The 60,948-nt window shown below is 45.6% G+C and overlaps 2 protein-coding genes across 2 annotated transcripts; one reads left to right on the top strand and one right to left on the bottom strand.

The window, feature by feature from the left end:
* Positions 1-17,026: 17,026 nt before the first annotated feature.
* Positions 17,027-60,694, bottom strand: sde2 (SDE2 telomere maintenance homolog (S. pombe)). The gene is made up of 7 exons (XM_080193021.1): positions 60,557-60,694; positions 56,223-56,340; positions 54,876-54,987; positions 52,890-53,059; positions 51,664-51,775; positions 49,858-50,221; positions 17,027-18,622 (listed from the first exon to the last, which is right to left on the bottom strand). Exons 1-7 carry the CDS (start codon positions 60,671-60,673, stop codon positions 18,407-18,409), a joined length of 1,209 nt encoding a protein of 402 aa, XP_080049147.1. The 5' UTR covers positions 60,674-60,694; the 3' UTR covers positions 17,027-18,406.
* On the top strand, positions 37,536-46,698 carry LOC145345239 (left-right determination factor 2-like). Its single transcript, XM_080193022.1, has 4 exons — positions 37,536-37,842; positions 39,191-39,434; positions 41,597-41,833; positions 46,106-46,698. The coding sequence occupies exons 1-4, from the start codon at positions 37,545-37,547 to the stop codon at positions 46,425-46,427; spliced, it is 1,101 nt and encodes a 366-aa protein (XP_080049148.1). The 5' UTR covers positions 37,536-37,544; the 3' UTR covers positions 46,428-46,698.
* Positions 60,695-60,948: the final 254 nt, after the last annotated feature.

The following is a 60,948-nucleotide window of genomic DNA, read 5'->3' on the forward strand; positions in this document are numbered from 1 at the left end:
TCCCAGTCTGGGCGAGGTCGGAGAATCCCAGTCTGGGCGAGGTCGGAGAATCCCAGTCTGGGCGAGGTCGGAGAATCCCAGCCATGGGCGAGGTCGGAGAATCCCAGTCTGGGCGAGGTCGGAGAATCCCAGTCTGGGCGAGGTCGGAGAATCCCAGTCTGGGCGAGGTCGGAGAATCCCAGTCTGGGCGAGGTCGGAGAATCCCAGTCTGGGCGAGGTCGGAGAATCCCAGCCATGGGCGAGGTCGGAGAATCCCAGTCTGGGCGAGGTCGGAGAATCCCAGTCTGGGCGAGGTCGGAGAATCCCAGTCTGGGCGAGGTCGGAGAATCCCAGTCTGGGCGAGGTCGGAGAATCCCAGTCTGGGCGAGGTCGGAGAATCCCAGTCTGGGAGAGGTCAGAGAATCCCAGTCTGGGCGAGGTCGGAGAATCCCAGTCTGGGCGAGGTCGGAGAATCCCAGTCTGGGCGAGGTCGGAGAATCCCAGTCTGGGCGAGGTCGGAGAATCCCAGTCTAGGAGAGGTCGGAGAATCCCAGTCTGGGCGAGGTCAGAGAATCCCAGTCTGGGCGAGGTCGGAGAATCCCAGTCTGGGCGAGGTCGGAGAATCCCAGTTTGGGCGAGGTCGGAGAATCCCAGCCATGGGCGAGGTCGGAGAATCCCAGTCTGGGCGAGGTCGGAGAATCCCAGTCTGGGCGAGGTCGGAGAATCCCAGTCTGGGCGAGGTCGGAGAATCCCAGTCTGGGAGAGGTCGGAGAATCCCAGTCTGGGCGAGGTCGGAGAATCCCAGTCTGGGCGAGGTCGGAGAATCCCAGTCTGGGCGAGGTCGGAGAATCCCAGCCATGGGCGAGGTCGGAGAATCCCAGTCTGGGCGAGGTCGGAGAATCCCAGTCTGGGCGAGGTCGGAGAATCCCAGTCTGGGCGAGGTCGGAGAATCCCAGCCATGGGCAAGGTCGGAGAATCCCAGTCTGGGCGAGGTCGGAGAATCCCAGTCTGGGAGAGGTCGGAGAATCCCAGTCTGGGCGAGGTCGGAGAATCCCAGTCTGGGCGAGGTCGGAGAATCCCAGTCTGGGAGAGGTCGGAGAATCCCAGTCTGGGAGAGGTCGGAGAATCCCAGTCTGGGAGAGGTCGGAGAATCCCAGTCTGGGAGAGGTCGGAGAATCCCAGTCTAGGCGAGGTCGGAGAATCCCAGTCTGGGCGAGGTCGGAGAATCCCAGTCTAGGCGAGGTTGTTGAATCCAAGCTGTAGGCGAGATTGGAGAGTTCCAGCAGCAGGTAAGCTCCATAAGACCATAAGACATAGGAGCAGAATTAGGCCACTCGGCCCATCGAGTCTGCTCCGCCATTCAATCATGGCTGATATTTTTCTCATCCCCATCCTCCTGTCTTTTCCCCATAACCCCTGATCCCCTTATTAATCAAGAACCTATCTATCTCTGTCTTAAAGACACTCAATGACGTGGCCTCCACAGCCTTCTGGGCAAAGAGTTCCACACATTCACCACTCTCTGGCTGGAGGAATTATTCCTCATCTCCGTTTTAAAGGATCGTCCCTTCAGTCTGAGGTTGTGCCCAGAGAATCCCAGCCACTGTTTCTAAAATCTAACCTACCATTGACCTTAAGCAGACTGGGCTGCAGTTACTAGGCGTGTCCTTACACCTTTCCTTAAATGAGGTTGTCACCATTTGCCACTTGCCAGCCTCCCGTGCCTAGGGAATTTTGGGAATATAATCTCTGTGCAGCCCTACAGCTATCTCTACTCTTACTTCCCTTCGCAACATGGGAGGAAAACCTTCTGAACCCAGTGACTCGTAGCCAGTCTTTCCAATATATTCCACACTGACACTATAGTTAAGAAAGCCCCACCAACACCTCTACTTTCTCAGAAGACTAAGGAAATTTGGCATGTCAGCTACAACTCTCATCAACTTTTACAGAATCACCACAGATTCTGGTTGTATTCTGGTTGGTATGGGCTCCTGCCCTGCCCCAGACCACAAGAAACTACAAAAGATCATGAATGAAGCCCAGTCCATAACACAAGCCAGCCTCCCATCCATTAACTCTGTCTACACTTCCCGCTGCTTCGGCAAAGCAGCCAGCGTAATTAAGGACCTCACGCACCCCGGACATTCTCTCTTCCACCTTGGGAAAAAGGTACAAAAATCTGAGGTCATGTACCAACCGACTCAAGAACAGTTTCTTCCCTGCTGCATTAAGTTGATCTTTCTCTACACCCTAGCTATGACTGTAACACTACGTTCTGCACCCTCTCCTTTCCTTCTTTATGAATGGGATGCTTTGTCTGTATAGGTGGACAAGAAACAATACTTTTCACTGTATCCCAATGCATGTGACAATAATAAATCAAATCAAATATTAAGTTGATCTTTCTCTAAACCCTAGCTATGACAGTAATACTACATGCTGCACTCCCTCGTTTCCTTCTCTATGTACGGTATGCTTTTTCTATATAGCGTGCAAGAAACAATACCTTTCACTGTATGTTACAGTGATTACATGTGACAATAGTAAATCAAACCAAATCTGTTCAAGACCACAAAAACACTACAAGAGGTCGTGAATGAAGTCTAGTCCATCACGCAAATCAGCCTCCCATCCATTAACTCTGTCTATGCTTCTCGCTGCCATGGCAAAGCAGCCAGCATAATTAAGGACCTCATGCACACCGGACATTCTCTCTTCCACCTTCTTCCATTGGGAAAAAGGTACAAAAGTCTGAGGTTACGTTTCCACCGACTCAAGAACAGCTTCTTCCCTGCTGCTGTCAAATTTTTGAATGGATCTACCTTGCATTAAGTTGATCTTTCTCTACACCCTAGTTATGACTGTAACACTACATTCCGCACTCTCTCATTTCCTTCTCTATGAATGGTATACTTTGGATACTTTTCACTGTATGTTAATACATGTGACAATAATAAATCAAACCAAAAAATATCTCCTACCTCTCAATTTTCACACCCTGTATTACCTCCACCATCACTGCTTCCGCTGGTATTCTTTCAGCGTCCCCTTTGTTGCTGAAGAGGGACACAAATCATTCATTAAATATTCCAGATTTTCCCTGTGCTTGAAGGACAGATCACCATCTTTGTCCCCAGAAGGATTAAATTAGCTCTAATCAATGTCCCTCAGGACAGGAGCCTGCCAGTTTAATCTTGGCTGCCGTGCGTGTCTACACTTCTGAAATTGAGTGGTCAACTCTCAATATCCTCAAGAACAGTTAGGGATGGTCAATAAATAGAACACAGAACATAGAAAAACTACAGCACAAACAGGCCCTTCGGCCCACAAGATGTACAGAACATCAGACAAAAGTCGTAGGTAGAAGAAGGATTGGAATGAGGCACTCACTGAGTGTTAAAATGGGCGGCGTGGGCTTGTAGGGCCAAAGGGCCTGTTTCCTGTGCTGTGTTGTTCTTTGTTCTTTGTTGTTCTTTGTATATCTCTACTTATGAGGTTTACCTATAACCCTCAATCCTACTAAGTCCCATGTACTCATCCAGAAGTCTCTTAAAAGACCCCAGCGAATCTGCCTCCACCACCACCGACGGCAGCCGATTCCACTCACTCACCACCCTCTGAGTGAAAAACGTACCCCTGACATCTCCTCTGTACCTACTCCCCAGCACCTTAAACCTGTGTCCTCCCGTAACAACCATTTCAGCTCTGGGAAAAAGCCTTTGAGAATCCACCCGATCAATACCTCTCAACATCCTATACACCTCTATCAGGTCACCCCTTATCCTTCGTCTCTCCAAGGAGAAAAGACCTACAAATGAGACCCTGCCGAGTTTTCCAAGGACATAATAACTCAGCGATGAAACATTCATTGTATGTGATGTGTCTTTCTACAAATACTAGTCATTACTTTAATGTATGGGGTAAATGATGCTTGTGTGAGCTTGCTGTGTGCAAATTGGCTGCCATGTTCCCTATATGACAATAATAATTGCACTTACTTGGCTGTAAAGAGTATTGGCACGTCTTGAGGGCATGGCAAGCTCTTTAGAAATGCCAGTGGGTGGCATAGTGGCACAGTAGTTAGCACTGCTGTCTCACAGCTCCAAGGATCTGGGTGCAATTCCTGGCTTGGGTCACTGTCCACTGTGTGGAGTTTGCACATTCTCCCCATGTCTGTGTGGGTTTCCTCCAGGTGCTGCGGTTTCCTCCCACAGTCCGAAAGACGTGCGGGTTAGGTTCATCGGCCATGCTAAATTGCTCCTTAGTGTCGTGGGATGCACAGGTTAGAGGGATTAGCGGGGTAAATATGTGGGGTTGCGGGGATAGTGGGTGAGATTGTTGTCGGTGCAGACTCGATGGGCCGAATGGCCTCCTTCTACACTGGAGGGATTCTATGATTCTTTCTTTCAAAGCGCTTCTTTCTTTGACTGGGTAAAGCGATTTGCAAAGAATCTGAACTTCCCTTTTCCCCCGGTATTTAACCCTGGCCCTCACTGTTCCATTTTGAGATCCTCCCATTGGAGGTTGCTCCTGAGATGGACATAAGCAATAGGAGGAGTCGGCCATTCAGCCCATCGAGTCTGCTCTGCCATTCGAGGTAGATCTGATTGTGGACTTTAAACTCATTTTCTTGCCTGTACCCCCATAACCCTCCACTCCCTTACTGATCAAAAATCTTCAGAAAGGGCAGCAATTACAGGGTATTACTGAATCTTACTGCCTAAAGGTTAACACACATAGGAGACAGGCTGGTTCAACAGGTTTACAAACACCAACAATTCTGGAGAAGTTCAACCTGTCTGAACAGCATCAGTGGAGAGGGAATAAAGAATACAGAAGGTTCATACAGACTCACAATGTTGGCTCTGTTCTCTTTCGGCAGAACCTGCCGAGATTTTCCAGCATTTTCTGTTTTTGTTTCAGATTCCAGCATCCGCAGTATTTTGTCTTTACCTTAGTCCAGCAGGTTAGTGTTCGCACACACAAACGCACACATAGGGGTACATACATGTAGACACACAGACACACACTCACACATAGACACACAGACACACACACAGAAACACACACATAGACACACACACACTCACAGAGAGACACACCCACCCACACACGCATACACACACTAATACAGACACACAGAGGCTCAAACACACTAACAAACACACACACACTCACACATAGACACACAGACACACACACAGAGACACACACACACTCACAGAGAGACACACCCACCCACACACGCATACACACACTAATACAGATACACAGAGGCTCAAACACACTAACAAACACACACACACACTCACACATAGACACACAGACACACACACAGAAACACACACACACAGACACACACACACTCACAGAGAGACACACCCACCCACACACACATACACACACTAATACAGACACACAGAGGCTCAAACACACTAACAAACACATGCTCACACATTCACAGGCAAACACGCACTGACAGAGACACACACACAAAGAACAGTACAGCACAGGAACAGGCTCTCTGGCCCACCAAGTCCTATCTAGACCAACCACCTGTATCCCTCTATTCCCTGCCTGACCATGTGTCTATCCAAATATATCTTAAATGGTCACTACCGTGTCTGCCTTGACCACCTCATTTGGCAGTACATTCCAGGCCCCCACCAGCCTCTATCTAAAATATTTCCCCAGCACTTCTCCACTGAACCTTTCCTCCCCCCAATCTTGAACTTGTGACGCCTTGTAATTGTCATTTCTGCCCTAGGAAAAAACTTCCAACTGCTCACGCTATCTATACCCCTCATAATATATAAACTTCTATCAGGTCACCCTTCAGCCTCTGTCTTTCCAGGGAGAACAATCCCAGTTTATTCAATCTCTCCTCATAGCTAATACCCTCCATACCAGGCACATCCTGGTAAAACTTTTCTGCACTCCCTCCAAAACCAAGACATCCTTCTGATAATGTGACTATCAGATTGGACACAATGTTCCAAATATGGCCTAACCAATGTTTTATATAACTGTTAAAGGTCCTTGGAGGGAGAAATCCCTTTACCAAAATCCCTTTATTTACCAGTCTGACAACAGCATACAGGGTGTTTTCAGATAGCAGCCTACACTGGGAGTCCCAGAGGAACTGACACTCCTGGTTAAGTATAAAGAAAGAGGTTCCCATATTGGTCCATCAATTTGGCCCTTAATCAGGGAGTCCAAAGATGTGCAGGTTAGGTTGATTGGCCATGCTTAAAATGGTCCCTTAGTGTCCTGAGATGCGTAGGTTAGAGGGATTAGTGGGTAAAGTATGTAGGGATATGAGGGTAGGGCCTGGGTGGGTTTGTGGTCGGTGCAGACTCAATGGGCCAAATGGCCACTTTCTGCACTGTAGGGTTTCTATGATTCATATTCTAACAGTCCCACCTCAGCCTGATTAAAGTCATTACAATAACTGTAACATAACTTTTGTACCCCGGCCGATGAAGGCAAGCATGCCATTTGCTTTCTTCACCACCTTTTCCACTTGTGCTGCCATTTTTAAGGATCGCCCTGATCTGCTTACACATCCCTCCTTCAACTTCCCGTGGGCTGTTGGCAGGTTTGTAGTACACCCCCATCAGGGTGATGACCCCTTCCTGTTTCTGAGCTCTACCCTTGTTACATGATTCTTCCATGGTGTCCTCCCTCTGTATACAGTTACACACACACACACACACACACACACACAGAGCAGCCTCTCATTCTTGGTATCTGAAGTGCATTAGCCCGGTTTGGGTCACTGTCTGTGTGGAGTTTGCACATTCTCCCCATGTCTGCATGGGTTTTCTCCGGGTGCTCCGGTTTCCTCGCATATTCTGAAAGATGTGCTGATTAGGTGCATTGACCCGAACAGGTGCCAGAATGTGGCGATTAGGGGAAATTTCACAGTAACTTCATTGCAGTGTTAATGTAAGCCTTACTTGTGACTAATAAATAAACTTTATGCACACACACACACACACACACATACACACACAATGGCCTCTCATCCTCGGTGTTTGATGTGCGTCAGCTTTAGGTGGTTAAAAGAGAAAGTGTAAAATATCATGTGGAGGTGAAAGTGGGGAAAGAGGGAGTGTTAATGCGAGTGGGATTTCAGAGAACAGCAGGAATCACACCGTTTGCCAAGACTCCAGATTGGCCAGGAACCTCCAGGAATTGAGGATCAGTCTCCAAGACATTGTGACACTGGAGAAAAATCATTGGAATCTTTAAAACATTTGTGATTTTTTTGGCATTTTCTTTGTTTATTAGAAATCAAAATATTGGAATTGGGAAGAAAGACTCTTTGCTTGATGGTCAGCCACTGACATTCACATCGAGATTGTGAACGACAATGTTTCTGTGCTTGTTGGTACAACAGGACGACAAGATAAATTTGAAAGTATTTTTTGAGGATTTGCTTCCTTGGACTCTCTGCTAAAATGTTGATGTGGAAAATTTCCATGAAAAGGCCAGAAGCCCAGCATAACAAGAGAGCAGAGAATCACAGGGGCTAGGACAAGCAGAGTACAACTCCAAGCTAGATTCTCTGATGAAGTTAAACAGTGCTGGTAAATCAAAGAAATCTTACAGTGTAGAAAGAGGACATTCGGCCCATCGAGTCTGCACTGACCACAATCCCAGCCAGGCCCTACCCATATGCCTACATATTTACCCACTAATCCCTCTAACCTACGCATCTAAGGGGCAATTTTCAGCATGGCCAATCGACCTAACCCGCACATCTTTGGACTGTGGGAGGAAACTGGAGTACCCGGAGGAAACCCACACAGACACAAGGAGAATGTGCAAACTCCACACAGACAGTGACCCAAGCCGGGAATCGAACTCAGGTCCCTGGAGCTGTGAAGCAGCAATGCTAACCACTGTGCTACCGTGCTGGTATCAAACAAAATCCAAGGAACTACAGGAAGAGACAATATCTCGGAAGAATTACAATCTTTGGGGAAAGAAAGGCTGCAAAGCTTTGCAGTGAAGGGAAGCAGTAACTTTGCAGGTGTGTGTGTTTTGTTTCTAGGTGTTTTCTCCAACAGTGAGTTCAGCTGCCAAAGCTGTGGTGCGGTACCCACAGGAAGCTCCGTCAGAGAAAGCTGCACTGGGACATCAGAAATCAGTGAGGACATAAGAACATAAGAAATAGGAGCAGGAGTAGGCCATCTAGCCCTTCGAGCCTGCCCCGCCATTCAATAAGATCATGGCTGATCTGTCGTGGCTCAGTTCCACATTCCCGCCCTCTCCCCAGAACCCTTAATCCCCTCTCTTATCAAAAACCCATCAACCCGCGTCTTAAAAATATTTAGTGAGGCAGCCTCCACCACTTCAACGGGCAGAGAATTCCAGAGATTCACCACCCTTTGAGTGAAGAAGTTCCTCCTCAACTCCGTTCTAAACTGCACCCCCTTTATCTTGAGGCTGTGCCCCCTAGTCCTACTATCCTTTCTGAGCAGGAAGAGTCTCTCCACCTCTATCCTATCCATCCCATTCATCATCTTATACGTCTCAATGAGATCTCCCCTCATTCTTCTAAACTCTAACGAGTACAAGCCTAGTTTATTCAGCCTCTCCTCATAGCTCAACCCCTTCAACTCTGGTATCAGCCGAGTAAACCTCCTCTGCACTCCCTCCAAGGCCAAAATATCCTTGCGTAAGTACGGCGACCAAAACTGCACGCAGTACTCCAGCTGCAGCCTCACCAATGCCCTATACAGCTGCAGCAAGACCTCCCTACTTTTATATTCAATCCCCCTCGCTATGAAGGCCAGCATCCCATTCGCCTTCCTGACCACCTGCTGCACCTGCAAGCTGGGTTTTTGCGACTCATGCACAAGGACCCCGAGGTCCCTCTGCACCGTCGCCTGCTGCAGTTTTCGCCACGTAAGTAATTATTCCTACCAAAGTGGACCACCTCGCACTTGCCAACATTAAATTCCATTTGCCAGTTCCTGGCCCATTCGCCCAGCCTATCTAGATCCTTCTGTAGACTCTCCACACCCTCTGCACAATTTGTTGTTCCACCAATCTTGGTGTCATCAGCAAATTTCGACACCATACACTCGGTTCCCTCCTCCAGATCATCTATATAAATGGTAAATAGCTGAGGCCCCAGCACCGACCCCTGGGGCACTCCACTAGTCACCATCCGCCAATCCGAATAGCACCCATCGACCCCCACTCTCTGCCTCCTATTTGACAACCAATCCTCTATCCACGCTAACACCCTACCCCCAACTCCATGTCCCCTGACCTTCTGCAATAACCTCTTGTGAGGTACCTTGTCAAACGCCTTCTGAAAATCCAGAAAGACCACATCCACCGGCTCTCCTCCACCACCCTAGACACATCCTCTTTCCCCATCCCCTACCACTAAGTCCCCCCTCTCATCCTCTAAGGGTCCAACGTTCACCCTAGCCAGCCTCTTCCTTTTTATATGTTTATAAAAACTCTTGCTATCCTTTTTTATATTAAGCGCTAGCCCAGCTTCTTATCCTACCCTTCTTTATCAACTTCTTTGTCAATCTTTGTTGACATTTAAACCTCTCCCAATCCTCTTCTCGGCCACTACTCTTAGCTACACTAAACGCCTCTGCTTTTAATTTAACACTTTCCTTCACCTCCTTCATTATCCACGGCTTATTACCTCTCCTCCTACTGTCCTTTTTAACCATTGGAATAAATTTCTGCTGAGCACCAAGAAAGATCTCCTTAAAGATCCTCCACTGCTCCTCAGCAGACCTACCTTCCAACGCGCTCCCCCAGTCAACATTCGCCAATTCTTCTCTCATCCTACCGTACTCCCCTCTGTTCAAACAAAGGACGCGTGTCCGGGAACCCACTTTCTCCTCCTCCACCTTCACCAGAAACTCCACCATACAATGATCACTCTCCCCAAGAGGATCCTTCACCACAAGGTCCCTAATTCTACCCGCCTCATTACATAGCACCAGATCCAAGCTCCCTCGTCAGCTCCAACACACACTGTAAACCTTTCCAGCAACTCCCACTCCACAAACCATGGCCCACACTCCTCTGCAGTACCCGGGGTGTGCTGCATAGACCAAGGTGCTGTCTTCCCAACGAGACAATAAACCGAGGGTCAGGCTACTCTCTGAAGTAAACAGAAAAGATCCCGTGGCAGTATTTCAAAGGCAGGGCAGGTATCGCCAGTGTCCTGGTCAATACCTCTCCCTCATCCCACCTCACAGAATGAGATGATCCGGCCACTGTTACATTGCTGCTTGTGGGAGCTTGCTGTGCACAAATTGGTTGCTGCATTTCCCACAACAGGGTACTTCAGTGGTTGCAAAGTACTTAGAGACAGCCTGGAGTTGTGAGATTTATTTAATGCAAGTCTTTCTTTTGATACCTAATAAACCATGACAGACCCCAACTTCATTTTCAATGTCTTTTTCCTGCTAGCATTTTGATTTGATTTATTATCGTCACATATATTAAGATACAGTGAAAAGTATTTTTCTTGTGTGCTATACAGACAAAACATACTGTTCATAGAGAAGGAAAGGAGAGAGTGCAGAATGTAGTGTTACAGTCATAGCTAGGGTGTAGAGAAAGGTCAACTTAATGCGAGGTAGGTCCATTCAAAAGTCCTTAATGGCAGCAAGGAAGAAGTTGTTCTTGAGTCAGTTGGTACATGACCTCAGACTTCTGTATCTTACTCCCGACAGAGGAAGATGGAAAGAGAAAATGTCTGGGATGTGTGGGGTCCTTAATTATGCTGGCTGCTTTGCCAAGGCAGCAGGAAGAGTAGACAGAGTCAATGGATGGGAGACTGGTTTGCGTGATGGATTGGGCTGCATTCACAACCTTTTGTAGTTCCTTGTGGTCTTGGACAGAGCAGGAGCCCATACCAAGCTGTGATACAACCAGAAAGAATGCTTTCTATGGTGCATCTGTAAATGTTGGTGAGAGTCGTAGCGGACATGCCAAATTTCCTTAGTCTTCTGAGAAAGCAGAGGCGTTGGTGGGCTTTCTTAATGCTGTAACAGTCAGGGTTCTTCAGCAGCTGACACACAGGATCCACTAATGGAGTGGATGTGTGAACCATCTCCAGAGCCAGAGGCAGCCTTGGCCCTGCTGTAGGCATAGGAATCTCCGGTACAGAGGCTGGTACTGGATGCAGGGCCCGCTTGCTTGTCTTCTGGAGCTGGCTTTATTCTCCTGCTCAACATTCTTCTTCACTCAACAGCCTCGCGCCTCCGTCATGTGAGGCTGGCACCATCTTCCACAACTCTCCCTGGCATCTAGGCAGGTCCACCACCTGTGCTAAAATGAGGCCATCCACATTAACCAATCTGTCCCCTTTTTGAGAGTCATGGTACTTCCTCTGAGAGGCACACCTCACCTCCACCCTCCCCTGGAGTATACAGTCACTGACCCATTAGTAGCCCTGCAGGTGGGACCCCAGTGGTGCCGTGAGGTGTTGTAGCACAGCAAAAACCTGGCCAATGGCAATGGCCTATGAACTTTTAAATTTTTAAAAATTCATTCATGGGACATGGGTGTCACTGGCTGGCCAGCATTTATTGCCCATCCCTTGTTGCCCTTGTTCAGAGGGCAGTTAAGAGTCACATTGCTGTGGCTCTGGAGTTACATGAAGGCCAGACTGGATAAGGACGGCAGATCTCCTTTTCTAAAGGGCATTAGTGAGCCAGATAGGTTTCCTTGACAATCGTCAATGATTTCATGGTCATCAGTAGATTCTTAATTCCAGATTTTTTTATTGAATTCAAATACCACCATCTGCCATGGCGGGATTCGAACCCAGGTCCTCAGAACATTAGCTGACTTTCTCGATTAATAGTCTAGCGATAATACCACTAGGCCATCGCCTCTCTTGGGGCACTAAGGGACAATTTTAGCACGGCCAGTAAACCTACCCAGCACATCTTTGGACTGTGGGAGGAAACCGGAGCACCCGGAGGAAACCCACACAGACATGGGGAGAAGTTATTGCAGAAGGTAAGGGGGCATGGAGTTGGGGGTAGGGTGTTAGCGTGGATAGAGGATTGGTTGTCAAATAGGAGGCAGAGAGTGGGGGTCAATGGGTGCTATTCGGATTGGCGGTTGGTGACTAGTGGAGTGCCCCAGGGGTCGGTGCTGGGGCCTCAGCTATTTACCATTTATATAGATGATCTGGAGGAGGGAACCGAGTGTATGGTGTCGAAATTTGCTGATGACACCAAGATTGGTGGAACGGCAAATTGCGCGGAGAGTGTGGAGAGTCTACAGGAGGATCTAGATAGGCTGGGCGAATGGGCCAGGAAATGGCAAATGGAATTTAATGTTGGCAAGTGCGAGGTGGTCCACTTTGGTAGGAATAATGGTAGGAAGGACTATTACTTACGTGGCGAAAACCTGCAGCAGGCAACGGTGCAGAGGGACCTCGGGGTCCTTGTGCATGAGTCACAAAAACCCAGCCTACAGGTGCAGCAGGTGGTCAGGAAGGCAAATGGGATGCTGGCCTTCATAGCAAGGGGGATTGAATGTAAAAGTAGGGAGGTCTTGCTGCAGCTGTATAGGGCATTGGTGAGGCCGCAGCTGGAGTACTGTGTGCAGTTTTGGTCGCCTTACTTAAGCAAGGATATTTTGGCCTTGGAGGGAGTGCAGAGGAGGTTTACTAGGCTGATACCGGAGGTGAGGGGGTTGAGCTATGAGGAGAGGCTGAATAAACTAGGCTTGTACTCGTTAGAGTTTAGAAGAATGAGGGGAGATCTCATTGAGACATATAAGATGATGAATGGGATGGATAGGATAGAGGTGGAGAGACTCTTCCCGCTCAGAAAGGACAGTAGGACTAGGGGGCACAGCCTCAAGATAAAGGGGGGGTGGTTTAGAACGGAGTTGAGGAGGAACTTCTTCACTCAAAGGGTGGTGAATCTCTGGAATTCTCTGCCCGTTGAAGTGGTGGAGGCTGCCTCGCTAAATATTTTTAAGACGCGGGTTGATGGGTTTTTGATAAGCGAGGGGATTAAGGGTTATGGGGAGAGGGTGGGAATGTGGAACTGAGCCACGACAGATCAGCCATGATCTTATTGAATGGTGGGGCAGGCTCGAAGGGCTAGATGGCCTACTCCTGCTCCTATTTCTTATGTTATGAATGTGCAAACTCCATACAGACAGTGACCCAAGGCTGGAATCGAACCCAGGTCCCTGATGCTGTGAGGCAGCAGTACTAACCACTGTGCCATTGTTAGCAGTAGTGTAGTCACACGCCCACAAAGCTATGAAGGAATGTCGGTTGAAGGAATTTTGTTAAGCTTGACTTGCATATTGTCAAGATGACGTATCGCTGGCTTTTAGAGACACAGAAGGGACCACCATCAATAAGCCAGTCTGGTCCAGAGAAACACAATCACAGACTGGACTCTAACCGCATGCTAAGCCGCTGTGACAAAGACCAAACCTTAATCCACTTTATCGGCAGGCAAGTGGATCCGGAAGGCACAAGGACTTGGTTTAATTTCAGGAGTCTCCCACTGTTCCGAACCAGTCTTTTCTGACATGCTGGGATAGAACGGGTGTCTGAATCTGTGGCTGCCTGCAAAGCAAACACGGCAGCTGTGGGATCCTGCTGTGCAAACAAAGGGACATTACAAAAACAATCCCAAAGTATCACTGCATTTTAACACAGGGTAGTGGGCTTGTTGGTTGTTTGTGAGTTTATACAGTTGCACTGGCTAGACTTCTGCCCCTTTGAGTATAGAAGCTCAAAGCGTGGTCACAACCAGGTAACTGCACCCCACCAAGTGGATAATGACAAAAGGAATTAGGATGGTGGATTGAAAAGTGTTCAAAGTTCAGAAAGTTTGTTTTAACAACAGTAAAAGTGAAAGATTATTTGGACTGGTTCCTGAATCCAAAACAAAAGGACAGCACAGTGATTAGCACTGCTGCCTCAGTGCCGTCTGCATGTTCTCCCTGTGCCTGCGTGGGTTTCCTCCGGGTGCTCCAGTTTCCTCCCACAGTTCAAAGATTGTAGGTTACGTGGATTGGCCATGCTAAATTACCCCTTAGTGTCAGGGGGTAAATGCATAGGGTTATGGGGATAGGGCCTGGGTGGAATTGTGGTCAGTGGAGACTTGATGGACTGAATGGTCTCTGCTTGCACTGTAGGCTATGTCTATGATGCAAGTAGCTACAGTATTGCAAGTAAAATACTCAAAATCTGGCTGTCCAAAAACAGGAATTGTCCAAAGGAGAGACATTTGTGAAAAGGTGCACCCATTTTAGTTTGCATCCCTTTCAGGCACTCTATATGTTGGGCATTGAATAAACATGAAAATCCAAAACTGAGTGTCATTTGATTTACTTTATTGTCACATGTATTGGGATACTGTGAAAAGTATTGTTTCTTGCATGCATACAGACAAAGCATACCATATATAGAGAAGGAAAGGACAGACTGCAGAGTGTAGTTTTTAGGTGTCTTGATCACCAACAACCTGTTCTGGTCCCCCCATGCTGACACTATAGTTAAGCCCACTTTGTCAGAAGACTAAGGAAATTTTGCATGTCCACTATGACTCTCACCAACTTTTATAAGTGCATCATAGAAAGCATTCTTTCTGGTTATATCACAGCTTGATATGGACCCTGCTCTATCCAAAACCGCAAAAAACTACAAAGGGTCATAAATGAAGCCCAGTTCAGCACACAAACCAGCCTCCCATCCATTGAGTCTATCTCCACTTCCCCCTGCCTCAGAAAAGCAGCCAGCATAATTAAGGACTTCATGCACCCTGGACATTCTCAGACAAAAGTCTGAGGTCACATATCAACCAACTCTGCTGCTGTCAGACCTTTGAATGGACCTACCTCGCACTAAGTTGATCTTTCTCTACACCCTAGCTACGACTGTAACACTACATTCTGCACTCTCTCATTTCCTTCTCTATGAACTGGATGCTTTGTCTGTATAGTGTATAAGAAACAATACTTTTCACTGTATGTTAATACATGTGACAAATAAAATCAAAGTTAGCAGGGAGTTGGGACTGGGACTGGAGTAGATAGCTTTAATAGAAAGCTAGGACTGGAATTGAAGTAAGCTTGCAAGTGCAGCAGGCAGTAAAGATGACAAATAGTATGGTAGCCTTTGTAGTGAAAGGATTCAAGTACAGAGCAGAGATGCTTTGCTGCAGTCATACAGGGTCTTGGTGAGACGACGCCTGCAATAGTGTATGCCATTTCGATCTCCTTATCTGAGGAAGGATTATCTTGTTCTAGAGAGAGTGCACAGAAGATTTACCAGACTGATTCCTGGGATAGTAAGACTGACGCATGAGGATAGATTGAGTTGTTAGGAATATATTCGCTGGAGTTCAGAAGAATGGAGAGGGTTGGGGTGGGGCGAGGGGGGAATTACATAGTAACCTATAAAATTCTAACAAGACAGGGTAAATGAGGAAGGATGTTCCTGGTAGTGGGGATGTCCAAAAGCAGGCGTCACACTAAGGGCACAGGATAAACCTTTTAGGACAGAGATGAGGAGCAATTTCTTAGCTCTGGTGTGGAGTTAATATTGGCCTGATGAACTGAATGGCTTTGTACTGTCAAAACCTCTAGGGACAGCAGGCCAGGATCAGAAAGGAAGGGATAAAACTCAACAATCAGAATCAGGGACTGGATCACGTCAGAGGTTCGGAAAACCTGATCCTGAATTTTTCCTTCACACGAGTGAAACTGCCACTCTGTTTTGGTTTGTGATATCCCTAAAGAGTCACCATTTCTGAAACTTGGAAAAATGCAGCAAGTCCAAGGCAATAAGCTTCAACTTTATTCAAGATGCTTTTGTATTTCTGATACTCAACCATCGCTGTTGCACATAAATGCTCCCCACGGTCTGCGCTGGGCTCTACAGTCAACAGGAAGTCTCCAAAATGACACAGATGAATAGTGTAAATCCAATCAGAGGGAGCTGGCCCTGTGCTCCTCCACAATTGGATCAACCTTTCACACACAATACTACAGTGCAGAAGAGGCCCTTCGGCCCATTGACTCTGCACTGATGCAAGAAAGGCCCTGACCTGTTCACCTAATCCCACTTGTCAGCACTTGGCCCGTAGCCCTGAATGTTATGATGTGCCAAGTGCTCATCCAGATACTTTCTAAAGGATGTGAGGCATCCCACCTCCACCACCCTCCCAGGCAGCGCATTCCAGACCGTCACCACCCTCTGAGTAAAAATATTTTTCCTCAAATCCCCCTCTAAACCTCCCACCCCTCACTTTTTACTTGTGTCCCCTTATAACTGACCCTTCAACTAAGGGGAACAGCTGCTCTCTATTCATACCTCTCAATCTTGAACACCTCAATCAGGTCACCCCTCAGTCTTCTCTGCTCCAGAGAAAACAACCCAAGTCTATCTAACCTCTCTTTATAACTTAAATGTTCCATCCCGGGCAGCATCCTGGTGAATCTCCTCTGCATTCCCTCCAGTGCTATCACATCCTTCCTATAATATGGTGACCTGAACTGCACACAGTGCTCCAGCTGTGGCCTCACCAAAGTTCTATACAACTCCATCATGACCTCTCTGTTTTTGTAATCTTACCCCGATTGATAAAGACAAGTGTGCTATATGTCTTTTTCACCACCCTATTAACCTGCCACACAGACAACACTGGCACTGAAGAACAAATCTCAAGTGGAAGTGAGTGCTGCAGATATTGTCACAGAATCATGGAGTTTAATAGCACAGGAAGGGGCCCTTCAGCCCACCACATCTATGCTGGCCATCAAACACCTTTCTACTCGAATCCCATTTTCCAGGACTTGGACCACACGCAGCCTTGAATGCTATGGTGTGATTGCTAGACCTGAATCAAAATGTGAAGTTTAAATGTTAAGTTTAAAACCACTTCAATACTGGGCGTAATTTAAAGTGGGTTTTGGGGTGGGCAGGGCAGTGCCAGTCACAGCTGACTTCCAGCTGCTTGTGTACATTAACATAGCTCTCGCACAGACGCAGCTTTTTGGGATAAGATACTATAAAGGTGGGAAACTGGCACAGTAGGTCTATGACAGTAGTACCAAGACCCCAGTGTCCCAGGAACTGGTAGCACCAACACTCTTGTGACACTAATATAAAACCCTCTGTGCCTCGGAGCCTGCAGGCTAGTGTTTGCTTAGACACAGCTTGTGAACACCAGCAGTGAGAATGGTCTCTGGAAGCAGAGATAGTTTAATGATCAAAGTGCTGCCTAAGGAGGTGCGAAGTGCCAATCAACACAATCCTTAATCACATCTCAGCCTCTTGTGTAACACAGCTCCCAAACATCCCTCAATCTCTAACATGCAGTAGTTTGAAGTGCAGAGTTAATAATTCTAGGATTCATTTAGCAGAATAATCACACTGTAATAAGGTTAACTTTTTAAACAAGGCAGCTTTATTATGGACTCTTCCTCACTGCTGTAAGTGTTCATAGCCCACTTTATTTAATGTACAAAAGGAGGTGTTGTATTTCCTCAGTCGTCATTGATTCACTGACTCCAGAATTGTCCAGAGGTAAGGAGAGGTCAGCTAGAGCTTTGACCCATCGAGTCTTCAAACCAAACCACCCACCCAAGCAGGATTGCAGTTTGTCTGGTGTGAAAAGCACACTATCATGGAGTCAGTACCCATGAGACCACATCCCCACCATGGAGTCAGTAGTGGCTAGCACCCATGGGACCACAGACACATCACAGAACCTCTACAGTGCAGAAGGCAACCATTCAGCCCATCAAGTCTGCACTGACCACAATCCCACACGGGTCCTATCCCATAACCCTACTAAACCCCACACTAAAAGTCAATTTAGCATGGCCAATCCACCTAACCCACACATCTTTGGACTAACAAGGGAAACTTGAGCACCTGGAGGAAACCAATGCAGACACAGGGAGAATGTGCGAACTCCACAGAGACAGTGATCCAAGCCGGGAATCAAACCCAGGTCCCTGTTGCTGTGAGGCAGCAGTGCTAACCACTGTGCCATCCCACCGTGAAACTGATGAAGCTGGAAAGCTGGGAAAGGAAGAAAAATAAACTTTTTGCTTCTTTCAGCATTTTTATAAAGCATATTAAAAACATGACCCATACTGTGTTAACCCAGAGCTTTTACCTGAATCCAGCTACAAATATGGCCTACAGTCTAGACAGACAGCAACATGAAGATACAGAAATGGTGTCAACAATCCCCTCATAAAAACCCAATCCCCATCCTTAACAGCTGTTCAGGAGATTCTGAATTCCTGAACAAATACTTATCCAACAGGATTCAGGTGTGGAAATAAACCCAATTCTTCTTTTCTTTCACTGTCATTTATTCAGGGATACCTCGGTAAGGAGATATGAAAGCCTTAAAAAAATAATTTGTTGTCTTCATTTCTTCTTCCCTTTAGCTGATTTGGCAAAGAGCGCTGCGTCAATTTGTTCCTTGGACAGTCCCTTCACCGAGAAAAGCCTCGCTGCACGCTCCTGTAAGGTGCCCCCGCACTTTAACCCCAGTGTCATCAGCTCACTCTTGAGTCTGTCCAGTCCTAAACTTTCAAGCCCCTCGGCAGAGTTAAATGCCATCCAATTCTCCGGTGCTGGCTCCTGAGAGAGAGAGAGAGAGAGAGAGGGAGAGAAAAAAATAAAGTACTGATCAGTTAGTTACTCAAATCCAAGATGAGGATCATAGGAAGAGAAATTAATTGCACTTACCTGAAATAATTAAAATGTTAATTCAGTGTATAATACCAGGAATGGAAAACACAGGGAAGTCTTGATTTTATACAGGGATTAATACCATCACCAACACACACTCAGATAAAGGCAAAATACTGAGGATGCTGAAATCAAACAAAAACAGTAAATGCTGGAAAATCTCAGCAGGTCCAACAGCATCTGTGGAGAGGGACTAGCATCAATGTTGAGTCTAGAAGACCCTTCGAAGGGTCATCCAGACTCAAAACACTGGCTCTATTCTCACCCCACAGATACCATCAGACCTGCTGAGATTTTCCAGTATTTTGTGTTTTTGTTCCAGCACAGATACATTTGCTCAGAGCCAGAACCACTAGGAATATAGCAGCTCCCAGGTGACACAGATTTACTTAGGGATTTATCTAACAGGCCCAGGAATGTACCAGTGTTTAATCCTGTGTTTGTGTGGAGTCATTAGGTGCAGGCTGGGTGGATTGGCCATGCTAAATTGCCCCTTAGTTTCCCAAGATGTGTAGGTTAGGGGTATTAGCAGGATAAACATATGGGGTTATGGCCTAGATAAGGTACTGTCGGAGAGTTGTTGCAGAGTCGATGGGCTGAATGGCCACCTTCTGCACAGTAGCATTTTATGAGACCTCAATGGCCACATCATCTGCTACAGTCATAGTGACTGAGGGTTAAATATTGGCCCAGGAAGCTGGAGGAATTCTCCCGTTCATCCTCAAAATAATGCCATGGGATAACTGACACCTTCCTGTGGGGTCCTCTAGAATCTCACCCAAAAGGTGGCACCTCTGACGCTGCAGCACTCTCTCAACCCTACACTGGAATGCCAGCCCAAACTGAAGTGGTGCAAAGACCCACAACCGTGTGACTCCAGAGATGGAAATTAGATCATGCCCCGGGTCAGAAATAGAGGTTTAAAAAAAAAATCACACTGGTGGATCCTGCCCCCAGTCACATCTCAAGGCCCTTGCAGTGATTGCATAGGTTCACAATAGAAAGGATATTATTAAACCAGAAAGAGTGAAGAAAAGATTTACTATGATGCTACCGGGACTTGATGGTTTGAGTTATAAGGAGAGGCTGGGTAGATATTTTGGCCCTGGAGGGAGTGCAGAGGAGGTTTACTAGGCTGATACCGGAGTTGAGGGGGTTGAGCTATGAGGAGAGGCTGAATAAACTAGGCTTGTACTCGTTAGAGTTTAGAAGAATGAGGGGAGATCTCATTGAGACGTATAAGATGATGAATGGGATGGATAGGATAGAGGTGGAAAGACTCTTCCCGCTCAAAAAAGACAGTAGGACTAGGGGGCACAGCCTCAAGATAAAGGGGGGGCGGTTCAGAACGGAGTTGAGGAGGAACTTCTTCACTCAAAGGGTGGTGAATCTCTGGAATTCTCTGCCCGTTGAAGTGGTGGAGGCTGCCTCGCTAAATATATTTAAGACGCGGGTTGATGGGTTTTTGATAAGAGAGGGGATTAAGGGTTATGGGGAGAGGGCGGGAAAGTGGAACTGAGCCACGACAGATCAGCCATGATCTTATTGAATGGCGGGGCAGGCTCGAAGGGCCAGATGGCCTACTCCTGCTCCTATTTCTTATGTTCTTATGTTCTTATATGCTTTTTTCTCTGGAGCATAGGAGGCTTAGGGGTGATCTTATAGATGTCTATAAAATAATGAGGGGCATAGATCAGCTAGATAGTGAATATCTTTTCCCAAAGGTAGGGGAGTCTAAAACTAGAGGGCATGGGTTTAAGTTGAGAAGGGAGAAATACAGAAGGGTCCAGAGGGGCAATTCTTTCACACAGAGGGCTGTGTGTGTCTGGAATGAGCTGCCAGAGGTAGTAGTAGAGGCAGGTGCAATTTTGTCTTTTAAAAAGCATTTAGACAGTCATATGGATAAGATGGGTTAGGTGCATTGACCTGAACAGCTGCCGGATTATGCGACTTGGGGCATTTCACTGTAACTTCATTGCCATGTTAATGTGAGCCTTCCTTGTGACTAATAAATAAACTTTTTAAAAACTTTAATGGGTATAGAGGGATATGTGCCAAACCCAGGCAATATTGGGAGTAGCTTAGTGGTAAAAGAAAAAAGGCGGCATGTACATGTTGGGCCGAAGGGCCTGTTTCCCTGCTGTAAACCTTTATGGACTCTATGATCAGTAATTGAGGAGAGCAGTTGCCTCATATTCACAGAACCATATACAGTACCAGCAGGGAGTCAACAGGACTTGACAAGGGGGAGAAAGTGGGTTAAAATATATGACTCAGTTACTGACTAGCTGGCAATGGGGTCTGATTCCTAACTCCCTTTTGAGGCAGTATCTGCAAGTGCTCTTTTGCTGAATTCTACATATCATAAGCCAGGTCAGAGTTTCCCACTAACCTTGAAGTGTGCACCACCATCTAGTGGAGAGTCTGAGAATAAATTCTGCAAGTCTCCCCCAATAATCAGTGTAAAATTAGGGCCGCCTGTTGTAGGCTGTGGGGCTCGACTGATTCAACCAATTTTAGACTTTCAGATGGAAGTAAATTATTGCATCATCTGCCCACAAGATAGAACCATCTACATTTACTCCATTCTTTATCACTGCTACTATTAGCTTATATTTGTACAATTTCAAAATGTCAGCATGCATGTTTAAAAGCAGTATTAGCAAGCAAGATAAACATATGGATGATATTGGAATAGTTAAGGTTAGACGGGTTTTAAATTGGTTTCACAGGTCAGCACAACATTGAGGGCCGAAGGGCCTGTACTGCACAGTAATGTTCTGAGTCTCACAACACCAGGTTAAAGTCCAACAGCATTATTTGGTATCACGAGCTTCTGGAGTGCTGAGTAACTCACCTGATGTAGAAACAACGCTCCAAAAGCTCACAATTCCAAATAAATCTGTTGGATTTTAACCTGGTGTTGTGAGACTTCTCACTGTGCCCTCCCCAGTCCAATGCCAGCATCTCTACACCATTAATCATTCTCCCCAGTGCTGCCAGTGTCTGTTATCCACCCAAGTTTTCTTGGCACATTAGGTAATGGAAAAGCTAGTTGCTGTTACATTCCAACACAAAGTGTACAAATCTAACCACTTGCCCAATTTTCCAAGTGAAGATCTATTTAAAAAAAAGAGAAACATCTTGTATAAGCCTCAATAGTGAGCACTTCTTCCCCCTAGCAACACAGGGACATAATCACAGACAAACTAATGTTTTCTGGCTTTCTTGGCTCTGCATTACAACTGGCCCGTGGAGGAAACCTGCTAAATGACCATCTTCCTTTTTTGAAAGTTTCTGAACATCTTGAACTGTCTACACTGGAACTCAGAAGATTTCCTAAGCACTTGCAAATGGCTCCATTACTTTACCCTATTAGCAAAGCCGCCTTTCTCTGTGAGAACACTATGCCTTTTGGGGAGTCAGTCTACCTGATGAGTGAACATTTTGGTAGAATTTTAATTGTGATGTTACGCTGTATTGAAATAGGTTCAGCACTGTGGAAGTCAGAGGAATTTGTAGTTGGTGTGGGGCGGGGGTGAGGCTGAAAGGCCTGCTGGACTTAAAGGCCATGCCTTGAGATGACGCAATTAACAAACTTGTAATTTTTCACAAGCAAAGGTAATGAAGATTGTCAGAATAAAGGAGCTAAGGTAAAGGGCAGATCAAACTGAACAGGGAAGCAGATTAAAGGGGCTGAATAACCTTCTGAGGTCATAGAATCCCTACAGTGCAAAAGAAGGCCATTCAGCCCATCAAATCTGCACTGACTCTAACCCACCCAATATATATATTTTGGGGCATTATGGGGCAATTCAGCCTGGCCAATCCATGTAATCTGCACATCTTTGGACTCAGAAAGGAAACTGGAGCAACCAGAGAAAACTGGAGCATCTGGAGGAAACCCATACGGACATGGGAGAACGTGCAAATTCCACACGGAGTGACCCGAGGCTGAAATTGAGCCTGGATCCCTGGCACTGAGAGGCAGCAGATCTAACCACTCTGCCATCATGCCACCCTCTTGTTCCTAATGGAGCTAAAGAATATTTTAAAAATCACGATGCCATTAAAATGTACACTTACAAGACTGCTGTTAGGTCAGTGTATGGAATATAGTGCTCCACACCACAGGAAGGATACTGAGGCTTCAGTACAACAGACAGTCATCAGGATTCTGTCTGTGGTGAGGAAATACAGAAATAAAATAAATTTGATTTGATTTATTATTGTCATGTATTGGTATACAATGAAGAGTGTTGTTTCTGGTGCACTATACAGACACTATACAGAGCATACCGTTCATAGAGAAGGAAAGGAGTGCAGATTGTAGTGTCACAGTCATAGCTAGGGAGTAATGCCAAATCTGTAAGAAGTTGAATTAAAGCATTGTTACAGTTTAAAAGAGTTAGAGTTTTATAAGCATAGAACAAGAGTAAAAGATAGAATTTGAGGGTATGCTGGGTTCAGATTGGAAGAGCCACTTTTCCCACCAGATTACTGCGTGCTACAATAGTAGTGTTTAAAATGACCCAGTAAGAAGTCTCAACACCAGGTTTAAGTCCAACAGGTTTATTTGGTAGCATGAGCTTTTCGGAGCATTGCCCCTTCATCAGGTGAGTGAAGGGGATGAAAGAACAGCGCTCTGAAAGCTTGTGATTCCTCACCCCGAGTGTCACTCATCCTATATCAACATCAGTAGGTTGGGGTGCAGTTGGACAGAATGCTTCCTTGAAACTTTTGCAATTTAAAAGTAAACTTTTTTTTAAGAAAAGCCCCCCTCCTGCGAAAGACGAAGACAAATCATTTTCAGATATCTGACTGATGAATACACTAGTCAGCACAGCATACACTGCACTGTTTCCACTTCTGAGGCACACACTATCTAAACACAATCTGAGACCATGGCCTTACAGACTGTGAGGGCGTCTTCAATGGGGTTTAATGAGGCAGCAGACAGGATATAAAGGTTCAGGGAGAATATGAAATCAATACACAGAAACTAAAAATAAACAAATTCACACACCAAAACCAAGAATTACTGGTTTGTAAAGCGTAACACCTCACTAACTAATACAACTGTGAAAAGATAACCACTAAAAGATATCAGTAACAACTCCCAATAGAACATCTGACAAGGATGGCTATCAGTAGTTTCCTTTCATATTAACTTTGTCCTTATTCACTTCCTGAAGCATCACTGATCCAAGCAAATGCAGATAAATATCAAAAGGACTGAAGTACTACCAAGTATAGTAGTCGGGTGGCACACTGGTTAGCATTGTTGTCCCACAGTGCCAGGGACTAGGGTTTGATTTCGGGCTTGGGTCACTGTGCAGAGTCTGTACGTTCTTCTTGTGTCTGCACGGGTTTCCTCCAGGTGCTCCGGTTTCCTCCCACAGTCCAAAAGACACGCTGCTTAGGTGCACTGGCCATGCTAAATTCTCCCTCAGTGTACCCAAACAGGCACCGGACTGTGGCAACTAGGGGATTTTCCTCAGTAATCTCATTGCAGTGTTAATGGAAGCCTATTTGTGACACTTATTGAATGGCGGGGCAGGCTCGAAGGGCTAGATGGCCTACTCCTGCTCCTATTTCTTATGTTCTTATGTTCTAATAAGCTAAACAGGTATCTGTGTGCCAGTTCTCTTCAGGAGAAATTTGGCTAATCTCAATTCCCCTATAAACCCATTTAATTTCTCCTCCGATATTCATCCAGTTCCTTTTCAAAGATTGTCATGGAGCCAAAATCCAGGAATGATTATAGATCATAGAACCCTACCGTGCAGAAAGAGGCCCTTCGGCCCATCGAGTCTGCACCAAACACAATCCCACCCAGGCCCTACCCCCCAGATCCCTACACATTATACCCACTAATCCCTCTAACCTACACATTGCTGGACACTAAGGGGCAATTTCTTAACATGGCCAATCAACCTAACCTGCACATCTTTGAACTGTGGGAGGAAACCGGAGTACCCGGAGGAAACCCACGCAGACATGAGGAGAATCCGAGCCAGGAATCGAACCCAGGACCCTGGAGCTGTGAGGCAGTAGTGCTAACCACTATGCTGCCCCAAAGGGCCCAAAGGAATGCCCTTCCTTCCAGCACCTTGGGGAAAACCTCTTACCATGTGGATACAGTGGTTCAAGGCAGTGGTTCACCATCACCTTCACACCACCTGGAGATTGCTAATGAATGCCAGCTTTGCCATGATGCCCACGCCATCGAGGTTGAGCTTCCAAAAGCTCTTTGAACTGAGAGATGTCTCAGTGTTGTCCATGGTGTGTGGATGGGACAGAATTTAAGCACCAGCAGTTCTGACAACTGCAAGCCGCAGTACAGAGTTTAACAGAAGTACAATTCTTGTAAAGCTTTGCTATAACAAAAGAGGACTTGACCATTCAGCTTCTTGAACCTCTTCTGCCACTGTATTCGATTATTGCTGATTCAGATCTTAATCCCAGTTAACCATCTTGATTTTCATACACCTCAAGGCCCTTCACTGGTTAGCACTGCTGCCTCACAGTGCCAGGCTCCCAGGTTCAATTCCTGGTTTGGGTCACTGTCTGTGTGGACTTTGCACGTTCTCCCTGTGTCTGCTTGGGTTTCCTCTATTTTGTCTTATATCGGCCATGCTAAATTCTCCCTCAGTGTATCTGAGCAGGCGCCAGAGTGTGGCGACTTGGGGATTTTCACAGTAACTTCATTGCCATGTTAATGTATAAACTTTAAAACTATCCAACTCATTTGTTGGAAAGGATTTCCGTAGAAAACTTCCCGTCCATGCTGCATGAGCCTCCCAGGACACTTGTTTGCACACGTCGGTTTTCACTTTGCATCCCAAAGTCAAGTCAGAGCAGTTAGCATCAAAATGCCAGACCAATTGCTGATGTCTCTCAGCCTCTCATCAAACACAAGTGTACTCTGTGGATGTGTATTCCAGGAGCTCCCAAGTTAGACAGGGATAATTCCCAGCAGCAAGAATGTGGATTGCAGACTTTCACAGGCTAGTGATTATCCTTTTTGATTGCAGGATTTGTGAGTAGTTCTTTGTAATGCAAATGAAAAGTCAAGAATTTATAATCGCGTCGCTGCTATTTAGTGTGTGTGTGTGTGTGTGTGTGTGTGTGTGTGTGTGTGTGTGTGTGTAGCCAAGTAAAATGCTGCTTAGATTCCAATCCCATTTGTCAGACAAGTTAGGAAAATACTTGTTTCTGGCAAAAGCTTGTGTACAGATGTTTTATATAGCACAGACCTGGCAAGGCATTGCTATCTCCCAGTCAAAAAATACAGAAACATCGGTGCTGAGATTGAACTGATGGATACAGATGAAAATTATCTTTCAAAATTAAAAGCAAGAGGAAGGACATGTTATTAGCTCCCCGACAGCTCAGCCACAGGCAGCACTGTGACACAGTGGTTAGCACTGCTGCCTCACAGCACCAAGGATCTGCGTTCAAATCCCACCTCGAATAACTGACTGTGCAGAGTCTGCATGGGTTTCCTCCGGGTGCTCCGGTTTCCTCCCACAGTCCAAAAGACACGTTGATTAGTTACAATGGCAATGCTAAATTCTCCTTCAGTGTACCCGACAGGTGCTGGAGTGTGGTGACTAGAGGATTTTCACAGTAACTTCACTGCTGTGTTAATGTAAGCTTTCTTGTGACTAATAAACTTTAGTATCAGAGTCAGAAAGACTTCAGGTATATTCTGCATCCTCTCCTTTCCTTCTCCCCTCAGTACTCTATGAATGATATGTTTTTGTTTGATTTGTCACATATTAGGATAGTGAAAAGTTGCGTGCTATACAGACAAAGCATACTATTCAGAGAAGGAAAGGAGTGAGTTCAGAATGTAGTGCCATAGTGTACAGTCATAGCTAAGATGTAGAGAAAGATTAACTTAATGCGAGGTAGGTCCATTCAAAAGTCTGATGGCAGCAGGGAAGAAGCTGTTCTTGAGTCACTTGGTACGTGACCTCAGACTTTTGTATCTGTGTAGCGCACAAGAAGCAATACTTTACATTGTATAGAAACAAAGAAGATAGGAGCAGGAGGAGACCATCTGGCCCTTCAGCCTACTCTGTCATTCATCACGATCATGGCTGATCATCCAACTCAATAGCCTAATCCTGCTTTTTCCCCATAACCTCTGATCCCATTCACCCCAAGTGCTATATCCAGCCGCCTCTTGAATACGTTCAATGTTTTGGCATCAACTAAATTCCTGTGGTAATGAATTCCACAGACTCATCACTCTTTGGGTGAAGAAATATCTCCTCATCTCTGTCCTAAACGATCTACCCCAAATCCTCAGACTGTGACCCCTGGTTCTGGACTCCCCCACCATCAGGAACCTCCCTGCATCTACCCTGTCTAGTCCTGTTAGAATTTTATGAGTCTCTATGAGATTCCCTCTTCATCATTCATCTGAACTCTGGCAAAAACAATACTAATATAGTCAATCTCTCCTCATACATCAGACCCGCCATCTCCAGAATCAGCCTGGTAAACCTTCACTGCACTCCTCAGAAAAGGAGACTAAAACAGCACACTATACTCTAGGTGTGGTCTCACCAAGGCCCCGTATAATTGCAACAACAGTAAGTCGTCTCAACACCAGGTTAAAGTCCAACAAGTTTATCTGATAGTAATAAACTTTTTCAAAATAAACTTGTTGGACTTTAACCTGGTGTTGTTAGACTTCTTACTGTGTTTACCCCAGTCCAACGCCGGCATCTCCACATCATAACTGCAACAACACATCCTTGCACCTGTACTGGAAGCCCCTCACAATGAAGGCCAACATGCCATTCGTCTTCTTTACCGCCTGCTGCACCTGCATGCTTACCTTCAGGGATTGGTGCACAGGGACACCCAGGTCCCACCGCACACTGCCACCTCTCAAGTTACAGCATTCAGGTGTACCAATACACATGATAGTAATAAATCAAATCAATGTCCCAAAGTGCTTTACAGACACTGAATTTCTTTTCAAAGCACAGATGTAATGTTGGAAATCTGCCATCCTTACTTGGTCTGGCCTGCATGTGACTCCAAATCCACAGCAATGTGGATGATTCCTACTCAATGCTTAAAGTAACAGACAGGGTAGATGCAGTTAAGATGTCTCCCTTGGCTGGGGAGTCTAGAACCAGGGGCATAATTTCAAAATAAGGGGAAAGCCACATAGGACCAAGGTTTCTTTACACAGAGGATGTGAATCTTTGGAAATTTGGAAGTTCAGTCATTGAGTATGTTTAAAGTAGGGACTGATGGATTTCTGATTAGCAATCAGGTAAAGGATTATGTGAATAGTGGGTGAAAAAAATTTAAGTGCTATGATTGCATTGAATGGTGGAAGAAGCTCGACAGGCTGAATGGCCTATTGCTCTCCAAAATGATCTATCAAGCCAAGGGCAATTAGGGACGGGTAACACTAGAGTCAGCGAAATACAGCACAGAAACAAGCCCTTTGGCCTAACTCATCATTGCCAGGTTTCCTGAACTGAACTAGTCCCATCTGCATTTGGCCCATACCCCTTTCCTATCCATGTACCTGTCCAAACGTCTTTTAACTGTTGTAATTATACCTTATTCCATTCACCACCCTCTGTATGAAAAAGTTGTCCCTCAGGTCTCTTTTAAATCTTTCCCCTCTCACCATAAATCTATGCCCTCTAGTTTTGGACTCCCCTGTCCTTGGCTATTACCTATGCTCCTCATGATTTTATAAACCTCTATAAGGTCACCACTCATCCTCCTATGCCCCAGGGAGAAAAGTCCCAGTCTATCCAGCCTCTCCTTATAATACAAACCTTCCAGTCCCAGTAACATCCTTCCAATCTTTTCTGCACCTTTTCTGACTTTGCCAGTGACACCCACATCCCATGAAGAAATAAAGATACAATTCCACAGGTACCTTCCCAAATAATCATTACAACAGCAAGTGTCAATAATAATTTGCATTTGTATAACACCTTTAACATAGTAAAATGCCCCAAAGTGCTTCAGAGAAGTGACTACCCAGTAAAATTTGAGTCATAGAGTTATCGAGGTTTACAGCATGGAAACAGGCCCTTCGGTCCAACTTGTCCATGCCGTCCTGTTTTTTTAAAACTCCTAAACTAGTCCCAATTGCCGGCACCTGGTTCATATCCCTCTATACCCATCTTACCCATGTAACTGTCTAAATGCTTTTTAAAAGACAAAATTGTACCTGCCTCTACTACTACCTCTGTCAGTTTGTTCCAGACACTTACCACCCTCTGAAAAAATTGCCCCCTGGACACTTTTGTATCTCTTCCCTCTCACCTTAAACCTATGCCCTCCAGTTTTATACTCCCCTACCTTTGGGAAAAGGTATGATTATCTAGCTGATCTGTGCCCCTCATTATTTTATAGACTTCCATAAGGTTACCCCTCAGCCTCCTATGCTCCAGAGAAAAAAAGTCCCAGTCTATCTAGCCTCTCTTTATAACTCAAAACATCAAGTCCTGGTAGCATCCTAATAAATCTATTCTGCACTCTTTCTAGTTTCATAATATCCTTTCCATTAATAGGGTGGCCAGAACTGTACAGAGTATTCCAGGTGTGGCCTTACCAATGTCTTGTACAACTTCACCAAGACGTCCCAACTCCTGTATTCAATGTTCTGTAAAAAGTCTGACAACACCAGGTTTTAGTCCAACCGATTTAAAACCTGTTGTCAGACTTTTTACTGTGTTTACGCCAGTCCAACGCCGGCATACCCACTTCAACGTTCTGGCCAGAGCAACATCAGAAAATATAGGGCAGGTGATCAGAGGCTTGGTCAAAGAGGTAGGTTTTAAGATGTGTTTGAAAAGGAGGAGGTTTAGAAGAAATTTCAGAGCCATAGAATCACTACAGTGAGAAGGCAGTGATTTGGCCCATCGAGCCTACATCAACACAATCCCACCCAGGCCCTGTCCCTACATACTTAGCCTGCTAGTCTCCTGACATTAAGGGACAATTTAGCACGGCCAATCAACCTAACCCGTGCATCTTTGGAGTGTGGGAGGGAACCGGAGCACCCAACAGAAACTCAAGCAAACACAAGGAGAATGTGCAGACTCAAGACAGACAGTTACCTGAGGCGGGGATTGAACCTGGGTCCCTGGCACTGTCAGGCAGCATGCTAACCACTGTGACACTCCTATCAGTCCAGACAACTGAAGCCATAGCTGCTAACAGTGGAGCGATTAATATGGGGAATAAAGACGAATTTAGAGAAATGCAGAAATTTAAAGTGCTGGAGGAAGTTACAGAGATACGGTGATAGTGATAAGATAGAGAGATAAATGTGAGGGCATAGAGGTATTTGAAAATAAAGATCAGCATTTCAAAATCAAAATGTTATCAGACTGACAGTCAAAGTATATCAGCTGCCAGAAAGATAGACAGCACACCTGAGCCATCCACACTGCTAGCAACTGAGCTGGTTGATTTCTTGCCCTGTTTTAGGCTTGCCTAAGCTTTTAGTTTCAATTTTTTAGGTGCCCAGGTCACCAACAGCTTGTCCTGATCTCCCCATGCCAACAGTGTAGTTAAGAAAACCCATCAATGCCTCTACTTTCTCAGAAGACTAAGGAAATTTGGCATGTCAGCTACAACTCTCACCAACTTTACAGATGCACTATAGAGAGCGTTCTTTCTGGTTGTATTACAGCTTGGTATGGCTCCTGCTCTGCCCAAGACTGCAAGAAACTACAAAAGGTCGTGAATGAATCCCAGTCCATCATTCAAACCAGCCTCCCATCCACTGACTCTGTCTACATTTCCCGCTGCCTCGGAAAAGCAGCCAACATAATTAAGGACCCCCCACACCCTGAACATTCTCTCTTCCACCTTCTTCCTTTGGGAAAAAGATACAAAAGTCTGAGGTCACGTACCAACCGACTCAAGAACAGCTTCTTCCCTGCTGCTGCCAGACTTCTGAATGGACTTATCTTGCATTAAGTTGATCATTCTCTACATCCTATCTATGACTATAACACTACATTCTACACTTTCTCCTTTTCTTCTCTGTGAATGATATGCTTTGTCCATATAGCACAAGAAACAATACTTTTCGCTGTATACTAATACATGTGACAATTTTTCTAGTACTAAGTCACGAGTTTCGGCGGTTTTTTTTTTAAACTAGTTAGAAACCGGAAGTCGTCACTAAGACGCTTACCGGTAGTTGTAGTTTTTTTTTCCTCGTGCCCCTAACCCTATAAATTAGTGCAGAGAGGATACCCGATTCTCTACACTGGTAGAGAATCCCACCCTTCCACCTCCTCTAACCTAATTACAAGTGTGTGGGAAGTTTTTTTTTATATTTTTATTTTTCTGCTGGTAATTGATTCAGGGATGGCAGTTCAGGCTGTAAGCTGCATCTCCTGTGGGATGTATGTGGTGAGAGACTCCAGCAGTGTTTCAGGTGATTTTACTTGTAGGAAGTGTGATAGATTGCAGTTTCTGGAGGAGCGTGTAAAGGAGCTGGAGGTGGAATTAGAGGAGCTCCGCATAATTCGGGAAGTGGAGGAGGACATAGATAGGAGTTATAAGGAGATAGTCACTCCTAGAAATAAGTCTTGGGTCACTGCCAGGAAGAGGGGAAAGAAGCAGTTGGGGGGACAATCCCCTGGGGCTGTTCCCCTCCAAAATAGGTTTTCAGTCCTGGAGGCTACAGTTGAGGAGGAATCAACTGGGGATAGCCAAAGGGAGCAGGTCTCTGGGGGTGAGCCTATTGGGAAACCTCAGGTGGTTAGGGGTAAGAGATTGGGCCTCGTGATTGGGGACTCCACAGTTATGGGGACGGATAGGAGAGTCGGAGGTAAGGGTAGGGAATCAGGGCTGGTGTGTTGCCTACCAGGGGCTGGGGTCCGGGATGTATCGGACAGGGTATTCAGGACTCTTAGGGGAGAGGGAGATCAACCCCAAGTTATAGTTCATGTGGGGACACATGACATAGGGAGATTAAGGGAAGGGGACATTAAGCAAAGATTTATGGAGTTGGGGTGGAAACTAAAGGCCAAGTCTGGAAGAGTAGTTATATCCGGACTCTTGCCTGTGCCACGGGATAGTTTAGAGAGGAATAGAGTGAGGGAAAGTTTGAACTCGTGGCTGAGGGGATGGTGCAGGAGGGAGGGGTTCAGGTACTTGAGCAATTGGGGCTCATTCTGGGGAAGGTGGGACCTCTATAAGAGTGATGGTCTACACCTGAACCAGAGGGGAATCAATATCCTGGGGGGTAAATTTGCAAAGGCTATGCAGGGAGATTTAAACTGATTCGGAGGGGGGGTGGGATCGTGAGTAGAGGGGGTGAAAGTGAGGGGGGCATAGTTGGGGAATGCAAGGCACGGCATAGTGGGGGTGGGGCAGAGCAGGGTTTGAAATGCGTGTACTTTAATGCGAGGAGTATTCGCAATAAAGTGGATGAACTTGCAGCGTGGATCAGTACCTGGGACTTTGATGTTGTGGCCATTTCAGAGACATGGATAGAGCAGGGTCAGGAATGGTTGTTGCAGGTTCCGGGGTACAAATGCTTTAGTCGGAGTAGAGAAGAAGGTAGAGGGGGGGTGGGGTAGCATTGCTAGTCAAGGACTGTATCACAGTGTCGGAGAGGAAGTTTGATGAGGACTTGTCAGTTGAGGTAGTATGGGCGGAGATTAGAAATAGGAGAGGGGAGGTCACCCTGTTGGGAGTCTTTTATAGACCTCCTAAAAGTTCTAGAGAGGTTGAGGAAAGGATTGCGGAGACAATCCTGGTTAGGAGTGAAAGTAATAGGGTAATTGTTATGGGGGACTTTAACTTTACGAATATTGATTGGAATTGCTATAGTTCTAGCTCGTTAGAGGGGTCAGTGTTTGTACAAAGCGTGCAGGAAGGTTTTTTGACTCAGTATGTAGATAGGCCAACTAGAGGTGAGGCTATATTGGATTTGGTGCTGGGAAATGAGCCAGACCAGGTGCTAGACTTGGAAGTTGGTGTGCATTTTGGTGATAGTGACCATAATTCGGTAACGTTCACCTTAGTGATGGGAAGGGATAGGCATGAACCTCGGGTCAGTAGTTTTAGCTGGGGTAAGGGTAATTATGAGGCTATTAGGAGTGAATTAGGAAGCATAGATTGGACTAGGAGATTACAGGGACTGGGAACGTCCGAAATGTGGAGTTTTTTCAAGGAGCAGCTACTGCGAGTCCTTGATAGGTATGTCCCTGTCAGGCATGGAGGAATTGGTAGATCTAGGGAACCGTGGTGCACTAAAAGAGTTGAGTCGATGGTTAAAAAGAAAAAGGAGGCTTATGTTCAGATGAGATTTGAGGGCTCAGGTAGTGCACTAGAAAGCTTTAGATTGGCTAGGAGGGAGTTGAAGAGGGAGTTAAGAAGGGCTAAAAGAGGACATGAGAAGATCTTGGCTGATAGGATTAAGGAGAATCCTAAGGCATTCTATAGGTATGTCAGGAACAGAAGGTTGGTCAGGGCAAGATTAGGGCCAGTTACAGACAGCAGAGGGAAGTTGTGTGTGGAACCGGAGGAGATTGGAGAAGCATTGAACCAATATTTCTCTTCGGTGTTCACGCAGGGAGACATGAATATAGCTGAGGAGGACACTGGGTTGCAGGGGTGTAAAATAGACAGTATTACGGTTGATAAGGGGGATGTGCGGGATATTCTTGAGGGGCTGAAAATAGATAAGTCCCCTGGTCCGGATGGGATCTACCCTAGGATTCTCTGGGAGGCTAGAGAGGTGATTGCAGAGCCTCTGGCTCTGATCTTCAGGTCGTCATTGGTCTCTGGTGTAGTCCCGGAGGATTGGAGGATAGCGAATGTTGTCCCATTGTTTAAGAAGGGGAACAGAGACTTTGCCGGGAATTATAGACCGGTGAGTCTTACTTCTGTTGTGGGCAAGGTTTTAAAAAAAATTATTAGGGATAGGATTTATAGTTATTTGGAGTGTAATGAATTGATTAGAAATAGTCAGCATGGTTTTGTAGCGGGTAGGTCGTGCCTTACTAACCTTATTGAGTTTTTTGAGAAGGTGACCAAAGAGGTGGATGGGGGCAAGGCAGTTGACGTGGTATATATGGATTTTAGTAAGGCGTTCGATAAGGTTCACCATGGTAGGCTTCTGCAGAAAATGCAGATGTATGGGATTGTGGGTAATCTAAGAAGTTGGATCAGGAATTGGCTATCAGATAGGAGACAGAGGGTGGTGGTTGATGGTAAATATTCATCATGGAGTTCGGTTACGAGTGGTGTGCCTCAGGGATCTGTTTTGGGGCCACTGTTGTTTGTAATCTTTATTAATGATCTGGATGAGGGTATAGTTGGGTGGATTAGTAAATTTGCTGATGACACCAAAGTCAGAGGTGTGGTAGATTGTGAGGAAGGGTGTCATAGTCTGCAGGGAGACTTAGATAGGTTGCAGAGCTGGGCCGAGAGGTGGCGGATGGAATTTAATGCGGAGAATGTGAGGTAATTCACTTTGGTAGGGGCAACAGATGTGTCGAGTATAGGGCTAACGGGAGGACTTTGAATAGTGTGGAGGAACAGAGGGATCTAGGTGTATGTGTACATAGATCCCTGAAAGTTGGGAATCAAGTAGATAAGGTTGTTAAGAAGGCGTACGGTGTCTTGGCGTTTATTGGTAGGGGGATTGAATTTAGGAGTCACAGCGTCATGTTGCAACTGTACACTACTCTGGTGCGGCCGCACTTGGAGTACTGTGTGCAGTTCTGGTCCCCACATTACAAGAAGGATGTGGAGGCTTTGGAGAGGGTGCAGAGGAGGTTTACTAGGATGTTGCCTGGTATGGTGGGGAGGTCCTATGAGGAGAGACTGAGGGATTTAGGGTTGTTTTCGTTGGAAAGAAGGCGGCTAAGAGGGGATCTTATTGAAACATATAAGATGATTAGAGGTTTAGATAGGGTGGATAGTGATAGCCTTTTTCCTCGGATGGAGAAAGCTAGCACGAGGGGGCATGGCTTTAAATTAAGGGGAGGTAGCTACAGGACGGATGTCAGGGGTAGGTTCTTTACCCAGCGGGTGGTGAGGGATTGGAATGCCCTGCCTGCTGCAGTTGTAAATGAGTCTAGTTTGGGGGCGTTTAAGAGATCTCTGGATAGGTTTATGGACGAAAAGGGATTGGTATAGGCTAGTGGGTCATTGTTTTTGTAACTGGTCGGTGCAACATCGTGGGCCGAAGGGCCTGTTCTGCGCTGTAATGTTCTATGTTCTATGTTCTAATAATAAATCAAATCAAATCAGTGGTTCTGAGGCCAGAATCAGAATGCTGCCCCAGGTGAGATGAATTAATTCAGAAAAACTGGCTTTGAGATCAATCTGGGATCTACTTGGCCATGTGTTCATTGTTGGCTGAACTCAGAGCCACTAGCAGTGTTAAATTTATCTTTATTACCCCCTGTATCAACAGCATTGTTGACCATTTCTGCTCGACTGACAAAAAAGGATATTCCCTTTATGACAATGTATATTTGAACAGTAGGTAGCCAGTCTAAAGCAGTAATTTTAATTGTAGTACACTGATTTGCTACTTCCTAATACACCACCAGTCATCTATTGCCCTACTTTTAATTATTTTAATGAAGCATTAAGAGTCTGACAGCATTAGCACCATGTTCAACTGAGAAACGGGCTGAATACGTGGCTGTATATTCCACTCCTTTCCTGGGTTAGGCATACCATGGAATCTGCAGCTGGCTTCCCCACATTCTCTATCACAAGTAGTTAAGGTGACTCACATTTAAGGGGAATCTAGATAAGCACACAAGGAAGAGAGGAAAGGAAGGTTCCATGATGATAAGATTATATGAAGTCGGGTAACAGGAGGCTTGTGTGGAGTATAAACTCTGACACTGCCTTGTTAAGCTGAATGGCCAGTTTTAACACTGTTGATGCAATATAATTCTATACAATTCTCAGCCCTCACTGACAAGGTAGCACTCAGAATTTTCACCACTACTCATTGCAAAGATAGTTACACTTCAGTATAACAATGTGATAAAACTACTAAACTGTTCTCCTTTCCCCAGTCTCTATCAGATCACAGCTGCCCAGGCAGAAGATGCAAATGTGCACACAACACAATCCATTTTCCATGCAAAGTCTTTCATTTAATCATATGCAGACTGTAACATATGCTACATTCATTCCTTTGGACCCATCTAAACTGTAGGTGTTGGAAAGTTTCTGGCCAAAGTTTTGCCAATGTCACTAACAGGCCACCGCAGGATAAGTGAATAAAAGTTTAGTTTAAAGTTTATTTATTAGTATCACAAGTAAGCTCACATGAAGTTACTGTGAAAAATCTCTTAGTCGCCACAGTCCAATGCTTGTTCGGGTACACAGAGAATTTAGCATGGCCAATGCAGCTAACCTGCACGGCTTTTGGACAGTGGGAGGAAACCCATGCAGACATGGGGAGAACATGCAAACTCCACACAGATAGTGACCCGAGCCAGGAATTGAACCGGGTCCCTGGCGCTGAAAGGCAGCAGTGCTAACCAGTGTGCCGCCGCCCAAAGCAAAGTACTGAGAGTGCTGGAAATCTGACTTAAAAAACAGAAATCACTGGAAATACCCAGCAGATCTGGCAGGTTCAGTGGAGACAGAAACAGAATTAACGTTTCAAGTAGAAATATATAAAATTATGAAGGAAATAGAAAAGATAGAAGCAGGGAAGTTGTTTCCACTGGAAGGTGAAACTAGAACTAGGGTACACAACCTCAAAATAAGGGGGAGCAGATTTAGGACTGAGTTCAGGAAGAATTTCTTCACCCAAAGGGTTGTGAATCTGTGGAATTCCCTGTCCAGTGAAGCAGTTGAGGCTACCTCATTGAATGTTTTTAAGGCAAAGACAGATAAATTTTTGAACAGTAAAGGAATTAAGGGTCTTTGTTGTGAGCAGGCAGGTAAGTGGAGCTGAGTCCACGAAAAGATCAGCCATGATCTTACTGAATGGCAGAGGAGGCTCGAGGGTCCAGACAGCCTACTCCTGCTCCTGGTTCTTATGCTCTTATTAAGCCCATATGAATCATCTTCAGAAGTCTGATGTTAAATATTCTATGTTTTGTACCTACTGCTTAACGTGTACCAGTGTCCTGTAAACTCAATTTCCCAGGTTTAGCTGAACTAGATGTTGACATTACAATTAGCCTCAGTGTTCCCCAGAGTAGAGAAATGAAACACTCTAAGTTTCACAACTCAGAAACATTGCTGAAAATTGTGTGCACGTTACCGATGGGACAAACCTGACCGGAATGTTAACATCAGTGACAGATGGGGCAGATCTAACACAAAAGCCCCCTTCGTAACCAAGCAGCTGGTGAACACTCAGCCACCATGATCACGGATGCTTGGGAGAGGTACAAGGTGGCTGACGGGTCCTGTGTCACTGTACCTCAGCACGGGTTATCACACCTTCAGGAAGAGGCAAAGGAATACACACACACACACACATTTCAGTATTTGTTATAAATTTCACACCGGTAAGCTCGGCCCTTGGTAAACATTTAATGTGTTTTTTAATTAGCCCATTCCCGTTTGGTTTGCAATTTCCAGAGGTTAGAAGGTGTCAATCAAATTTAAAGGGTGCGACTTTGACTTCATGGCCTTTGATGTCTGGTCTTGTTACATAATCCACTTTGTCTGGAGTACACAGCTCCTTTAAAAACAAGGGTGACCCATAGATTGGAGAGAGAAGGCAGACAGCACTTTTAGTTGAGTGGGTCAGGGGGACAGGACTGCCGATTTCAGCCACATCAGACCCTCCAAGAACATGGCCAGAACTAACAATAATAGCTTGACTGTTGTACTGCTTACCTTTGCTTTGTTCATGCTTCAGACAAAACAGGCAAGTGGAATCGCCCACGACAACATTAAGTATGCCATGCTACGCAAACTGGGGCTAAGTGAAGTGCCGCAGCTGGAAAAGAGAGACCTGGAGAACACAGTGGTCCCGGCTCACGTGAGGAACAAGTACATCGCCATGTTACAGCTCCACAAAGAAAAGGAGAGGAAACGGAGAGCCCTGCCCAGCCTGGCTGGCATCTTACAAGGAATTACAGGCAACGCAGGTAAACTGCTTTCAATTCATTGGTTTGTTTCTGATTCAGAGTAATATTAACTACATACTCCCTCACCAACACCTTTCCCAGGGGCACTGCCTCACAATGAGAATGGTTTGTGTTATAATACTGCAGGCAGTAAAGGGAGAGGCATAGTCAGGGTGTACTTTGGAAGATCATTCCTTGAGTTTATGCTGTGGTAGTCTCCCCCACACTCATCTGCACATCACAACATAAAACACAGGAGGAGCTCCAACAGAAACTCACAATGCATATATCAGATGTCAGAGAGTCAGGCTGAGCAGATGCGTAAAAGCCAACAGCCTGGTTCCTGCACTGCACAGTGATGTCCATCACTTCCCTAAGAAGTGAAAACAAACATAGGGAGATTAAGTTTGATTTATTACTTTCACTGTATTCCAATACATGTGTCAAGTATTGTTTCTTGCATACTCTACAGGCAAAGCATACTGTTCATAAAGTACATAGGAGAGAAGGAAAGGAGAGGATGCAGAATGTAGTGCTGCAGTCATAGAGAAAGATCAACTTTATGAGATAGGTTCAATCAAAAGTCTGCTGGCAGCAGGGAAGAAGCTGATCTTGATTCGGCTGGTATGTGACCTCAGATTTTTGTAACATTTTCCTGATGGAAGAAAGTATGTTTTGGTTTGATTTATTATTGTCACATGTATTGGGATACAGTGAAAAGTATTGTTTCTTGCACACTATGTGGACAAAGCACACTGTTCATGGAGTAAATAGGGGAAAAGGAAAGGACAGGGTGCAGTTATAGATTGGGTGAAGAGAAAGATCAACTTAATACATGATAGGTCCATTCAAAATAGATCCCTGGACAGAAATGGTGTGAACTAGACATTTAAAAAAAAACGTTTAGGTTACTGTGTGCAGATGATAATTCATTACATACTGGTGCACTGTTCAACTGTGCAAGGCATCACACTTGGCCCATCTGATGTCCACAGAAGAATGGTCACAGGTGTGATCTCTGGGTGAAATTTGCTAGTTTGGAGTATCCATCTACAACTTAGTGTTTAAAAATAAGGGTGCGCTTTAAGTTTCCTTTTTTTTGAAACAGTCAGGATTATGACATTTAAAACATCAAGAAGCCTTGTGCAGGGGGGAGGTGGGGGGAGGAGAGGTCAGAGTTGTTGAAAAGCTTTATAATTACAGCTGTAAATTGATGAGTGATTTCCAGCTATGTGTATTACAAAGGCTGCAGCCAATTTCACACTGTCTGGAATACGCAGTTAATTCTTCTGAAGACTAATATTCTCAGGCAATCGAGTGGAAACGAGATTACAAACCACTTTATCTGAGCTCTACCCCGTTCCTACAGAGACAACAGGAGACGTGCTTTATTCGGACCCCAGCAGGCAGAGGCTGGTGTTTGATATGAAGGGGCTGATCCCTGAAAACAGTGAGGTAACCATGGCAGAGCTCAAACTCTTCAAGAAAGGCGTCCACAAGGGAGCGCTCCCTCCCAGGAGACACAGCCGGCCAGTTAATAATGCCAGGGTCAGTGTGTACTGGGTCAGAGTTCTGGCTGACGGCAGTAACAGGACCTCACTCATTGACTCCAGGTAAGAACTAAATTAATGTGGGAATGTAATCTGGCATTGGGCAGATTTTTAACAAAAGGTCAATTTTGTTCTTTTACAAGAAGGGTATCTATCCTGAAAGCTGACCGCTACCTCATATTTGCCAGCCATTGTTTTAATCAATCATTTGTGCCTCATTTTGTACTTGGCAAGGTTTGAAAAGTCTTTAAGATATATTAGCTCTCAAGACTGTGGGTACCACTAGCAATTAGTGACCATAAAGGGACTGGCACCTTTTTTGAGTTGCTGCAATGGTACAAAGAGCAGGAAAGGAGGATAACAGATTGTCTGATACAATGCTTGCAAGAGATATTGAAATCAAACCAAATCATTTTTACTATGATATTAGAACAAAGGGGAGGAGCAATGTGAAACCATGGAACAGTGAGATTACCAATGAAAGTAAAAAATGGCAGACATGGTAAATAATGGTTTAGTGCTGGAAAGGCAAGTAAGCTAGAATCATTGAATCCCGACAGTGCATGAGGACGACATTCGGCCCATCGAGTCTGCACCGACAACAATCCCACCCAGGCCCTATTTCCGTAACCCCACATATTCACCTCATTAATCCCTCTGCACATCCCAGGACACTAAGGGGCAACTCAGCATGGCCAATCTGCCTACTCGCGCATCTCCGGGCATCCCAAAGATACTAAAACTGAACCAGGGTGAGGGATTCAACAAAACTAATGCAAGCAAAATAAAATGATGGTACTATGCTGCTGAGTGAATGATGCTGAGTGTAGGGTGACGAAATTTGCTGATGACACGAAGATGAGTGGAAAAGCAAATTGCACAGAGGGTGTGGAAAGTCTGCAGAGGGATCTGGATAGGCTGAGCAAGTGGGCGAGGACCTGGCAGAAGGAGTATAATGTTAGCAAGTGTGAGGTTATCCACTTTGGCAGAAATAATAGTAGGAGGGATTACTATTTTAAGGGCGAAAAGCTGCAGCATGCTACGGTGCAGAGGGACCTGGGGGTCCTTGTGCATGAGTCGCAAAAACCCAGTCTGCAGGTGTAGCAAGTGATCAAGAAGGCGAATGGTATGCTGGCCTTTATAGCGAGGGGGTAGAATATAAAAGCAGGGAGGTCTTGCTGCAACTGGTGAGGCCGCAGCTGGAGTACTGTGTGCTGTTTTGGTTGCCACACTTGCGCCAGGATATTTTGGCCTTGGAGGGAGTGCAGTGGAGATTCACTAGGCTGATACCGGAGATGAGGGGATTGGACTATGAAGAGAGACTAAATAGACTGGGTCTGTACTCATTGGAGTTTAGAAGGATGAGGGGGGATCTTATAGAGACGTATAAGATAATGAAAGGGATGGATAGGGTAGAGGTAGACAGATCCTTCCCGCTTAGAAAGGATAGCAGGACTAGAGGGCACAGCCTCAAGATAAGGGGGGAGGGGGGGCAGTTTAGATCAGAGTTGAGGAGGAACTTCTTCACTCAAAGGGTGGTGAATCTCTGGAATTCTCTGCCCGTTGAAGTGGTGGAGGCTACCTCGCTAAATATATTTAAGTCATGGGTAGATAGGTTTTTGACAGACAAGGGAATTGAGGGTTGTGGGGAGAGAGCGGGAAAGTGGAACTGTTCCACTTCAGATCAGCCATGATCTTACTGAATGGCAGGGCAGGCTCGAAGGGCTAGATGGCCTCCTCCTGCTCCTATTTCTTATGTTCTTATGTACTAAAGAGTGACCAATCCATTTATGGTGTAAAGGAAATGAAAACATTGGGAGGATCAAGTTCTTTTGATTCTCTATCCTTTAGATTGCAAAATTGCACATGTAATTTTGATACTCAAAGATGACAGAGTAACCAAGGAATTATACATCAGTCGGCCTGACATCTGAGAGCAGGAAATAATGTCTCCATATCTTTGTCCTAAATGACCCTTATCCTGAGTGGGTAACCTCTAGATCTGGACTCCTTATCAGGGTAAATGATCTCTCAACAGTCGTGAGACATGTTGTCTTATTTTATCCACTTCCTTAATCTGGCTATACAACTTTACATCCTTTTCAAGTAGTAGAATACTCTGACTGGTTCAGTAATTTGGTTGCTGATTGGTTGTGTTGTTTTAAATTGGAACAGTGAGAGGAAAAGAACAACTAAACAGCTTCTGCCTTTGCTGAAATTTGCAGGTTGGTTCCGATCCTTGACTCTGGGTGGAAAAGTCTAGACGTCACTCAGGCTGTGCACTACTGGATGAAGACTGCAGATACACCCATGTACCTGGAGGTCTGGATCGAGGCAGAGCGAATGGGCAGCTACGCAGCTGAACTGGCTAAACTGGTGCATTTTACCACACAGAGCCCCGCTGACCAAGTCCTGGGAAAACCAGAATTAGTGCTCTACACTCTCAACCTGGAGGAATATGGGTATGCCTTCATTTAAAGCCATTTTTCAGGACTAACAGCCAATTCTGTCTCCCACACAACTTACTCCAATAAATCTCAATTTTTACATGGTAAAAGGGAATCATCAGCAAAAAGATAAAATGTTGGAAAATCTCAGGTCTGACAGCATCTGTAAGGAGAAAAAAAGAGCTGATGTTGAGTCCAGACGACCCATTGTCAAAGCTTTGATAATTCAGAAAGATGTCAATGCTTTGACAAAGGGTCATCTGGACTCAAAATAGCACCTGTTTTTCCTATCCTTGCAGATGCTGCCAGACCCTGCTGAGATTTTCCAGCATTTTCTCTTTCAGATTCCAGCATCTGTAGTAATTTGCTTTTAATTATCAACCAGCATTTACTGCCCATCCTCAGGTGCCCTCGAACCAAGTGGCTTGTTATATCATCTCAGAGGACAGTTAGAAGCCAACCACATTGCTGGGGAGATGGGCCAAAACTCATCTCCCAACCCATCCACCCAGAATCAGAGCAGGTGAGGGTCCAACATTGGTAATCTCCATTGACCTGGAATTTCCAGTCTCGCCCGAGTGAGGCCATATAATCCTGCCCACAGTCACATGTAGGCCTGGCAAGGATGGCAGATTAGGGAACCAGATGAGGTTTTACAACAATCAGTAATGGTGATTAAGGCAACAAATCAATTGTAGTTGTCCTGGTCACATTTACTGAAACTAGATTTATATTCCAGAATTATTAATTGAACTTAAGTTCCAACAGCTACCGCGATGGATGTGATCCCATATCTCCAAAGTATTAGCCTGGGCCTCTGGATTACTCAGACCACTAATACTATCACAATGCCAACTAGTCCTCTAAGAACGAAAAGGAACGGAGGATTTTGTATCGTGTGGAGTTCTCTTTTCTGTCTCCTCAGCTTGACTGGTTCATTTTAAGAATTTACTTTTGGGAATATTTACCTCACTCTTTTTATGCACCACGGACTTAAGTTTGATTCCAGCCTCCAGTCATTGTGCAAACTCCACACATACATTCTCCCCGTGTTTCCGTGGGTTTCCTCCACGTGCTCAGGTTTCCTCCTACACTCTGAAGGTGTGCAGATTAGGTTGACTGGCTGTGCTAAATTGACCCAGAGTCAGGGGATTACCAGGGTAAATATATGGCTTTACGGGGAAATACAAGGGCTTGGGCAGGATTGTGGTCAGTGCAGACTCGATGGGCCGAATGGCCTCCTTCTGTACTGTAGGCATTCTGTGATTCCTTTCACTTTGCTCCATTTGCGCACAGTACAGCAGCCAGGGGACAGCGACAAAGATTAGTGCTTAAGAAACCATTTGTTACTCTCTTACTCCTCAGCATTTCAAACTGGATTAAAAAGCTCTCACTCTCCCTGCAAAAATGTACTCAATTTAGTCTCTGATCAGTTAACACAGGAAACACAGTCTTTGTTGGGTTCCAAACTGATTGACTGCAATGAAGCAGTTCTTCCACTTTTTAAGTGTTTTTTTTTAAAAAGTGTGTTAGTTGTGTTCTGTGGAAAAACCTTTCAGAGAGAGGCTGCAATAGCACCTAACTTGCTACAGTGTGCCAGGAGCTTCAGATGGAGGATTTATTGTTGTCACATACAATCCTATAGTGCAGGAGGTGGCTATTTGGCCCATCGAGTCTGCAATGACCGTAATCCCACCCAGGTCCTATCTCAAGAGGAATTGCTGGCATCTTGAGAGGAATTGCTTGATAGAGCAGACGCAGTACGGTTTCGTTAAAGGGAAGTCGTGTCTGACAAATTTACTGGAGTTCTATGAGGATGTGTCTAGGGCGGTGGATAGAGGAGAGCCGGTGGATGTGGTCTTTCTGGATTTTCGGAAGGCGTTTGACAAGGTACCTCACAAGAGGTTATTGCAGAAGGTCAGGGGACATGGAGTTGGGGGTAGGGTGTTAGCATGGAGAGAGGATTGGTTGTCAAATAGGAGGCAGAGAGTGGGGGTTAATGGGTGCTATTCGGATTGGCGGATGGTGACTAGTGGAGTGCCCCAGGGGTCGGTGCTGGGGCCTCAGCTATTTACCATTTATATAGATGATCTGGAGGAGGGAACCGAGTGTAGGGTGTCGAAATTTGCTGATGACACCAAGATTGGTGGAATGGCAAATTGTGCGGAGGGTGTGGAGAGTCTACAGAAGGATTTAGATAGGCTGGGCGAATGGGCCAGGAAATGGCAAATGGAATTTAATGTTGGCAAGTGCGAGGTAGTCCACTTTGGTAGGAATAATGGTAGGAAGGATTATTACTTACTTGGCGAAAAACTGCAGCAGGCGACGGTGCAGAGGGACCTTGGGGTCCTTGTGCATGAGTCGCATAAACCCAGCTTGCAGGTGCAGCAGGTGGTCAGGAAGGCAAATGGGATGCTGGCCTTTATAGCGAGGGGGATTGAATATAAAAGTAGGGAGGTCTTGCTGCGGCTGTATAGGGCATTGGTGAGGCCGCAGCTGGAGTACTGTGTGCAGTTTTGGGCGCCGTACTTACGCAAGGATATTTTGGCCTTGGAGGGAGTGCAGAGGAGGTTTACTAGGCTGATGCCGGAGTTGAGGGGGTTGAGCTATGAGGAGAGGCTGAATAAACTAGGCTTGTACTCGTTAGAGTTTAGAAGAATGAGGGGAGATCTCATTGAGACGTACAAGATGATGAATGGGATGGATAGGATAGAGGTGGAGAGACTCTTCCTGCTCAGAAAGGATAGTAGGACTAGGGGGCACAGCCTCAAGATAAAGGGGGGGCGGTTTAGAACCGAGTTGAGGAGGAACTTCTTCACTCAAAGGGTGGTGAATCTCTGGAATTCTCTGCCCGTTGAAGTGGTGGAGGCTGCCTCGCTAAATATTTTTAAGACGCGGGTTGATGGGTTTTTGATAAGAGAGGGGATTAAGGGTTATGGGGAGAGGGTGGGAAAGTGGAACTGAGCCACGACAGATCAGCCATGATCTTATTGAATGGCGGGGCAGGCTCGAAGGGCTAGATGGCCTACTCCTGCTCCTATTTCTTATGTTCTTATGTTCCACAACCCCATGCTTTTTCCCTGGCTTGTCCCCCTGACACTAAGGGGCAATTTAGCATGGCTAATCCACCTAACTATAGGGATTCAGTGAAAAGTATTGTTTCTTGTGCACTACACAGAAAGCATATCATTCATAGAGTACATAGGGGAGGAGGAAAGGAGAGTGCAGAATACAGTGTTACAGTCATAGTTGGGGTGTAGAGGAAGATCAACTTAATGTGATGATCAATGTGTTTTATCTCAATTTGACTACAGTAAAATGGTGTAGATACACACTCTTGAAAACTTTAGTGACCAACTACTGCTGAGTGAGAATCAGAACCTCAACCTTCCCTCCACAAAATGCTAAAACTGCACAAAGCAGCAGCAGACAGCCAGCTACCAGTTATTTCAAGGTTACAATCCAATTAAGAGGTCTGAGGGTGGCACGATGGCACAGTGGTTAGCATTGCTGCTTCACAGGTCCAGAGACCTGGGTTCGATTCCTGGCTCGGGTCACTGTGTGGAGTTTGCACATTCTCCTCGTGTCTGCGTGGGTTTCCTCTGGGTGCTCTGGTTTCCTCCACAATTTAAAGATATGTGGGTTAGGTTGATTGGCCATGCTAAAAAATTGCCCCTTAGTGTCCTGAGATGCGTAGGTCAGAGGAATTAACGGGTAAAATTTGTAGGGATATAGGGGTAGGGCCTAGGTGAGAACATGGTCGGTGCAGACTTGATGGGCCGAAGGGCCTCTTTCTGCACTGTAGGGTTCTAATAAACTGATTAAATCTAAAATCTAAACATAAAGCTCCTAAACCTTCCTGGGGTTTAGGATATCACTTGTATCTAATTGAATTACAGCCTTTTGAGTTATTTAAAGCCGTTATTATTGTATGTTTAATCTGCGCATTGGATGCTTTGTCATATTAAAAGGCCACCTCTTCAAATCAAATAACAGCAAATTAGTTTCTCTAATGTAGTCACTAACTATTGTAATTTTTATTGTGTACTAAGCACAAAGCTATCAAAATGAGTCTATTCTATGTGATTTACTCCTGCACTATAGCACATGGGGTGAACAGGATCAAAAGTTATGGGGAGAAAGCAGGATTAGGCTATTGAGTTGGACAATCAGCCATGATCGTGATGAATGGTGGTGGAGCAAGCAAAGGAGTGACCTCCTCCTGCTCCTATCTTCTGTTATCTTCCAGGCAATTTTTCAACTGATTAATAATCTTCTGCTGTTCAGGAGTGCTGGGGACTGTGGTGCAAAGCAAAGTGAATGCTGCTGCAGGCAGGAACACTTCATCAACTTCAGGGAGCTGACCTGGACCCGGTACTGGATCATCGAGCCCCCCGGCTACCAGGCCTTCTACTGTGTGGGGGGCTGCAAGCAGCCACAGTGGCCTTTTGGCTACAGCGAGAGGAGCTGCACAGCGGTGGAGAGCGCCTCGCTGCCCGTGATGTACCTGGTGAAGAGGGGAGATTACACCGAGATCGAGGTGGCAGAATTCCCCAACATGATCACAGAGAAATGTGGCTGCACCGTGGACAATGTCACTGTGATATAACAGCCACCTCCAGGAGTCAATATTTCCTTGGAGAACATCCTTCTCTTAAAACTCATAACGCAGACAGAGATGCACAATGCAGAAGCACTTTATGTAAATATGTAACTTGAAAATGTATATTTTAGCTTTTTCTGTTTCTTCCTTTTCAGTGATGTTAATCACATTAAACTCAGTTATCAGTACGTCTTATAAGCCTGCAGAGTAACAAAGGGACAGACAGGACATGTGAACATTAATATTACACAGTAAACTCCTCTATTGATCCTGTTCTGAGCTCATTTTCAAAGCTTTCTCACACACAGGGCAGTGATGGGAGTTGGCAGGGAAGTTTCAAAAACACACAATGGCCGAGGCCACGACAGTCAATGTTGCGAAACAGAACGGGGAATGTTGGCATAACAACATGCATTGAAAGGAAAGAGAGGAAGAAGATCCATCAAACTGGAAGGAAGTATGGTTGATGGACATGCCTATGCAGGATTTAATATCAGAGAGGCTAAGGAAAAGGGCAGCATGGACAAGTTGGACTAAAGGCTTGTTTCCATGCTGTAAACCTCAATGGCTCTATAAAGACAATTATTGTTTGCTCATGCATAGGGGACAGATGGGCAATTTTATTACTCATCAGTTTAGATGGTACAGTCCAAGTCTGGCTGCTTCAGTGTTGCCACAACACAGATGGTGCAAATTCACAGCACCGGCACTTTTAGCGCAGTACAGAATGGCACAATTTGCAAATCATGTAGATATTACACATCAACTCAGCAGAAGACAGGCAAAGTCTGCAAAATAATTGAATAAACTTATTAGGATCATCGAATGCAGAATGAGCCATTCATAGAATCCCTACAGTGCAGAAGGAGACCATTCAGCCCATCGAGCCTGCAACAACCACAATCCCACCCAGAACCCATCCCCATTCATTTACCCTAGCTAGTCCCCCGACGCTAAGGGGCAATTTAGCCTGCCCAATCCACCTAACCCACACATCTTTGGAATGTGGGAGGAAACCAACGCAGACATGGACAGAACATGCAAACTCCACACAGTGACCAGAGACTAGAATTGAACCCGGATTCCTGACACTATGAGGCAGCAGTGCTAACCACTGCGCTGCCCATATGTGGAGCTGATGGCAAATCTAGGCCAGGCCAGAGAGATAGCGGAGTGTTCCCACTGGCACTTCACAATGGTTCAGCAGATTTTTTTTTGGTCATTTATTTTATTGGAGCTGGGTCACAAATCCACAGATTTACAGAATTCAATTGAACAACTTACCAATGAGTGAATCTGAGCTCTGGGTTACTCACTCAATACCACAATCACAACACTATTATACCCATTCTTCTGACATTTGAGGAATAGACCCTACATCTTTAGGAATGAAAGGAATAAATGATCCTGCAAATCCTGTCTGCCATTTAGGAGTGGCACAATGATTAGCACTGCTGCCTCACAGCACCAGAGACCCAGGTTCAATTCCAGCCTCACATGACTGCGTGCGTGGAGTCTGCACATTCTCCCCATGTCTGCATGGGTTTCCTCCCACACTCCAACGTGCAGGTTAGGTGGATTGGCCAAACAAAATTGTCCCCGAGTATAAGGCGATTAGCAGGGTAGTGGAGTTATGGTGATAGGGTGGGATTGTGTTCAGTGTAGGCTCGATGGGCCAAGTGGCCTCCTTCTACACTGTAGGGGCTCTATGATTTTGTCATGGCACCTGTGTGCTATGTGGGAGTTGTCCACGTGTAGAAAGCAGATAACTGAACTTGCGTGATAAACAGCAGTAAGTTTGCACATGCACAATCTGCAATAACATCCCAGCAAAGTAACTGTAATCCATTCACTTCAGTTTCTGTTTACCAGAGAACTCCTGTATATTCAGCTACTTCCCTGTAGGTATCACACAACTAATGTCCACTACATGTTACATTTACTGAATTTGCTAAGACAGGCAGACCCAGGAGTATAGAAATTGGGCCTTTCCTCTCTGGAAGGTCAGCGACCCAAAATATTAAACTTTTCCACTCTCTCTACTAGTTGATCTGCTGGGTGCTGAGCATTTGCTGTTTGGGTTTTAATATAAATAACTAACATTCACTGGAAATTGGGCATGTCAGCTACGATTCTCACCAACTTTTACTCATGCACCATAGAAAGCATTCTTTCTGGTTGTATCACAGCTTGGTATGGCTCCTGCTCTGCCCAAGACCACAAGAAACTACAAGAGGTTGTGAATGTTGCCCAATCCATCAAACCATCCACTGACTCTGTCTACATTTCCCTCTGCCTCAAAGCGGCCAGCATAAATAAGGACCCCCATGCACCCCCAACGTTCTCTCTCCCACCTTCTTCCATTGAGAAAAAGATACGAAAGCCTGAGGTCACATACCAACTGACTCAAGAACAGCTTCCCTGCTGCCATCAGACTTTTGCATTAAGTTGATCTTTCTCTACATGCTAGCTATGACTGTAACACTTTATTCTGCACTCTCTCCTTCTCTATGAACAGTATGCTTTGTACAGCACGCAAGAAATAATACTTTTCATTGTATACTAATACATGTGACAGTAATAAATCAAATTCTAATATTGAAAATGCATGCCAGGAACTGATTGAGGCTGACACTGTAGCGTAGGGCATTGCTGAGCTGATACTGTTTTGACGCAGGTGCCTGGTTTCAGATTCAGGGGTGAACCGCAGGGCCCCAGTGGCTTGTTCCTCACATGGATGTTAAAGTTCAGATGCCACTGTTCATAGAGGGGCAGAGAGCTCATTCCCCTTCCAAACTGCAGAGGAAAATGAACCGGTCACTCAACTTGCTGTGTTTTATGGGATCATACTGTGTGAGGTGAAAACAAACTAGTCCGCACGCTCTCTCTATCTCAAAGCAATTGTAAAACACTTAGAGATGGTGAGATGTCAAAAACAGCCATATAAATAAAAATATTTCCAAATTACTATGCAAATACAATTTGCTAGTAGTGGTTTTTAGAAGTTTTTAAAACATTATAGCAGCTTCTTCAATCCACAATCATATTGACCCTAACAATTATCGTGAAACAATCACAGAATTGCAGAAGAGGCCCTTTGGCCCATCGAATCTGCACTGACACACAAAAGGTCCTGACTTGCCCACCTAATCCCACTTGCTAGCACTTGGCCCAGAGCCCTGAATGTTACGGTGTGCCAAGACTTATTCAGGTACTTTTTAAAGGATGTGACGCATCCCGCCTCCACCACCCTCCCAGGCAGTGCATTCCAGACTGTCACCACCCTCTGAATAGGAAGGTTTTTTCTCAAATCCCCCCTGAACCTCCCACCCCTCACTTTTAACTTGTGTTCTTCGTAACTGACCCTTCAACTCAGGGGAACAGCTGCAAATGTTTTGTAAAAATGAGGAAACAGTAACAGTTATTGGGTACTTACATTAAGCTCTGGTGCATTAGCATCTTTTGCATCTTCTGTCTTGTCTTCAGAGCTTTCTCTGACACCCTCTTCTGTTAAAAGCCTGTGGTTGGCCTGTAAACTTGAAATTTTCTCTTCTGTTTCACTGCTGACTCCTGGTTCTGCTTGGTTTAGGGTCTCCTCTTGTACTGATGCTGACCTGGGCACACATGAGTCAACATGGGGCTCGGGAGGAGAGTCCCTCACAGCATCAGTGTTATCGTTCTCCACACTTGAACTCCCGGAGGAGCTCAGGGAGTGAGACAGAGCTTCATCGGAGGAGTGGCTGTCTGCTGTGCTCTCCTCATCGGAGCTCCCAGATTCTTCTAAATCTTCCGTCCCCATCCTGTAAAACAAGAACACTTCCTGACCACACAAAAGATGAACTTTTTTAAAGGTAAGTTACAGGGGTCCCACAGAGAGAACGGAATAGAAGAATATACTGACAGGGTTTGGTGCAGGTTATACCAACTGGACGGCACAGTGATTAGCACAATTGTCTCACAGCTCCAGGGACCTGGGTTCAATTCCTGCTTCAGGTCACTGCATGCAATTTGCACATTCTCTGTGTCTGTGTGGGTGCTCTGGTTTCCTCTCACATTCCAAAGATGTGCAGGTTAGGTTGACTGGCCATGAGAAATTAACCTTAGTATCAAGGGAACTAGCTAGGATAAATATGAGGAGTTACAGGGATAGATCTTGGGTGGGCTTGTGGTCGGAGCAGACTCGATGGGCCAAATGGCCTCCTTCTGCAGTGTGTGAATTCTATGATAACTGGAACTCCCTTGCCATGGTTAACCGCCTTTATATCCTCAGAAGAGCCTTGATATCCTTCTGGAAGTGAGATGCCAAGAATTGTATGCAATTAAGTGGTGTATTGAGCCTGAGAATACATTTGAGAGATTATTCTTTTTGGGAGTTGGGTTCGAAACCAAGAATGTTATGAGGAGACTATTTAGAGGTATTCGAAATCAATTTTGATAGTGATTCTATGGCAAATGTATTCGTAAGCAAAGGTCATAGATTTAACATAACTTAAGAGGAACGTTATAATCCAGAATGAAAGTTGCCAAAGTCCCAGAGGATCATAGGCTGCTCCCCCACTTTTCGGGAGAGAGCTGACTGGTGGCGATTTAACCCAAGAGCCACCATGCCTCAGGTGAGGGAGTCAAAGTTGCAAACGCAGGGTCTTGATGAATAACCTCAGCCGATATGGGATTTGACCCTGCGCTGTTGGCATTGCTCTGTATCACAAACCAGCTGTCCAGCCAAATGAGCTAAACTAACTCCCAAAATCTGGAATACATTACCCGCAAATTGTGATGAAATCAGATTCCTTCAGAACTTTCAAAAAGCAATGGGACTTGCACATGGTGAGGACTAACTAGAAGGGCTATGAGGAAAGGGCTGGAATGGGGAAATTGGTTCTTCCAAGGTGCTAATACAGGCATGATGGGCCAAATGGCGTCCTTCTGTGGTCTAAAGTTCTACATCGCTGAAATAGAAATAACACAGCACTATCCCATTGGTTCAGTGTGCCCTGTAGGAAGATCCCTGGTTCAGTTCTTGGTGAGTGCTCCAATAGTTTCTGATCAGCTTAACAACACCAAAGACAGGGTCTGGCTCAAGCTAATGCTACTCACCCTCCCTGCACAGCCTGAAACTCAAAGGCTGCAAACATTTTGGGTGAGCTGCCAGCATGTGGATAGCAGGGGGAAAATGCCAGCAGCAATCAGAAAAAGAGGACAGCTGAAAATAAGAGGCAAGAGAAAATTTGCATGTATTTACCAAAGACATTTTTTCTTTCCTTCTTTAGCCTCTGTATTTGTGGCAGGATGTGCACGTTTTCGGACTGCTCCACCTTCTGCTGACACCACAGCACTTGATGATGCTTGCAAACCTGGATAGAAATACAGGGTTAAAAATACACAGAGAACAATATCCCCATGAAGAAAAGCTCTTGAAAAGATCTTGCTTCTTAACACTTGTAGTATGATTGTGTAAACGGTCCAGAAAGGGGCAAATTTACAATCACGCCTTGCCTGTTAGTACACATGCAATTTTTGAATCACAAATCAACAAATACTGCTCTGTGAATCTATTCAACCTGAATCGTGCATACTTGCACTGAGGGGCGGCACAGTGGTTAGCACTGCTGCCTCACAGTGCCAGAGACCCGGGTCGATTCCCAGCTCGGGTCTGTGGGGAGTTTGCATATTCTCTGTGTCAGCGTGGGTTTCCTCCGGGTGCTCCAGTTTCCTCCCACAGTCCAAAGATGTGCAGGTTAGGAATACTGGCCATGCTAAATTACATCTTAATGTCAGGGGAACTAGCTCGGGTAAACACATAAGGTTATGGGGATAGAGTCTGGTGGGGTTTGCAGTCAGTGCAGACTCGATAGGTCGAATGGCCTCCTTCTGCACTGTTGGATTCTGACTTAATAGTTGCTGGCCTCCCTCATTTTATAGGTAAATGTTCAATTTCCAAAATATTGCCTTTAAAAGTAGAGAAGCCAATGCTGTTCGAGCCAGTAGATTAACCTCTTTACTCTATTTAAACTCAGCGCCCTCCTCATATTTCATTGCAGCACCTAGTCAGGAGAGATGCTGGAGTATCCATCCCCAGAGCTCACTCAACTTGACACAGCCAAACTCCAAGATCATATAAAAGCAAATTACTGTGGAGGCTGGAATCTGAAACCAAAAGAGAAAATGCTGGAAAATCTCAGCTGGTTTGACTGCACCTGTAAAGAGAGAAAAGAGTCGACGTTTCGAGTCCAGATGACCCTTTGTCAAAGCTGGATGAAGCTGATTGATCACTTGTGAGGTGCTGCCTTGCCTTCACTGCTAAGCACTGCACCCCATTACCGACTTTCTCAAAGCACGGCTAAGATCAAGAATTGGACTTGGATGAGGACTAGTCCCACTGGTCAATCACTTCATGCGACAATTCTTTTGTTAATACAAGAATGTTGCTGGACACCAGTAAGACAGGGTTTCTGAACAGAGCTGTACCTTTAAGCACAGAATCCTCCAGGCGCTCAGACATCTCATCCAGCTGCTGTTCATACTGCGGGTCAGAGAAATAGTGCTTGGGCTCAGCCAGTTTGCGCTGTAATCGTTCCAATCTCCTCTGCTCTCTTTCTGCTTCTCGATCTGCCTGCTTCTTTATCCATTCGGCCATACTGTACAAAGAAAACAATTAATGCATGTTTCAGCATTTCCAACATCATAATTATCAAGGCCGCCCTTTCCCCTCTCCTGTGCTGCTCTGTACATGGGTGACGTAGCTCTCTGGCACATCTATAAACACAAGCTTGTGAGTTTACTATCAAATAAACTGGTTGGACTTTAACCTGGTGTTGTGAGACTTCTTGCTGTGTTTACCCCAGTCCAACGCCGACATCTCCACATCATGACATCTATAAATGTCCATGTCTGAGCATCCAAAAACAAAGTCTAGAATTTCTACAGCACTTTATGACCTGAGGACATTACAAAATGTTTTCCAAGCCAAAGATGTAATATTTAAACTGGGGTCAGAGTTGTGATGGAGAAAACAGAGCAGCCAATTTGTACACAGCAAGTTCTCACAAACAGCAATGTGATATCCACTGTTTTTAGTGCAGTTGGCTGAGGGAAAAACACTATCTAAGGCACTGGGAGAATTCCCCTGCTCACCTTGGTATCTGCTATGCCTTTTACAAGGCAATAGACAGGGCTTTAATTTAACTTCACATTGTAGTACAGCATCTCTGACAGTGCAGCTGCTCCTCAATACTGTACTGGACTAGACTTAGAATCATAGAATCCCACAGAAGTAGGCAATTCAGCCCATCAAATCTGCACCAACAACAATCCCACCCAAGCCCTATCCCCCTATCCTCATGACCTTACCCTGCTGACACCCCGACACTAAGGGGCAATTTTTCTTTTAGCATGGCCAATCCACCTAACCTGCACATCTTTTGGAGTACAGTAAGAAGTCTCACAACATCAGGTTGAAGTCCAACAGGTTTACTTGGAATCACAAGCTTTTGGAGTGTTACTGTATTTCATGAACGAAAATGGCCCCTTATAATTCAGCATATTATTACTGAAGATCCTTCCTAGCCTTACATTGTCAGGAAATAGCTATCTGGCCCATCACATCTATGCCAGCACTCTGCAAAGCAATTTTCACTTCCACCTAGAAGGACACGGGCAGTAGGTCCCTGGGAACACCACCACCTGCAAGTTCCCCTCCAAGGCACACACCATCCTGACTTGGAAATATATCACCGTTCCTTCGCAGTCACTGGGACAAAATCCTGGAACTCCCTCCCTAATGGCATTGCGGGTCACCACAGAACATGGACTGCAGTGGTTCAAGAAGGCAGCTCACCACTACCTTCTCAAAGACAACTGGGGATGGGCAATAAATGCTGGCCTCGCCAGCAATCCCCATGTCCCACGAACGAATAAAAAAGAAAATTAGCCGGTGTTAGTCCCTCGCCATTACCCTGCAAACTTTTTCCTCTTCAGGTGTTTATCCAATTCAGATTTGAAAGCTTCAACTGAACCTTTCAGGAACTGCATTCCTGGTCATAACCACTCGCTGTGTAAAATAGTTTTTGTCTACATGTACATTTCTATACGGATCAGGTCACCAGGGAGTACTATTACTGCAGCTTGCAGTCATATTGATGTAAAGACAGACAGAGCTGTGGCAGTTAGCCCCACTAACTGTTCATGGGAGCAGCAACACCACAGCAATCCAGGAGGTACGCAAGGCAGACCTGGATCTGTGTCACCTTCCACTCATACTGTGCCCTGGTTTTGGACTTTCTGCCAACAGAAACAGTCTCAGCCTATTCTGTCACAATCCCTATCGCCAGTCTTCACATTATTAGTACCATGCTGAAACAATTATAGGGAAACAGAGTAATGTAATATTGCAATTCTAGCAGCAAGAGCACACGTTAAAACAGCACATCTTCAGGGGTGAGCTGAATATCTTACGCCTTCTCATGGTTTACATCTCGTAGCCTTCTTCCACTCAAATCCCGGCAGGCCTCTCGGTTTGTCGTTTTCTCAATTTGCGCTCCGAGAGCTCGAAGCATTGAGCCAAACCCTGTGCAATGACATAAACCCAAAGAATTACAGACTATATCTCTGCATTATCATCATCTACTCTTCTCAATTTATCCTGATGTTTGGAAGCAGGAAGACTCCCTGGCAGTAGGTTTGTTAGGGAGAAAGCATCATCGCTGAATCCCTCATTAATCAACATCCTGGGGGTTAGCATTGACCGGAACTGGACTAGCCATCTAAATACTGTGGCTACCAGAGCAAGGCTAGGAACCCTGCAGTGAGCAACTCACCACCTGATTCCCCAAAGCCTATCCACCATCTACAAGGTAGGGAGTGTGATAAAATCCGGATGAGTGCAACAATCAAGGAGCTCAACACCATCCAAGAGAAAGCAGCTGCTTGATCAGTTTCCCATCATCTAGCATCAACATGTACTCTCTCTAGTACTGAAGCACAGTAGCAGCAGTGTGTACCATCCTCAACACACACTGCAGCAACTCACCATGGCTCCTTCAATAACACTTTCCAAACCCACATCTCTACCTACCACAAGGACAAGGGCAACAGATACCTGGGAACACCACCAACTGCAAGGTCCCCTCCGAGTCACCCACCAGTCTGACTTGGGAATATATTACTCTTCCTTCACTATGGCTGGAATCCCAGAACACCTTCCCTAATAGCACAGTGGATGTTCCTACATTTCGTGGACTGCAGCAGTTCAGGAAGATAGCTCATCGTCAGTCCATTTGTAGGTAGATTAAAAGCATACATGCAAAAATTGTATAACTAGCTCAGAGCACCAAGAGGTACTACTACTGTACCTGCCAGTCATGCAAAGGTACTGACAGATACAGAGCTGGGAGAGTCAGCCCCTCAGACTGCTCATGGAAATAGTGACATCAGGATGGCACACTGGTTAGCGCTGCTGCCTCACAGTGCCAGGGACCCCAGTTCGATTCCTGGCTTGGGTTACTACAGTGCGGAGTCTGCACACTCCCCCCATGTCTGCATGGGTTTCCTCCAGGTACTCCACTTTCCTCCCACAGTCCAAAAGACGCGCTGGTTAGGTGCACTAGGCATTCTAAATTCTCCCTCAGCGTACCCGAACAGGCACCGGAGTGTGGAAACTAGGCGATTTTCACAGTAATTTTGTCGCACTGTTAATGTAAGCCCATTTGTGGCATTACTAAATAAACTCAAATATCATTGTAACCCAGAGATAGCCAAGGCAGACCCCAAATCCTAAAACATGAAGCCACGTTTAAACATTACCTCCTTTCCCTCCAACAAGTCTTTGCTCCAGGCTGTAAATTCCTCCATGTTGCAGCTCCCCTTCTTCGACAAGCAGCTTTCCATTATATGTCAGGTAAACATCTGCAATGGGCAGGCCCTAGAGTTGAGATAAATAAAACAAAGCCCAGGTGTGCCAAGATCAAATATCTTTTCCATCAATATACATTTATTGTATGTGCACATACCCATTAGTCAGGCAGTGGAGAGGTAAAGAACTTCCCTAATCACTGGAATTCCCCATTTAAACTTTTATAATATGAACGCAAGATAGAGGAACTCAGCAAGCCTTATGGACCTGCTTGGCCATTCAATATCATGGCTGATTTTACATATCTCCAAACACTTAATTCCCTTAAAACCCTATCAGCCTCTGTCTTGACTGTATTCAATGACGTGAGCATCCATTTGAGGAACTACAAAGGCTCACAAACTCTTAAGAAATTTCCCCTAATCTCAGTCATAAATGGCTGTCTCCCATATACTGAGACCCCTTCCTCCTGGGAGGTCCCAGTATCATCTTAAATGAGGAAAGAGATAGAAAGACAAGAAGTTCTTAAACAAAATTAAGACTCATGAGATTGGGGGGTAATTTTTTTTTATTCATTCATGGGACATGGGTGCCACTGGCTGGGCCAGTATTTATTGCCCATCCCCAGTTGCCCTTGAACTGAATGGCTCACTAGACCATTTCAGAGAGCAGTTGACAGTCAACCACATTGCAGTGGCTCTGGAGTCACGAGGCCAGATCAGGCAGATTTCCTTCCTTAAAGGACACCAGTGAACCAGATGGGCCTTTCTGACAATCGACAATGGTTTCATGATCATCAGAGGATTCTTAATTCCAGATTTTTTTTATTTAATTCAAATTCCACCATCTGCCAGGGCGGGATTCGAACCTGGGTCCCCAGAACATTAATTGAGTTTCTGGATTAATAACCTAGCGATAATACCACTAGGCCATTGCCTCCTATTAATATGGATTATGATTGGTTCAAGGAGTAGGAATAAATGGGATACTTTCAGGTTGGCAGGCTGTAACTGATCAATCCTTGCACCCCAAATATTTAAATCTATATGTCTTAAATGAGGGGACTGAATTTAACACATACAAGTTTGTTGTTGATACAAAGTTAGGTGGTGAGGAGAATGCAAAAAGGCTTCAGAAGGATATAGTTGGATTGGATAAGTGAGAAAGAACGTGGCAGATGGAATACAATGTGGGGTAGGGTGAAGTTATTTACTTTGATAAGGAAAATAAAGGGTAGAGTATTTTTTGAATTGTAAGAAACTGGGAAACGTGTGCACTGAGACGTAACTCATACCTCATTCACTGAAAGATCACAAGCACAAACAGCAAGCAATTAGGAAAACAAACCGTGATAGCTTTGATTACAAAATGATTAGAATGGATGAGTTTACTACATTTATTCAGGGTATTGGTGAGGCCACACCTGGAATTATGTGTACAGTTTTGGACTCTTTACCTGAGGAAGAATATGCCTGCCCTAGAGGAGAACGACAAATATTCCGTGGACAGATTCCAGGGATGAGGGGATTGTCCTTTGAGTAGAGATTGAGTAGACTCGGCCTATCGTCCCTGAACTTTCTCTGATTCACCATGGATGTGCAATCTCTCCACACCTCCATCCCATACCAGGACGGCCTGGGAGCTCTTCGCTTCTTTCTTAAAAACAGGCCTGAACAATTCCCATCTACCACCACTCTGCCTGCCTGAACTTGTTCTATCTCTCAACAACTTCTCCTATAACTCATCCCACTTTCTCCAAATCAAAGGAGTAGGAATGGGTACCTGCATGGGTCCTAGTTACGCTTGTCTTTTTATGGGGTACATGGAACATTCCTTGTTCCAGGCCTACCCAGGTTCTCTCCCACAACTCTTTATTGGAATATCAATGACTATTTTGATGCCGCTTCACGCTCTCATCCAGACCTTGAAAAACTCATCAACTTCACGTCCAGTTTCCACCCCTTCAGCGCCTTCACAATCCATCTCAGACACTTCTCTTCCCTTCCTTGACCTTTCAGTCTCCATATCTACCTACCAATATCCATTTCAAGTCTACTGACTCCCACAGCTATCTGGACTACAGCTCTTCGTACCTTACATCCTGTAAGGACTCTATCCTTTTCTCACAGCTCCTTTGCCTCTGTCACATTTGTTCCAATGAAGCACCTAAGTGGTGCTTCTAATATGTGCTCCTTTTCCTTCAGCCATGGATTCTCACCTACAGTTATCGACAGGGCCCTCAACAGCATGCAGGCCACCTCCCATGCCACGACCCTTACCCCCTCTTCTCCTTTTCACCCCACCACCCTCTGCATGCAAAGCATAATCCTCTGCCATTTTCACCAACTCCAGCGTGATGCCAGTACCAAACACATCTTTCCTTTATTCCCTCTGTCAGCATTCTGCAGAGACCATTGCCTCCTAGATAAACTAGTCCACTCCTCCACGATACCCAAAACCTCTGCATTTTGGAAAGTCCAATGCATGTAGGATTTATACAGTAAATGGTACTATCCTTCGGAGTATTAGCAGGCGGAGAGAAATCTGGGCATACACGTCCAACAATCGCTGAAAGTGGTAATGCAGGTGGATAAGGTAGTCAAGAAGGCATACAGCATGCTTGCCTTCATCAATTGGGGCACTGAATACAAAAGTGACAGGTCATGCTGAAGCTGTACAGAACCTTAGTTAGGCCCCATTTAGAATATTATATACAATTCTGGTCGGCGCATTACCAGAAGCATGGTAGTAAGGACGTGGAATGCCCTGCCTACAGTAGTTGTGGACTCACCAACTTTAAGGGCGTTCAAATGGTCAGTGGATAGGCATATGGATAACATTGGAATAGCTTAGGTTAGAGGGTCATTAGATTTGTTCCACTGGTGGGCGCAACATCGAGGGACGAAGGGTGTGTACTGTAATGTTCTATGTTCTAGAAGCATGTGGATGCTTTAGAGAGGGTACAGAAGAGGTTTACCAGAATGTTGCGTGGTCTGGAGGGTATGAGCTATGAGGAGAAGTTAGATAAACTCAGTTTGTTCTCACTGGAACAACACAGGTTATGAGGTGAACTGATGGAGTTTTACAAGATAATGAGTGGCATGGACAGAGTCAGATACTCTTTCCTAGGGTAAGAACATAAGAAATAGGAGCAGGAGTAGGCCATCTAGCCCTTCGAGCCTGCCCCACCATTCAATAAGATCATGGCTGATCTGTCGTGGCTCAGTTCCACATTCCCGCCCTCTCCCCACAACCCTTAATCCCCTCGCTTATCAAAAACCTATCAACCCGCATCTTAAAAATATTTAGCGAGGTAGCCTCCACCACTTCAACGGGCAGAGAATTCCAGAGATTCACCACCCTTTGAGTGAAGAAGTTCCTCCTCAACTCCGTTCTAAACTGTGCCCCCCCTTATCTTGAGGCTGTGTCCTGCTGTCCTTTCTAAGTGGGAAGAATCTCTCTACCTCTACCCTATCCATCCCCCTCATTATCTTATACATCTCTTTTAGATCCCCCCTCATCCTTCTAAACTCTAACGAGTACAGACCCAGTCTATTCAGCCTCTCTTCATAGTCCAACCCCCTCATCTCCGGTATCACCCTAGTTCCAGATTCTCTGACAAACGGAAACATCCTCTCCACAACCACCATGTCAATACCTCTCAATCTGAAAGGTTTCAATCAGATGCCCTTGCCTGTCTGTGAGGTTGGTGATGGTCTGGAATGCACTGCCTGGGAAGGTGGTGGAGGCAGGGTGCCTCACATCCTTTAAAAAGTACCTGGATGAGTACTTGACACACCATAACATTCAAAGCTTTGGGCCAAATGGGGGCAAGTGGGATTAGATGGGAAGATCAGCACCTTTCATGCATGCACACAGATTTGATGGGCTGAAGGGCCTCTTCTGCTCTGCAGTACTCTGTGATTCTAAAGTCATCTTACTCTTCTAAACTCTACAAAACTAACACCTCCAGCCCTTCCTTATAAGACAATTCCTGGTATTAGTCTAGTAAACCTCTGAACTGTTTCTAACGTATTTACCTAAGGAGAGCAATAATGTACACAGTATTGGTCACAGGTGTGGTCTCACCAATTCCCTATACATCTGAGACATAACCTCCCTACTTTTATAACCCGTTAATGATAACATTCAATCAGCTTTGCTCATTATCTGCTGTTACTGAGCTTTAGTGAACTGACTGGAACAGGGGGGGTTTGGGGGGGGCAAGTGATCCACTGGGGAAGAGGGGTCATTCCCGGGCGTGGCGGAACAGCAGCTGACTCACCTCCTGCTGGCAGCAGTGCTGTTTGAGCTGTAGGCCTGTGGATCCCGGCGGCAGGTTCACAGCCCAGAGCCGGGAGTCAGGGAGGTGCCGGCGAAGCCAGATCTCCATGGCGGCCATTGGGGAATTGCGCCTGCGCGACAGACACGCAGTGTCCAGGCGCCTGCGTCCTGACGTTGCGGAGCACGTCTAGCGCGCTGACGTTCAGACCGCGCCACCACGTGACGCAGCTCTAGCAACGCCCCGCGGCCTGTCATGTGATATCCTTGGTGACGTCACTGGGGCGGGAAACGAGCTCCTCCCCTGGGGGAGAAGCTGCCTTTATCCAAACCAGCTCAGGCCTTCAGAATAAATACAGACAGACCTTGTTCATCATCGCAATCCCCCATCTCCCC

Source organism: Carcharhinus amblyrhynchos, chromosome 7 (assembly GCF_965287045.1).
Source record: "Carcharhinus amblyrhynchos chromosome 7, sCarAmb.v2.hapA, whole genome shotgun sequence".
In the NCBI taxonomy this organism is placed as follows: Eukaryota; Metazoa; Chordata; class Chondrichthyes; order Carcharhiniformes; family Carcharhinidae; genus Carcharhinus; species Carcharhinus amblyrhynchos.

Bases quoted from the DNA above. Each gene is read 5' to 3' on its own strand.
- LOC145345239 (XM_080193022.1), top strand. From the start codon at position 37,545: ATGGCCAGAACTAACAATAATAGCTTGACTGTTGTACTGCTTACCTTT. The intron at 37,843-39,190 runs GTAAACTGCTTT...CCGTTCCTACAG, and splicing joins AGGAATTACAGGCAACGCAG to AGACAACAGGAGACGTGCTT. The intron at 41,834-46,105 runs GTATGCCTTCAT...TCTGCTGTTCAG, and splicing joins CTCAACCTGGAGGAATATGG to GAGTGCTGGGGACTGTGGTG.
- sde2 (XM_080193021.1), bottom strand. From the start codon at position 60,673: ATGGCCGCCATGGAGATCTGGCTTCGCCGGCACCTCCCTGACTCCCGG. The intron at 53,060-54,875 runs GTAAGATATTCA...TTCTTTGTACAG, and splicing joins GATGTAAACCATGAGAAGGC to TATGGCCGAATGGATAAAGA. The intron at 18,623-49,857 runs GTAAGTACCCAA...TCTCTCTCTCAG, and splicing joins CTAATGCACCAGAGCTTAAT to GAGCCAGCACCGGAGAATTG.